Below are 72089 nucleotides of genomic sequence, written 5' to 3'. Positions count from 1 at the left end.
ATGGTTTTCGGTCCATGGTTTTGGACGCGTTGGTTTTCGGTCCATGGTTTTGGACACGATGGTTTTCGGTCCATGGTATTGGATGCTTCGGCATGTATAAATATGTATTGTAACATTGAAAGGAACGTAATGAAAAATCAAGCTGGTAGTCCCGGTTTTGGGATCTAGGGGAAAATCTCTTTGTATATGTGTTTTATGTGTTATGCTCTCACATTGTTTATTTTCTGTGTTTTAGAATTCATATGCAGGTAATTTTTGTACAAGGTTAAAACCTACACAAACCTTGTTGATGTCTTTGAATTTCTCTAAGAAAGTTTGTTTTATTCACAAATGTATTTAAACAAATTTTCAGAATTTTTTTATCATGTTATAGGTTCCTTCATAGATATTTAGAAAAAATACTCAACTGTAGAGAAAGTTCCCATGGTTCTTCTATGATTTCAAGTCACTTATTAATATTCACAGTGACATCTATCTTGATTCCTATCAATAAGTTTTCTTCTTTTTTGATCCTCTGAGGTGTTCCAAGTGTTATTATTACTTCAGGTGCCTAAATAGATAATGGAATCATGAATAGGGGTGTTGGACTAAGAGATTCTTCAAGCTCATGTATTGTTTTCTTCAATTTTAAATTTTCAAATTCTTGCTATGTTATAGAATGAGCAAGAGCATCCCCTATATTCTGATGAAGTTTTAGGATTCCAAAAGGTGAAACTCCAAGAACATCTATTTCAATTTTCACTTCAATCACTACTTTCTTATTTTTACCTACTCCTTTTCAAATTACAACTTCTTAGTAGACTTGTCATAATGGATGTCTTGCATGGTCAGTGATTGCTCTTCAAATGAGGTGGGAACTTCAATAGCCATTTCTTCAACAAGTTGTTGAGCTTCAACCATTGGGGTCATCACCCATTCTAGAACTATAATTGTTGGGATGGGGTACCCTAGGTCAGGTTCGTTAAAATATTGTAAGCCTTCTCATTTTGAGGAGAGGAGCGCGAGTAGCGCAGGTCAATAGGAGACAAGGGATTTTAGGAAGATCAAAACCCCTTATTTTTTGTATTATTTTAAGATTTTCCCATGGTTTGTGGACCATGGTATTGTAATAGAAAAGAGTATACAAAAGAGTGTCTTATTGAGTTTAAGGGAATCAATAACTGAACTAAATGGGATTTTGACATGTTCTGAGTTTGTACAAACTTCATGTTTTTTGTGAAGGGGAAGGCTCATGTAGCTGAGTGTGCGAAGACCTTGGGAAGTCTGCAACTGAGTGTGTGGGCCCCTATAGTTGTGTACATAGGGTCTGGAAAATCTGTATAAGGAAGATCTTAAGTAATCAAGAATATTTAAATATATTATATCTCTACTTTTATATATTTGTGTATTTTCTGTATTTACATGCACTTGGGTGATAGTTATCTATATTTTCGAATTTACTGCTCTGCGAAGATATGGATCCATCATTATATGTGATTTTATGCATGATGAGACATTTACGTGAAGTTTATATGTCCCTTTAACATAAAATCACTCAAGTTCAGAAATTTCAGGAATAGGGTTCGTGAAGGTTAGATCAAACTTGAAACTCAATAAAACACCTTAACCCCAGACTGCAACCTGCACTACACAGGTTGTTGCTGAAAGGGCCGGTAGTGTATGATTTTGTTGGTTAGTGTAGCTAACTCTGAACCTAGGTCCAAGCCCCTTCAAGGCAACAAATGGTTCCATTGTCGGGGCTTGAGGGGGCTTAGACCCAGGTTTAGAGTTAGCTGTGCTAACCAACAAAACCCTACACTACCGGCCCTTTCGGCAAAAACTCGCGTAGCACAAGCTGCATGCAGTCTCACCTGAGGTAGTATTGGGGGATGCTAGAACCAGGCTTATGCATCCAGAAGACTATGTGATGTGGGGTTAACAGATTTTCTTGAGTTTTAGATCTGATCTGACCTTCGCGAACCCGTATTCATGAAATTTCCGAACTTGAGTTATTTTTAGTTAAATAGAGTTATAAACTTCGTGTAAATGTCTAATCATGAATAAAATCACATATAATGATGGATCCAGATCTTCACAGAAGTAAATTAAAAAATACAGGTAACTATCATCCAAGTGTGCGTAAATATAGAAAATACACAAGTATATAAAAATAGACACAGAATTGCTTCAAATATTATTTATTACTTCAGAGATTCCTTATACATATCTTCCAGACCCTGCACACAAAATTGTAGGGGCTCGTGCACTCAGCTACAATCTTACCAAGGTCTCTGCACACTCATCTAGTAGGAGCCTTCCTCTTTTCCAAAAATAGGAAGATCATACAAACTTAGAACATGTCAAAATCCCATTCTGTTCAGTTATGTTATTCCCTTAGACTCTCTAAGACACCCTTTTATATACTCTTTTCTATTACAATACCATGGTCCACAAACCATGGGCGGATCTCAAAACAATACAAAAACTAAGGGGCTTTGACCTTCCTAATCCCTTTGACTCCTAGTGACATGCATTACTCATGCTTCGCTCCTTAAAATGCGAAGACTTACAATGTTTTAACAAAACTTGACCAAGGGTAGCCCATCCCAACAGGCCCCCAACACAAATATGTGACTCGTCCTCGAGTCATTCCACTGGTATTCTTTGGATCTTTTCTTTCAGGATGGTGAACAAAGATTTTTCTAGGTGAAGCGCCTCTATGCATTGAACTGCATCCTGTCGAACTTCTTTGACCAAATTTTCCATAGTTGGACCTTTTGCTGTTAAGCCAATTGTTCATTGTGTTTGTCGCATATGCTTGAGTGTGCCTTCCACAGTCTATGAGAGTTACCCTACTTATTCTTCTCACGGTTGCATCCATGCAGTAATAATCTTCATGTTCTTCTGCAGCTCCTCGATCTTTCCTTGTAGGGATTTCCCCTGTTTCAAGCGGGCGAACCGTTGCACAGGGGCTAAGGTGCGCGTTGTTTCCTTTATCTCGTCATACTACAGCTGCTTATCCTGGAAGGCTACTTCAATATTTTTCACCTGTGGGTCCTCCTGTAGCGAGGCCCGCAGTTCTAAAGTCCCTTCTAACAACTCGTTACAATCCTTGACTACAACATTGAGCTTTTCCCTATCTGTTCTGATGGCAGCCTCACGCCATATCTTCGGTGGTGTAGTAGGATGCAACTTTAATTGAAGATCAATAATTTACAGTTGTAGATCGAAGCAAAATTTATCCACCTGCGCCTTTGATTCTCTAAATGCATCTTCCAGCTGCTGCACTTTTTTGCCATAAGCGGTCTCAAACTGAATCTGGAGCTCGGGGAGCTCACTGCATACTCTGGAAATCGCCTGCTCCAGTTGTGCCCTTCTCACAGCTACCTCATCACGATCCTGGAAAGCTTTGTGCTTTTCATCACACATTTGTTGACTAGTGATCTGCGCATTGTTGATCACCATGAGATATCGTTGTTATCGCACCTTAATCTCATCTGCTACACCCTGGAGTAGCTCATGCAATGTGGATAAGGCGAGCGTCGCAAGGTTAATACTTACGTTCTTAGGTAGCTGGGCACTCTCCCATTCTGCAGCATCATTCAAGTGTAAGGATCCATTAGGCAGGGGTACAATGTAAAGCTCTGAAGTGAGTATCGACTGCACACTGCCTGATGTTGTTGGTTTCTCACTCGCTTGAGATCACCTCACTTGAACCACGCTTGCTTGAACCTGGCTCGCCTGAACCTACAACTCTTTGAGGCCCATCTGGACCTTCGTCAAAATAGACTAGTATTGTTCTTCAATGTGGCCCTAGATATCTTCTATCACAGACCTCACAGTATCTCCAATTTCATCAGGGTCCCCCTTAGTGAGGACCATGGCCTTCACACTAGCGAACTTATCAGATTTGTGCTTCTTACATGCACCTCTTGTACTTGAATTTTATCACCCCTTAACAATAAAGGGAGAACCAACATCCTCCAGGTCTACATAGGGGTCTTCGATACCCTGGTCAAGTTCTTCCATATTCTTCTCTTCGTCTTGCTCGCACTCTAGTTCCTGCACGGTATTATTTTCTAGGTCGATGGTCACCATCTTCTTTTCCTTCTACACCTCTTTACTAGTGCTTGTTGCACCTTCTTTACTAGTCCCTGTTATACCTTCTACAATATCTGTCAGAAGGAGCCAATCAGTTGACCACTGAAGTACTAACTGTGTGATATCGTCGGCGACCAAAAATGGGAACATCATCCATTTCTTCATCAAATCACGCCTCACGTGGATGTATACATGGTGGAAATTGGCCTTAAAATCAGCAATGCACCAATATTCTGTGAACAGACTTGGTGACAACTGTGGCTTCTAGTTAATCACCATTTGCAATTCCATTTCAAACATTACCCAGAACATCTTATTTTCAATGACATAGGCAGGGTCCTTTGTTGCCCATAGAGAGGCAAATTTGGTAGCCTTGCACAACTCTGGATCCATCGTGGGGAGTTGGGAATCCTCTGGCATCCTCCAAGCTATCAGCACGATCAACAATAGCAACCACGCATAGTGGAATTCTTTTCCTTCCTCCTACGCTTCATGGAAAGCATCCAATAATTTTTGGCATAGGTACTTCACCCAATTGAATGATTCCATTGCACGGATTGAGATCTATATGATGGATGTGTGATGTGGTGTAAGTGGATACCAACTAAGAAGGAAATTGAGAACTGGATAGATAGGAAGTTGCACGAGTTTGCAGCGCGGGAAAATAGGAATCTGTGCTTGTCAAAAGAAAAGTGGTTACAGATGTATCTCTAGATAGAAGTGCACAAAGTTTTCTTTTCAACATTCCCTTGTGAATTACATGAGTGGCTGTCCAAATTAGAAGATATCGAACCTACTTGGAAGCATGACGATCCTATTGCGTGGACTCCAGAATTAGTCAAACGTCTTCAAGGATCTGATTATAAGGTTACAAGGGCTTTTGATTACTATATTGACAGTATTTTGGGTTGTTTCATCACTGAATTTTCAATAGATACATCTATGTCTTATAGCAAAGATGAACGATGATTCTTCAAGGGTCTGAGAGGTAAGTACCTAAAATTGCTAAAAACTTAGATTAAAATGCTTTTGAGTGAAAAGAGTATTTTTCCTTTACCTTAATGTTTAAGAGGGGTCTAACTCGATCTACACGAAGTGAAAAGTGATTTAGAATAGATCTAGACAAAGTTGTCATAAGTGAATACAATCCCTTAATGGGAGAGTATGAAAGTGAAGAAGAACGAAGTAGCCCTAGTATGCCCAGAGGTGCGGCATAGACAGTATATCAGGGTACTTCTAGAATTCCACATCTAACCACTCCACCTCCACCTTATCCTCCACCTTATACACCTACACCTACACCTCCACCTCCACCTCCACCTCCACCTATGCTATTCAATATGGAAAATATAGTGAAAATACATGTATTCAGGTGTTAGGGATCAGAGGACCCCGAACAATTTTGGTTCATCACAAAGGTTGTGTGGAAAGCACAACAGATCAATGATGATGATATGAATAAAGCACAACTAGTTACAGTGCTACAGGATAGAGCACTTACCTGGTACATCAGATACATCACAACTCATCTATTTGCTCGATTAGCTAACACAAAGGATGCGCTAAATGCATAATTTATGAAGCTGAAGTCAAAAGCTCAGTGTGTGACTAAAATCAAGGAGATCAAGCAAAGGGTTAATGAGTCTCCATGGGATATAGATCACTGACTGAAGTTCTTACTAAGTCAAGCTAGCCTTCAGGATTTAGATGAATAACATAAGGACTGGTATATAGCTTCACTATTACCTCACTTAAGATTTTCATTATCTCATCAAAATATTGGGTCTCAGGTCGAAGCATTGGAAACCGTGATGAAGCTAGAAGCCTTGCCAATCTAGAATATGAATGTAGGAGTTCAACAGATCCAGACACAACTAGCAATCCTGCATATGGAGTTGCAGGATCTGAAGAAGGGAAAGGAGGTTAATTCAAAGACACATTCTGAATTTTGGTGCACAAAATGTAAGGTCGAAGGCCATCATAAGGATAAATGCCCTGTATTCAGGGATTATATAGCTACAGGAGGTCCTAACCAGCTAAAGACAAAGTCTTCCACTGGATCAAGCACGAGCGCAAGTACTTGGTGTAGCATCTGCCAAGTATCAGGACAACATTTGACATATAATTGTTCCCTATTGCAAAATTTTATACAGTCTCCAAAGCAAATCTTTTGTAACTTTTGTAAATTATTTGGTCATGATGAGAGGAATTTTCAAAGCTATGAACTAATGATGGAAAAAACTCCGCTATATATAATGTCGGTTGAAAACGGAGCGTAGAACGACCAAGGTGTTACACAAAAATATCATCACCATGATTATTTGCAGTCAGTATGGGTCTATCATCACTTGTACTATCCTCCTAAGCAAGTATCAGACCTCAGCTCTTCAAGTCAAGCTTTGAAAATGAGAGAAAGACATTGAAAATCAACAAAGCTCTGGTTCCGCACTTTCTCTCACTGTTGCCTGTGGTCCCGCACCTCCTGTTTACAAAAACTGCGGACCTGCCCGCTCTGTCCCTAAAGGTGTGGGTGCAGACCCCTGTGAAAGTCAAAAAGGCGCAAGTTTATTCTAAAAAACTCACTTTGGGTTAATTCTAGATGATTCTAGAAGGAATTTTGACGTGGATTGGCTGCTCTTAGGTGGTTCATGCATCCCAAAAGAGAAGGAGCTAATCCCTTGATGAGAGGAGCTATCCCTTTGAAGGAGGGCTTTATCCCTTTGAAGGAGGACCTAGTAACTTCCCTCCATTGCACTATAAATTAAGGCATTGGGCTGGTTGCTAGAGAGGTTGGAAGCTGAACATTTTTTAGGGTAAATGCTGGTGGAATTGAGACTTCCTAGTTAAGCTTGAAAGGAGAGATCACATACCTTTTGGTTTCATTGGGAAGAGAGTGAAACTTGTCAAAGTAGAGGAGACTTCTTGTTGGACCCTGGGAGGAGCTTGTACAGCGTCAAGGCACAGGTTGTAAAGTTCTTCTTTGATTTGAATTAATACAATCAGATTTATTTTTCTCAACAAATTGTCTTATGTCATTTGTTTCATGAATTCCTTGACTTTCATGTTAAATATGTTTTATGATATTGGCTTTTCAGGTGCTATTTAATTTGTTTGCTTGTTTGTGTTTGTAGATTCGCAACAAGGGAGCTCATTTGGATCGAAGGAGCGAGGCTTCCACAAACTTGCATTGGACCCAAGGTAGGCCTAAAACACTTGTTTGCCTTTGTTTATAAATGCATATTTAGAGAAAGATAGTTTGTGATTGGCTTTCTTGTCACTAGGTCTTCTTTAGATTCTAGGAAGGTCTATCTTGTCCGCAAGATCGACTCATTCCGTGTGACAAAAAGGCGACTCCGCTGGGGACTTGATTTTTTCCTTGTTTTTACTTTGACCTGAGAAACTATGTTTTTGTTTCTGTTTTTGGCTTGTTGTGTGTGGAATTGGGTAGAATTAGTAGATCCAGGGTTATTTTTTTTTTTCATAACTTTGGGAGAGGACCGCACCCTAGGCTTTTGACACAATGCGTACTTATCGGCACTTTTGCTTTTAGCACAGAGCGGTACCGCACCTGTGTTAACTGTGGGCCTACGGACCCTGTCAAAATTTTGGAAAACCTAAGATTTTCTCTATTAGTTAGCTTAGTTTTTATTTAGAAGTTATTATCCCCTGCCCAGACCTACATATAACCTATCAGAAGCTTTCCTTAGGTTGATTTCATTGGTGTTAGGGTTTTAGGTGAAATTCCTACAAGTTTTGCTTGTTGGGTTTGTTTTTCATTTTGGTCTTGTAGTAGCTCTGAGCTTAGAAGCTGTAGGAACCTCAGATCACCTTGGTTTCTACCAGCCTTCTTATGAGTCTGACCATTTGAGAAATATACTTTTGTTGAGGAATCCACCTTGTGTTTTCTCTTTACAAAACTTCGAAGAGCTTGTGTTTAAAAGTTTGGATTTCATTTTTAAAGAAGAAAACAAAATTGGTTGTTTTTGACTGATTTGTGATTCTGCATAAATTGGTCCTTAGTTTACATCTAGCTAAGTAAAACATCCTTAAAAAGACATCTTGTAAGCTTTGACTTCAAAAGGTTTTTATAATTTATAGATCTCAAAGTTAGTCATTTGCATAGTTTTGAGTGTTTAATAAAAAATAAAAAAATCTCTTTTGGAAAAAGTTTGTTTTTGTAGTGGTTGAGTGTTTTGAAAAAGAAAAGGGAAATTTTTGTGAAAATAACTAGTTGTCTTGTTTTGAGTGCATTGGAAAGGACAAAAGCTCTTCTTTTAATTTGTTTGTTAAGAAATATTTGTGTTTACAAGTATTTGCATTCTCAAACTCTTTCCTAGCTAGAAGTTCATTGAAGGGAAAAGATTGTTTGATCATCTTAAGTGCATTTTTAGTGATTTTGAGTCGAGTCTTCATACCACGAGTTTCATCTCCGCACCTCTTGACTTAAACAAAAACCAATAAGAATAACGCTTAAAGTAAAATTCATCTAGTAATATTTTATTTCTAGGGCTCTGATACACCAACTTAGCTTAGGCTAGTGTCTTGGAGTAGGAGAGTAATTAACTCTCCAAGATAGTAAAAACAAACAAGTAGCTGTATCTTGTGGTAGGGAAGAAATCCGATTGTTGCATTTATGCTCTGGGAAAGCTCCTCTTAAAGGAGAAGCACGAGATCGTGTCCGAACCAATGTGGGAATCAATCCTTCCTCATTGGGAACGACGCCAGATATTCACGTATTAAAAACGGTAAACCTTGGATTAACCATTGTCGAGGAGCCTGGGGTCACTTGTTGGTAAACCTTGGATTATGTCAAGGAGCCTTCAAGGGGATTGAGCTTGCTACTCTTCCCTTGCGTGCGTATCGGATCGTAGACTGTTCCCCCAGGTATATTTGTTTCAGTTGGTAACCTTAGTGACCATATTCTTTAGGATTCTTCCTAAGGTGACAGTGGTGGGAGGATTCCACTGTACCTGGAGTAGACGTCAGCTAGACTCACTTGGATTTTCTGGGGGGTTCTCTTCACTCGAGACGGTTAAGTGGAGGAACTTGTGCCAGTCTATTCATTAAGCAGGTTGCCGGGGTAACTGTTCCAACCGCCATTTCTATATTGAACTCTGCGACGTTGGATTTCATCACCAACTAGTGTTTTCAGTACGGAAAGTTACTGTTTGTGTGTGTTTGATCTCCTAGATTCTTTAGGCGTGTGATTCAAATTTGTTTGGTTCTTTAGAGGCTTTAGGTGGTTTTCATTGAGATTTTACTTTGTTTGCGTGTGAAGTAGTTAAAATTTTTTAACCGTGGCTGAATTACCGAGGAAGTCCCGTAGACTTCGGGGCCAACCTCCTGAGTTTTCACCGAGCCGGCCTGAAGGGTTGCGAGTCCTCGTAACTCCTAGAGACAGTAGAGTTGGGTCACCTGAAGAAGGAGAGTCTTCTTTGGTGGTACATCCTAATTTTCAAGCTTTAGTAGCATATTATAATCCACAATCAATGTTTGTTTCCGAAGTTACTGGTAGCTTTTCATCTACTAGTGATATAGGTGAGGAACCTGAAATATCCGAACCTGAAAGTGAATTTGCTGCTACTCCAACATCGGGGTTTGCTTCTCCAGCTTCTAGTGGTCCTGGTTCACCTAGGGTAGAAAGAATAATTACCCAAAATCTTCCTTCTGGACTTATAGCTATCGAAGAACTTGCTACTCCGGAAGAAGAAGTAGGCATCCCTATCCCTGAAAATCAACCTGCTATTGAACTAAGGGAGCGTGAATCAATTTTTTACAGTCCACCTAGGAGCAGTGCTTGGTATCTTTCTTTGACTAATTTCTTAGAAAACCCAGGGTTAAGTTTTTCACCACCTCGTGTTCCTTATCACCCAACACCTAGAGGTTACTATCCTCCGTTAAATATGTCAAGACAGTCGTCCATGTTTACTCAATCACCCGAATCCTTTTTGTACGACGGTCCTTCTGTTCCCTCTGGGTATCAGTCACTTTCTGGTACTTTTTCGGGAGCATCTCCTCAACCCATTGAACAAGGGTTATTAACTGGAAGCAATGGTACTAAGCCATTGAGCGTAGAAGATATTCTCATGATGTCAGGTACTATTCCCAATCCTCAACCTCAAGGTGGCCAGTTACCGCCTGGGGGGCAGCCTCAAAATCCTCAATTATCGCCTGGGGGACAACCTCAAGGTACCCAATTTGTGCCTAGGGGGCAACCTCAAGGACAGTACATACCTACAGGACAGTACGTTCCTCAAGGTCAACCCCAGACTCAATATGTACCCCAAGGTCAACCCCAGTATCAATATGTACCTCAAGGTCAACCCCAATATCAGTACGTGCCTCAAGGGTATCAACCCCAAGGTCAATACTTGAACCAAGGTTTCCAACCACCCTCTGGTCAATCATATGTTCAAGGAACAGGAAATGTACCTTTGAATTATCAATCCTATCCTCAACCCGGTTATGGTCCTCAATATTCTCAACCTGTTATGGGTTCGTACCCCGGAATGAATTTAGTGTGGGATCCATCGCAAACTCAACAGGTCTTGCAACCGAATGTACAATTGTCATCTCAAACTGGACAACCCTTAGTTTTTGGTACACCCCAGCAACCTGTCCAGTCTTCTATTCAAACTTCTGTACCTTCGGTAGTTTCTCAGCCTGGGCCTAGTACGCCTCGTACTCCGCCTCAAACGACTGCTACAATTGCCGCAACATTTGTTCAATCTACCCCACCTACTTCTGGAGTATCGACAGCTCCGATTTCTACTGTTCCTGTATCTACTCCTCAGACATCTTTACCTCTGTCTAGATCCACGATTCAAACTACGGTTCAAATGCCTGTAGGACAACCTGGTTCAAGTACGGTTGTCACAAGTCAACCACAATTTACTTATCAACCGTACCAGGGACAGTACCAATTCGGTCCTGCTGTGCAGCAACCAGTCTATCAGTGTCAACCGTACCCTGGGTACACATATCAACAACCTCAACAACCCCAGTACGGTCCCATTAATCCTGGTTTTCCGGGAGGATACAATATCCCAAATGCAATTCCTATTCCTAGTTATCCTGGATATCCTCCTCCTGGGGTTGGTCTCATGACCCAGAGTTTTAGGGACCCTAATCGTCAGTTATTGTTTATCGCAACTTTGGACTTGCCTGACTTGTCGCGCCTAACGAACGATCCCATTAATTATCTTCCGTTTTGGCCACCAATGCCGAATAAGTTGCATAGTGATATTCCTAAGTTCGAAGGAAAATCAGGAGAGGACCCATCAAACCATGTGATGACTTATCACTTCTGGTGTGCGTCTAACTCCATTTCAGATGATTCAATCCATCTAAGGCTTTTCCAGTGCACTCTAATTGGTCTCGCGGCCAAGTGGTACATTGAGTTACCATGAGGCACTTTTTATAATTTTAGTCAGTTAGCTAACTCGTTCTTAACTCATTTTCAGTTGCCAGTCAGATATGAAAATGGCACGGAATTACTCACTTCGTTAAAGCAATCGACGTCCACTTACATTTCGGATCACATTCATGAATGGAGACGTCAGCAGCGTTTAGTGAAGGTTTTTATTCCAGATCAGATCTTGGCTGAATGGTTTGTAAAATCTTTGTTGCCAAAGATCACTGAAGATGTAGCTAAGGCCGGAGTTGTTACCGAGGAGCAAGTAATTGCTCAAGCACAGTACCTTGACTTGGTCTATACTCAGTCAGGTACGTTACATGAGAAAATCCCCGATCTTCCCAAGCAAAATCAAATCGCTGCAGCTCCTTCAGGGTCTCATGCCGCCGATGGTATGATTGGTACGGTTAACACTAAAAGTAAGAAGAAGTCTTCCAAGAATTCTTCTCCTATCATAACCTTGCCTAATTCCCCGACAGGAGATTCTTCCGCGGAGATTTCCATCGATATTCACATTGTAGAGTCATCTACAGCCAAATCAAAATCCGGTGGCAAGAAGAAAGGGAAGAAGAAGAATAAAACAGACAAAAATTCAAAAGAGAAACCTGAAAAATCGGAATCCAATGATGAAAAATGCAAACCTCGTTATCCTTGTCTCATTTGTGACGAAGAACATTTTACAAGAGACTGCCCTCATCGTGTAGAGGTTGCAAAGATTGTCAAAGGTTCCCAAACGCCTGCTGTTTTGAAGGATCCTTTTCCAAGTCAAGACAGTAAGATGATAGGTTCTTCCTCGAGTGCCAATGAAGAACCCATACTAATGATGTCCCATGTTAGGATTGCGACTCGATCGCATGATTATGGTAGTAAAAGTCCTGTTGATGGTAAAGAAGCAGAATCTTCTCATTCTAACCCATCAACCTCACCTCCCAGTTCCAATCCACTACAGATCGAGAAACCTAATCCAGACTTGGTAATCAAACCGCCCGCCAAGGGTATACTTCGAAAGTCAGCTTTCAATCCACATGCGAGAGCAGCTCAGAACTATAACATTGTTGAGGATTTAGATGTTTCACCCTCAGCAATGTCAACTTTGGAAGTGCTGCAATCATGTCCAGCACAGCGTAAATTACTTTTGTCGGCTATAGGAGCTGTTGATGTTTAGGACTCGAACCTAATAATTTTCGATCTAGAAAATAGTACACCACGTTTACCTCATCAAATGGCTTTCCAGATTCCAGTGATAGTCAAAAATAGGCCTATTCATAGGACTGTGATTGATGAGGGAGCCTCAACGTGTATTATGTCGATACAGTGTTGGAGATCGCTTGGTTCTCCTTCGCTAAATCAATCCCCGACGATTCTAAAGGCCTTTGATGGCTGTGGGTTTCATCCTTTTGGCATACTACAGGATTTGCCTATAGGGGTTGAAGGAAAAACCGTTAATCTAGATGTGGAGGTGGTTGATGCCCCTCTAGATTACAACCTTCTCTTGGGTCGTAGTTGGTCTTACGCTATGACAGCTGTCGTTTCATCGGTCTTTCAGGTTATAAAGTTTCCTCACAATGGAAAGATCGTAACAATAGACCAGCTGGCTTACTTTTCGTCCGACCCAGCCTCTTCTAAAAGTATTCAGCATGTCGGTAAAACGACTATCCCGTATAAGGATGTTGGAGTAGGACTAGTTAAAGATGCCGGTTTACTGGGAACTTTTCCTTTTCCTCCGATCAACGCATCGTCTTCATTTGCAACCATTCATATGATTTCGTCAAACACCATTGTTTATGATGATCCTTGGGTCGTTCCTTTTGAATCTGAGATAGACTCATTTGGTGATGTCATGCCTTTGAGTCCATATGAAATTGCGTATGAGGCCGTGCAATCGTTTATCGACTCATCTTCAACCAAAATTGACTTAATGAATGTGGTCCGTGAAGAATCACTTTTCACATCAAGCTCGGTTTCAAACACGTTTTCTGAACTTGTTCACTCTGATGAGCAAATTCGTGAAATCCTATGTGTAGATGATTTACCATGGGAAGATCTCCATCACCGATCTTCGTTCTTACCTGAGAATGATCGTTTTGAAAATGATTTTTCATCAATTTTTACGACTGAATATGTCAAGGAACCTCAGAATCCAATGAAACATCCTGATTCAGAGTTAAATTTGGGAAACATCTCTCGAACTATTCCTATTGACATTTCGGTTAAGACTGGAATTGTTGAGAACATTCATATAGGTGCCTCGTGTACAGAAGACGAAATCCAAACATATACGGCCCTATTTCAAGAATTTTGCGACGTGTTTGCCTGGTCCTATGAGGAAATGCCAGGGATTGATCCCGCGATTGTTGTTCATGAAATCAAGACTTACCCAGACGCTAAACCCGTCCGGCAACGTTTGCGTCAGATTCACCCGAGAAAAGCTGCTGCTATTAAAGCAGAAGTTGAAAAATTACTCAAAGCAGGTTTCATTTATCCGATCCTGTTAACGGATTGGGTATCGAATATTGTTCCGGTTAACAAAAAGCAAGGGACAATAAGAATATGTATCGATTATAGGGACATTAATCGAGCCTGTCCAAAGGACAATTACCCAACTCCCTATATTGATCAAATCATTGATGATTGTGCCGACAGCGAAATATTCTCCTTCATGGATGGTTTTTCCGGATACAATCAAATCAATATTCTACCTGTCGATCAACCAAAAACGGCTTTCATTTGTCCATGGGGGACATTTGCTTATTGCAAATTACCTTTTGGGCTCAAGAATGCCGGAGCAACTTTTCAAAGGGCCATGTCTTATGCGTTTCATGACATCAAGCACATTGTGCAACCCTATCTCGATGATTTGCCTGCTCATTCATTACATCGAGCTGATCACCTCATCCATTTACGAGCAATCTTTATGAGGTGTAGGCATTATCGGATTCGGTTGAATCCACACAAATGTGTTTTCTGTATAGAAACGGGTCAATTGCTAGGGTTTGTTGTTTCGAAATCCGGCATTCGCGTCAATCCCTCGAAGGTCGAAGCTATTGTCAAATTGCCTCCTCCTTCGAGTCTTCGCCAACTCCAGAGTTTGCAAGGGAAAGCAAACTTTTTACGACGATTCATTCCTAACTACACCGAGGTTACAAAGCGTTTTACCCGGTTGTTAAAACAGAATACTCCATTCTATTGGGATGAGATAGCTCAGAAATATTTTGATGCACTTAAACACGCGTTGACCCATGCACCGTTATTGCATCCTCCCAACTACAACCAGGATTACTTCTTGTATCTTGCCGCCTCTCATTCCACCATTGGAATGGTCTTAGTTCAGGAAGATGAATTCAGTACTGAACATGTGATATATTACCTTAGTCGGACTTTAAATCCAACTGAGCTAAAATACTCACATGTGGAGAAATTGGCATTGGTAGCTGTTCAAGCTGTCCAACGTTTTCGTCACTACATTTTACTATGCCAAACTACAGTAATTTCTGATTGCAACCCTATGATCTACATTTTGACCAAGCAATTGCTAGGGGGCAAGTACTCTAAATGGATTGTTATCCTGGAGGAGTTCGACATGGAATTTGAAAAATCTAAGTCTAAGAAATCTTTAGTTTTTGCGGAGTTAATGTGTGACTTCCCGCGTGCTGACACGGAAACTGTGGCGGAAGAGCCCATTGCGGACGAATCCTTGTTTCTAATCAGCACTTTAGATCCATGGTATGGGGATATCATCATTTATCTCCAGACCCAATCCTTTTGGCCAGAAATTTCAAGGTCAGAACGTCGGAAAATACGATTCCAGTCCCAACAATTCAGGATTATTGGAGATACTCTTTATCGCCGTGGGGCGGACTCTGTTTTTCGACATTGTTTAACTCACGAGGAAGCTGAAAGGGTTCTAAATGATTATCACTCTGGAGCGTGTGGCGGTCATATGTCTAGGTATGCCACAGCCCAAAAGATATTGCGCGTTGGCTACTTCTGGTCGTCTTTATTTAAAGATTGTATTAACGCGGTCCGAAAATGCCACAACTGCCAAATTTTTGATCGAAATATGCACGCTCCACCCTATAATTGCCGTTGGTCCTTTTTCCAAATGGGGTATCGATTTTATTACATGTAACCCTCACTCGGCCGGGGGCATGCGTATATCATCCTTGCGGTAGATTATTTTACCAAGTGGGCCGAGGCGATGCCTACATTTGAGGCAGACGGCAAAACAGCTGCAATTTTCATGTTCAATCATATAATTGCTAGGTTTGGTGTCCCACAAGCAATTATCACTGATCATGGGCGTCATTTTCGAAACATTATGATGACCGAACTTACAGGCCAGCTTGGTTTGCGTCACGATAGTTCAACTCCTTATTATCCACAAGCTAATGGTCTGGTTGAATCCATCAACAAAGTTTTAGTCATCATGATTCGACGAATCATTGGGATTCATCGGTCGAATTGGCATAACATGCTATTTTCAGCGCTTTGGGCGTATCGTACCTCAGTAAAAACATCAACAAGGTTCACTCCTTTCCAACTAGTTTATGGTCTGGAAGCTGTGTTACCCATTGAATGCGAAATACCGTCATTGCAAATGGCCATCGAGTTACTTCCAGCCACTTCCGAAGAGGAAAAACGTTTGTTATACTTGGCTCAATTAGATGAGAATCGACGTGATGCTGCATTGGCAATCGAGACTCACAAAAAACGTATGAAAGCTCAGTATGATCGAAATGTGACCCCTCGAAATTTTTCGGAAGGAGATCTAGTCTTAGTTTACGATCAAGCTAATGATAAATTAGGTGCTGGAAAATTCGTTCCTATGTGGCATGGTCCCTATGTTGTCAAGCGAAAGCTAGCAAAAGGGGCCTATGAATTGGTAGACTTTGACGGGGACTCTTTAGGTAAACCCAGAAATGGTCTTTACCTGAAGAGGTATTATGCTTAAAGAATGGGAATGGAGATTTTTAGTTAGGATAGTTTTTCTTTCTAGCTGGTGTGTTTTAGTTTAAAAAGTGTGCTTAGCTTAGAGAGTGTTTTTCGTCATCATTCCTGCTTATCTTGGTTTTACTCTTGGTATTGCAGATGTCGATGCCTCTCCAAACATACATTGGTTTCGCTGATGGTGCTTGTCGTAATACACGGAACATTTCTTCCGCAGCTTGGGTTATCTATTCACCCTCTGACGAGTTGGTATCTATGCATGGGGTAAGCCTCGGTCAAACAACGAACAACATTGCCGAGTATAGTGTAGTGATTGAGTTATTATCTGAATCTATTTCATTTGGGATTCAGAGTTTGATAGTAAGGTTAGATTCTGAACTCGTTGTATTACAGCTTAATAGAGTGTATGCCATTAGAAATCCAGTGTTATTGAGATTATTTTTGAGAGTGCATCTCTTGGAATGTGAATTTGATTATATTGAATATCAGCATATTCCAAGATCTTTAAATACATTAGCAGATGCAATTGCTTCTCGAATGTTAAGTAGACATTTGCAATAATCATACATGTAAATTTAAAAACATTCCATAACATGATTTACAAGATAAGCCGGTAATAGTCATATATATATAGGAGTGTGTCAAAAAATACATCGTCCTCGATCATAGGTTGAAAAACACCTTATGATCGGCAAAAATGATAAGTACAAAAAGCAAAAATGTCATATGTACCCACAATAGGCGATCATCCTATCACTGGTGATGATCTCGATAAGAAACCACTGCACGAGCCACCTTGCAAAGGAACCTCCTAAAAGGTCCTGGGACCCCAATCACATAGCACTGAAGTCGACGAGGAATGTCATCTATGCTGGTCTCCAGAATATCTCCTATCAAGCGCTCTAGATGACTCTCCAACTCGGCCAAAACCTCTGCTGATTCGTCCTGTGGGGCTGGCACGACTGCAACTGGTTGTTTCCTCTTGTAAGGCTGGAGAGCGGCTGGTCGTTGTGGACCCACATCTGCATTTGAAACTTTTACTATCAGTTTTGGGACGATAGAAAAATAATAAAAAAAATTAAAATAGGAAAATGTTGAAAATGATTTTACCTGAGTCATCCCATTGCTCTCCTGGTGGAAGAGCCATGTCTGGGTCACCACGAAAATCTACCCCAGCGTAAGGGAAGTCCTGAATAGAAAAAACCTGGTTTTCCAACCATTGGAAATACTCAGGTTTGAATCGAACAACCTCTGTCCCCTTGTCCGGATGACGGGCCATAAATGCGACCCATCGCATCGGTTTGGGCTCTCGAGGAAGCCCAGCTCCAACAGTAAGGTGCTGCGGGATCAACATGGGAACCCTCTCCAGACCAAAGCTCATAACTAAAGCCCCATAACCAAAGGTCTTCAGTTGTCCTTTTTTGGTTCTGGTCAGTTGGCCTTTTACATTGGCCAACACAGCATCGCACCAGTTGAAGATGGTACCTCGAAAGCAGTCAACTGCCATCTGCATCTGGGATCCAGTGGCAATATGTAATGTGGCACTCCCGCAAAGTCTGGTGATAGTAAACGCAATCACCATGAGTTCAGGAAGGGATATGGTTTTAATGTCTATCCCTTTGTCTCTAGCCTGGCTGTTGCAGAACTCTAGCCGGAGGCTATCGACAGACTGGCCACCTGGCCTAGTCCCGAATAGAGTCAAGTCTTTGCCTCTCTTAGGCAAACCGGTCAAGAAATATATGTCTGCCGGCTCGATTTCGAGCTGGTGGCCACCAATGAAGAAGCACTGGTCCTGTATGCTCCATCTGTCAACCAGCCACTGTAAGAAATCCACCTGGGCCCTCATGCCAGGTATGGCCCAGAATTTGTACAAGCCGCATGCCTTCAATGCATCGATCGAAGGTTGGTGATTCAACATGGCAAGATCCACGTCCTCATGCTCTCGTTCACGCCAATCTAGCATGATGTACTCTCTGCATCCAATAAAAAGACAAATTAGAATGCTAGAAATTAATTTTTTTGGGTCAAATTTGAGAATTTTTGGGTTAAAAACCCTTGCTGCGGGGACCGCACCCTCTGGGTTAGAGACAGTGCGTGGGTCCGCACCTTGCCTACATGGAAGGTGCGGACCCCTGACTTTTTCCCCATTGAGAAAAATTCGGGGTCCACGGGCTGCCAGTGTTACGCCTGCGGGCCCCCGCACACGGGTTTTTAGCCTAAAAACCCTCCAAAAAATGAAATAAAAGCCTAAAACAAAAAATGAAACGGTTAAAAACGAAGAGTAGGATGATGTGGATTACCTGGAGAAGACGGTGTTCGATTCCGACGGTTGGATTTTTTGCAATCTTCACGGGAAGTTTTCTCAACAAAAGCACTATTTTCTCACGCAAAACTCAAACGGTAAAAATGAATTGACGAAAGCCCTTTTTATAAGTTTTTTGAGTAAATAAATTGAAAATTTGTTTATGTTTCACTTTGGAAAGGTAATTTTTGTAGCATTTTTATCCATTTCAAACAGGTATGAGTAATGTTTGCCTTTTTGTTCAGGATAACGGATTATTCAGGTGAAATCTATCATTTTCGACGAAAAAACATTTAGAGTCACCTTTAAGCTCTTTTCTGACTCCTAAAACATGAAAAGATCGCCGAGTTTTTTCTTTTTAAACTTGTTAAAACGGAACTAAAAAGACGGTCCACTTACAGCTCTTTTCTGACCGTAAAAACATGAAAAGATTGCCGGATTTTTGTCATTTCAAATTCGATATTGGTTATAAAACGACGTGTTGTTGATCACTTTTTTTACTTTTTCGGATCAGGGGCACTAATTACCAAAAGTACTCCTTGGTCGTAAAGATCAAGCGGTTCTCTCAAGTATTATTTTATACTTTTTCGGGCTTGGGAGACACAAATTTACGAAAAAGGTCAACCCTGGAGTCTTCTTAAGTTTTTTCAGACTCTCTAAAATTGAAAAACGTCGAGTTTCTCCTATACTGGACTCGTTAAAACTTCACATTAGAGGACCTGTTCAATTACAAACAGGAATGAACCACTCCTTCTTAGGGTTCGAATTTAAACTAAGTTGGACTCATCCAAAGGATGAGCTTATAATCAAGCAAATGTTATCCTCCTCAAGCTTGTCAAAAATAAAGAGGTACTTGCCAGAAATGGTGGGGGAAAAGAGAGAAAAATGAGCCTGTTTGTCATACTTTGTAACCACTCTTGAACACGACACTTTTATTCACCTGGGTTGAGAAGTCCTTTGCCTATCAGTTGATCAAACCACATTGAAAGTCTTCAGCTGGTTTCTGGGTATTAACTTTGGGTCAATTGTCACCAAGCCATCTGTTGTGTCGTTATGTGTTCAAGAGGTCACTGCCAATAAGCCATTCATCTGCAAAATATATGTCATTCATCTTGACCATCCCTGAGTTAGTCCTTGCAACTAAATTTCTTCAACTTGATCTATGATTCTGTGTTGTGGGCTTGCCTGCGACGGATCGCTTTCTATCGACTTCAACTCATTATCTAGAAAGATGATCTAGAAATCGTCAGTACCTTGGGATCTGCATGCCTCAATGGCAGGTTTCTCGCCTTTGATGATAGGTTGCATCATTGACCTTCGATCAAAGGATTCCGTGACATGTTCAACATCAACACATTAATTCACATCTCATGGATTGTACTGGGTACTTTGATAGCCATTGACATCACTGGTGGTTTCTCTCACACTTGTAAACAGTTTACATCATTGACTGGTAATCAAGTGGTTTCTACCATGTTCGACTTCAACACATCCATTCGCATGGATAGAATCGTATTGTTTCGGGAAGTAGAAATGAAGACCTTGGATCTAGTTTCCACAATCCAGGCTGCGAGGAATTTTGTATTCATTATATAATGGACTATTCATAAACAGATGGCTGCATCCATACTGTGTCCACATGAGTCTATACTTGTGATGTCTTACAAGATCATTCCTGTATCAGAGCAGTAGTTAGTTTTCTAAGTCAGTTTTGATTTGAGTATGGGAATGCCTACCTCAGCGATGATATGACCTCATATATATATCTTGCATTGAATGTTTTTACAGGTTCCGACCGGGCTCTCCACAAGATGATCCTCGAAATGATAAAGTACTTCACTCTTCTTAAATGATAAATGAAATCCTCATCTACTATAGACTTCGCACTTTAGGGGGCATTTTGTTACACAAAAATATCATCACCATGATTATTTGCAGTCAGTATGGGTCTATCATCACTTGTACTGTCCTCCTAAGCAAGTCTCAGACCTCGGCTCTTCAAGTCAAGCTTTGAAAATGAGAGAAAGACATTGAAAATCAACAAAGCTCTGGTTCTGCACTTTCTCTCACTGTTGCCTGCGGTCTCGCACCTCCTGTTTACAAAAACTGCAGACCTGCCCGCTCTGTCCCTAAAGGTGTGGGTGCAGACCCCTGTGAAAGTCAAAAAGGCGCAAGTTTATTCTAAAAAACTCACTTTGGGTTAATTCTAGATGATTCTAGAAGGAATTTTGACGTGGATTGGCCGCTCTTAGGTGGTTCATGCATCCCAAAAGAGAAGGAGCTAATCCCTTGATGAGAGGAGCTATCCCTTTGAAGGAGGGCTTTATCCCTTTGAAGGAGGACCTAGTAACTTCCCTCCATTGCACTATAAATTAAGGCATTGGGCTGGTTGCTAGAGAGCTTGGAAGCTGAACATTTTTGAGGGTAAATGCTGGTGGAATTGAGACTTCCTAGTTAAGCTTGAGAGGAGAGATCACATACCTTTTGGCTTCATTGGGAAGAGAGTGAAACTTGTCAAAGTAGAGGAGACTTCTTGTTGGACCCTGGGAGGAGCTTGTACAGCATCAAGGCACATGTTGTAAAGTTCTTCTTTGATTTGAATTAATACAATCAGATTCATTTTTCTCAACAAATTGTCTTATGTCATTTGTTTCATGAATTCCTTGACCTTCATGTTAAATATGTTTTATGATATTGGCTTTTCAGGTGCTATTTAATTTGTTTGCTTGTTTGTGTTTGCAGATTCGCAACAAGGGAGCTCATTTGGATCGAAGGAGCGAGGCTTCCACAAACTTGCATTGGACCCAAGGTAGGCCTAAAACACTTATTTGCCTTTGTTTATAAATGCATATTTAGAGAAAGATAGTTTGTGATTGGCTTGCTTGTCACTAGGTCTTCTTTAGATTCTAGGAAGGTCTATCTTGTCTGCAAGATCGACTCATTCCATGTGACACAAGGCTCACCTAAAATTGGTGGAGGATTCCAAGGATGGGGAAGAGGAAGAGGAGGAGGAGTTGGAAGAGGTTGGAGCTAGATTATTTGTTACAACTACGAAGAACCAGGACACTTTGTGTGCAACTGTCAGAATCCAACGCACCCTTCATGTCAGTAGTTTCATCAATTTTATCATGTTATAGAACATTTCCCGATCTTAATAGCGAATATGCTAGAGAAGAAGAACTAGTAGATGACAAAGAATATTCAAATGATGAGATTCGAGCTGCATGAAGATGATCCCACGTGAAGCAGTGTAGCCATCGGTGAAGACAAGGTCGAAGGCAAATGGCCACAATCGGACTCATGGTTCCAAAAATCCGGTGAGAAGAATGTTGGGTTTGATTTACATAAATAAAAAGAGACATTCATGGATGCAAGAAAGAGTTTTATTAGTCTTGTTTCTTCTACATCTCAGAACCAGATGCTGATGGTTTCACGAAAGGAGAAACCTAAAGGTGCTACTACAACACAAGATTTAGACCCCACAATGTTAAAATCATTTCTGCAGACCTGCATGAAGTTATTATGGGATGAGAAGGAAGTCGAAGGACTACAAGAACTGATAGATAACGGCACCAATGAGGATAAGCTGTTACCAGGATAATGCGCAGTCAATAAGGTGAACCAAAGCAAGAAGAGGACTGGTAGGGAGATGTGATTGACTGCGTAGATTGGTAATTTCGAAATGGATAAGGTAATCCTAGACTTGGGCTCTGATGCTAACATACTGTCAAAGCATACCTGGGAACGTATGGGAAATCCTATGCCACAGTGGTCACCCATTCAGCTGCACATGGCGAACCAACAAAAGATAATTCCAATGTGGCACCTACGTGGAGTAACTATAAATATTGAAGGTGCAAGAGCGGTGCCTAATTTCGAAGTTATTGAGATCGTCGATGATAATAATACATACCCAACATTGCTATGGATTGATTGGGCCTTTGACATGAATGAAATCATTAACTTAAAGAATCAAAGCATGGTATTTGAAAAGAATGAACTTCGAGTAATCGTCCCATTGGATCTAGTTGAAGGTGTGCCATACACATAACCAAATCGTGACTATTATGAAGATGACGACATTGAGCACATTTATAAGTTAACTATGTGAAATGAAGATTGGATAAATTACACTGTGGATGGAATGATCAAATGGGAGAAGGACAGTTCATGCCAATCAGATTCAGACAAAGAATTAGAAAACTGGCAGAATCAATTGCATGATATTTCTACGCTGAGATGTAATCAGCTTACAAAATCACTACGCTGTGTATTTAATGAGGTACGTAAGTTACCCTATTATGGTGTCTTGGGTGATGTCAATATATTTCTTGACCATTTTGAAAGGGATGTACTAGAGGAACATCGGTTCCAGGCCTTAGATCTAGCACTAAAGGCTACGCCTTCAAGATTGTGGGGTACGCAAAGGGATAATTTTTCTGACTAGAAGGAATATCGTAGAATGATGCGATTAATATTTGGTTACATGAACAGCTAAATCACTGAAAAATACACAAGGATGATTTGCATGAACATATGGCACGATAGACTAAGGCATGGGGTGAGATACCTTAGCCTGAGTGGGTGCATATCTTTATTCATACCTTGGATGTTATCCCAAAGAACTGGTATTTAGAGACCGAACTGCGACATGGGACCGCTGATTGGGATGAGATGAAAGAAAGTTTCTTGTTGACGTTCAGTTTTGAAGATGGGTTTGAATGCATTGATGAAGCGCTTCAGGAAATTAAAAAAACAATCTTCTGAACACCCATCGAACCTATCACGTGGGTACAACCTAACTAGAGTACATAGCTACAAGATGCTTTAGAATGTTACAATGTTACAATGGAAGAAGCTGATGAGGATCCATGGAATATTAATATCCTTGAATCAAAGGGAGATCATGAAGTTGGTGGACCTAATGCAAAGATCCCTGATATTTCGCAACTAGTGCACACAAAACTGGTAAACATTGGTTCAGAAGAAGAACCAAAATTCGTGAACATTGGCGATTATTGGGATGAAGATACAGTGGATAAGGTAGCTAAATTATTAAATGAATATCAATATTTATTTCCAACCAAGTTCTCTGACTTGAAAGAGAGAGTAGAATATTTTTGGATGTTGAAGATCAACTTAAAACCTTATGCAAATCCAGTTAAGCAGTGCCCATATCGGTTGAATCCAAAATAAAATGAAAAGGTACAAGAGGAACTCAATAATATGCTCGCAACTGGAATAATTGAGCCTGTAGAAGAATTTGAATGGGTCAGTCCTATGGTGGTCCAAGAGAATAAAATGAAAGGTGATATCAGGATTTCTGTAGATCTACATAAGTTAAATGATGCATGTGTATATGGTCCATTCCCTACGTCATTTACAGATGACGTTCTTGAGAATATTGACGGACAAGAAGCTTATTGATTTACTGATGGATTTTCAAGATACCACCAAATTAAGATTGCGTCAGATGATAGAAGTAAGACTACCTTCGCTACAGAATGACGGTCATTCCAATACATAGTCATGCATTTCAGACTCAAAAATTCTCCTGCAATTTTCTCAAGGCTGGTTGTCGCAACATTCAAGGAATTCATTCATAACTTTTTCAAAGTTTACTTTGATGATTGGATAGTGTTTGGGTTGGCCAAAAAAAATGTCTCTAGTCTGCGCCTGATGTTGCATACATGTAGGAAGTATCAGATCTCCTTGAACTTGAATAAATGTATTTTTCAGTACCTTAAGGAATATTGTGAGGCCATGTTGTCTGTAAGAAGGAATTCATGGTTGACCCTACTAAGATTGTCATAATTATCAATCTAGACCCCCCTAGGAACGTAAATCAACTATGCGTGACATTGGGTCATACTGGGTACTATAGTAATTTTAGTAAGGCATACACGTAGATCACTGCGGCCATGGAGAAGTTGTTAAAGAAGGATGTTACGTTTTGTTGGGACGATGATTGTCAGAAGAGCTTGGATACTCTGAAGAAGAATATGGTTACAACACCAATCCTAGTATTCCTGGATTGGAAGAAGGAATTTCATGTACATATGGATTCATCTTGCATAATGTTGGGAGTCGTCTTAACACAACCAGGGGAAAGAGATATTGCTCACCCGATTTCCTTCACCAACCAGAAACTATCTAAGGCCGAGAAGAACTACTCAACCATAGAGCATGAAGGATTGGCCATGGTTTATGCACTACATACGTTCAGGCATTATCTACTAGGTGCGTACTTTAAGATGTACACAAATCATTTTGCTTTAAAGTACCTAGTAAATAAGCCTGTGTTGGGGGGGGCGAATCTGTAGATGGTGCTCATTTTCCAAGAATATGGTTTTGAAGTAATAGTGAAGCCCAGGAGATTAGGTTTTGGAACGGACCACCTTTCTCAGATCGAAAAGGGCAAAGAGCCTACAAATATTGAGGAAGGATTACCTGACATGTAGCTTTTTGTTGTTAGGGTTGCAGATGAGAATTTTCTAGGCATTATTCAGTTTTTATATACTAGCATAGCTCCTGAAAGTTATACGATGCAACAAAAGAAGGAATTAGTTTTCAGGGCTGCAGATTTTTCTATGATTGCAATACAATTATATAAGATGGGGTCGGATGAAGTTCTACACTGATATGTGCCTGTATATGAAAGACACTACATTCTAGATGAAGTACATGGTGGTGTCACTGGAGGACACTATGCAGACAAGAAAACTGCACAGAAGATCCTAAAAGCAAGGTTATGGTGGTCGACGGTACATAAAGATTCCAAGGAATACTGTAATGCATGCGATGTGTGTCAAAGGACCGGGAGACCATCATGAAGGGATGAACTTCCATTAAATCCACAGGTCACGTTACAAGCATTTGATAAATGGAAAATTGACTTTTTTGGACCTATTCAGCCATTGGGAAAGAAGACGAGAGCATGTTATATTATCACTGCAATGGAGTACTTAACTAGGTGGGATGAGGCACAATCTGTGAAGGATTTTAGTGTGGACACAGCTACGAAGTTCATATTCAAGTTTATTCTGTCAAGGTTTGGATGCCCAAAGATTCTAATGAGTGACAGAGGGTCACACTTCCTAAATGAGACAATTGTAGCTTTAACAGAAGATTTCTAGATGTACCATCAGAAGAGTACACCATATCACCCCCAGGTGAATGGCATTGTCAAAGCTTTCAACAAGATCTTGGAGAATGCCCTCACAAAGGTCTGCAATGTTAATAGGAATGATTGGGATGTGCACATACCAACAGTTCTATGGGAATATAGGACTACCTATAAGAAATTGACTGGGAAAACACCTTTTCGACTGGTTTAAGGACAAGAAGCAGTAATGTTGGTTGAATACATAGTTCCCGGCCTAAGGATCACAGCAGTAACTAAGATGGCAGATTGGGACGTTATGGAGGAATGCCTAGCAGAGTTGCTGGCATTAAAAGAAGACTGCTTTTTGGCTGGATTTCATTAGAAGGTACAGAAAGCTAGAGAAAATTCATGGCACGATTGTCACATCCAGCAATGCACCTTCAAACATGGTGACTTGGTCCTGATGTATGACAACGATTTTACCAAATTTCCGAGGAAGTTTTATATTCATTATCAAGCACCGTATGTAATTAAGGACATTTCAGATGGTGGCACAGTTCAGCTCATGAAGCTAAATGGGGAAGTATTTCCTGGCAAGATTAATGGGAGTAGGTTGAAGGTTTATAAGGACAATCCTACCCCTAGACAATGACTACATGGCCACAGGAAATTCCAAGTGCTTCTGGTAGTTGAAAGAAAGTGCAAGACTATTAACTACTCTAGTAAGGAAAATTTTTATCAAGGAAGGAAGGTTGCACGATGTTTTTGAAGATATCGCAAGTGGAAATTGTGATGAGGTAGTTGTGCCACAAGAAGGATTACCCTGCGGACTGCCCAAAAAGTGATTGTTGGAACAGCTATAGTTGATTTGACAATGATTTTGTCGTTAAAAGGAGCGGGGGAAATGCATTTAAGGCGCAAATCTGGGAAAGTCTGTCACCAAAATCACATTTATGAGGAATATTTGTAGGGGAACGAATAATTTGAATTCAAATCAGGTTATAAATATCACACCCCACTCCACACTTGGACACTTTGCTTCTTGAGAAATTTCTATGTGTTGTTGTGCTTAAAGAATTGAGTGTATTGTGCATGTCTAGTTACCTAAGTTGGGCAACAGTTGAGCAAGAGTTCTTGAGGAGAGGATTAGGAAACATCATGACTGCAACATCGCCATCTCCTGCTACAGCACCCAGGTTGTTGAAGCCAAATCCTACTGCCTCCACAACAGGGGAGAAAAATGAGAAAAAGCCACAGCAACCCCAAGTTCGACAATCACCGTAGAAGATCCCAAATGAGCAAAGGAAGAAGGGTAGAATGGATAAAAAAAAGCAGCCTATGGAACCTCAAGACTTGGATGAAGAAAAGATGAATGTGTGAGTTGAGGAAAATAATGCAAAAGGCACGAAGCCAATTTCTCAGTTGCTGCCGTATATACCACCACGGAAGCCGACCGCCAAAATAACTGAGGACCCTGACTCTATAAAATTCAAGGTATTCACACCGTTGTTGTTGGAGGAAGTACCTATTGAAGGTGACTTGTTAGCCTGGGTTCCATATCTGAAGATGGAAGATTGGGATTTGGGCGACCATGAGAAATTTCCACAGCTAGAACCCAACAAGTACTTGAAGATGATCTACTATGAGGAGGCAAGCATTACAAGACTTGAACCAATGAAGTGGGCAGTCAGTATTGAGCGCGTAGGGTTGCTCAATATGTTGTATGTCCCGAATTTTAGCCACAACATTATTAATACTAATTTTTTGCGCTAGTTGTTGCCACTAGTCCATGATGGGTGTCTCTGGCTCAGAGGGCCCATCCCAATTGATGATATATTGATACGAAGAATCACAGCACTGCCATATCAAGGCGCAAACCCCGTAGATGCTTTTGTGGCAAAGTCACAGGAGAAAAAGCTCACAGATCAAATGAAAAATCACTTTGAGTTGGTCAAGAAGTCATGGGGATATGCCATTAGTTCCATCTCAGATGAAGTTGTGCAGTTTGCTGCACAGATCTTGGCAGGAAAAATCATGAGAAAGTGTCGTGTTGATGAAGTGTCGGCACGAGTGGTATCCTTTGGTGCACAATGTAGTAAGGCGGTCTAATTTTGTTGGGTGAAGTACCTATGCCAAGAATTCTTGGATTATTTTCGTGAAGTGCAAGAGGAAGGAAAATAATTCCACTACGTGTGGCTACTATTGTTGATCACGTTGATAGCTTGGAGGATGCCAGAGGATTCCCAGTTCCCCATGATGGATCTGGAGTTGTGCGAGGCTGTCAAATTTTCCTCACAATTGGAAATGAAGGACCCTGCCTGTGTCATTGAAAATAAGATGTTCTGGGTAATGTTTGAAATGGAATTGCAAACGGTGATTAACCAGAAGCCACGGTTTTCAACAATTATATTCACATAATATCAGCGCATTGCTAATTTTAATTCATATTTCCACCATGTATACATCCACGCAAGGCATGATTTGACGAAGAAATGGATGGCATTGTTGTTTCTGGTCACCGAAGATGATATCACGCAGATAGTCCTTCAACAACCGACTGAATGTCTACTTCCGACATATACTGTAGAAGGTATAATAGAGACTAGTAAAGAAGGCACAACAGGCACTAGTAAAGAGGTGCAGAAGGAAAAGAAGAAGGTGACTTTCGACCTAGAAAAAAATATTGTGCAGGAACCAGAGCATGAGCAAGACGAAGAGCAACATACAGAAGAACTTGATCAGGGTACCGAAGACCCCTATGTAGACCCGGAGGATGTTGATTCTCCCTTTATTTTCAAGCGGTGACAAAATTCAAGTGTGGGAGGCACACGTAAGAAGCACAAATCTGATAAGACCATCGGTGCAGAGGCCATGGTCCTCACTAAGAGGGACCTTGATGAAATTGGAGATACTATCAAGTCCGTGACATAAGCTATCTGGGGTCACATTGAAGAACAATACTAGTCCGTTTTGACAAAGGTCCAGACAGGCCTCAAAGAGTTGCAGTTTCAGGCGAGCCAAGTTCAAGCGAGAGTGGTTCAAGCGAGCTGCTCTCAAGTGAGTGAGAAACCAACGACATCGGGAAGTGTGTAGTTGGTACTCAATTTAGAGCTCTGCGTTGTACCCCTCCCTGATCGATCCTTACACTTGAATGATGCAACAGAATGAGAGAGTGCCCAGCTACCTAAGAATGTAAGTATTAACCTCGCGGCACTCCCCCAATCCACATTGCATGAGCTAAACCAGGGTGTAGCAGATGAGCTTAAGGTGCGAGAGCAACAGGGTCTCATGGTGATCAAGGAATCGCAGATCACCAGTCAATAGATGTGCGATGAAAAGAACAAATCTCTCCAGGATCATCATGAGTCAACTATGAGAAGGGTGTAGCTGGAGTAGGCCATTTCCAAAGTACGGAGTGAGCTCCCCAAGCTCCAGATTCAGTTTAAGGCCGCTTCTGAAGAAAAAGTGCAGCAGCTGGTAAATGAATTTAGAGAATCGAAGGCGCAGGTGGATAATTTTTTCTTCGATCTACAGTTGCAAATTACTGAGCTTCAATTGAAGTTGCATCCTACTACACTGCTGGAGATCCGAGAGCATCGCGTGGCTACCATGAGAGAAGATAGGGAAAATATCGACGCGTAGTCAAGGATTGTAACCAGTTGTTCTAAGAGACTCTAGAACTATGGGACTCACTGCAGGAGGACCGATAGGTGGAAAATATTGAATTATCCATCCAGGATAACCAACTACACTATGAAGAGATAAAGGCAACTACATGCACCTTAGGCCCTATGCAGTTGTTCGGTCAATTGAAAGAGGGGACATCCCTGCAAGGATAGATTGAATATCTGTAGAAGAAGATGCATATTATCACTGGATGGATGCAGCTATGGGAAGAAGAAGCATGGTGGCTCTCACAAACTTGGAATGTACACTCAAGCATATGTAGCAAGCACAACGAACAATTGGCTTAGCAGTAGAAGGGCCAACTACGGAAACGTTGGTTGAAGAAGTTTGATAGGCAGCAATACAATGCACAGAGGCGCTTCACATAGTGAAGTCTTCGTTCACCAACCTGAAAGAAAAGATCCAAAGCATACCAACGAAGTGACTCGAGGACGAGTCACATATTTGTGTTGGGGGCCTATTGGGATGGGGTCCCCTGGGTCAGATTTGTTAAAATATTGTAAGTCTTCGCATTTTGAGGAGAGGAGTGCAATTAGCGTAGGTCAATAGGAGTCAAGGGGTTTTAGGAATGTCAAATCCCCTTAGTTTTTGTATTTTTTTAAGATCTTCCCATGGTTTGCAGACCATGGTATTGTAATAGAAAAGAGTATATAAAAAGGTGTCTTAGCAAGTCTAAGGGAATCAATAACTGAATAGAATGGGATTTTGACATGTTCTAAGTTTGTACGATATTCATGTTTTTGGAAAAGGGGAAGGCTCCTGTAGCTAAGCGCGCGGAGACCTTGGTAAGTCTGCAGCTGAGTGTGCGGGCCCCTGTAGCTGTGTGTGTAGGGTCTGGAAAATTTGTATAAGGAAGATCTGAAGTAATAAAGAATATTTGAAGCAATTTTGTGTCTATTTTTATATACTTGTGTATTTTTTGTATTTACACGCACTTGAATGATATTTATCTATATTTTCAAATTTACTGCTTCCTGAAGATCTGGATCCATCATTATATGTGATTTTATGCATGATGAGACGTTTACACAAAGTTTATAGCTCTCTTTAACTGAAAATCACTCAAGTTTGGAAATTTCATGAATAAGGGTTCGCAAAGGTCATATCAGACCTGAAACTGAAGAAAACGCCTTAACCCCACATCACATAGCCTTCTGGATGCAAAATCCTGGTTCTAGCATCCCCTAATACTACCTCAAGTGATATTATAGCCTACGCTACGCAAGTTGTTGCCAAAAGGGCCAGTAGTGTAGGGTTTTGTTGCTTAGCGCAACTAACTCCAAACCTGGGTCCAAGCCCCCTCAAGCCAACAATAGTGTTGTCTACTTCAATATACATGGCTCTTCTGCATTTAGTGACAAGTTTTTACATGAACTTTTGTTTTTGTATGATGAGACTACATGTGATTTTTCAAGAGAAATATGAGGGGGTTGATCTTCACCATCGCTATGAATGTTGGTCATTGCAGTTGCATCTACATATAGCAATTGTTTCCTTTTGCTTCTATGTAGAATAGAAACTTCAACCAATTTAGGGTGGCTATGTAGGATGAGATCTTGTGAGCCCTTTCTCTCTTTTCTTAGTTTTTCCTTTAACATTAATACGTGCTTTAGTGGGTACATGGTAGGCTAGGGTAGATGTTTTAGAGATTTGACTCTCTCTTCTTTTTTCTGAAATACTTGTAAACAAATTGTCATATCTCATAGATTCCAAGTGACTATAAAAGATATCATTAGGGTCAAATCCTTAGATAGATTTAACTTTAATTAAAATAAAATATTTCAATAATTCAACATATTCTATGAAATGGGCAGAATTTATTATGATAGTCCCTCTCACAGTAAAAGGGAGTGTAATTAAATTTCCTTGTCTTTTTCCACTCAAATAAAATCAACCATGGGTGGTATTGTAAGCATACTTCAACAACAAAGTATCTTTCAATACTAAACTTAGGGAGCAGTAAGGATTTTCCTTGATATGTGCATATTCTAATGATAATATCATTCTCTTTCTCCCCATATCTCCCTTTTTCTATCGAAAAATATACCACTTCATCAAAAATCCTTTTGGGCTCTTGCTTTGTTAGCATATAGTTGAATTCATAGACAATATGATCCCATACTTGATAAAAATGGAGGAAGGTTTTGTTCTTCCACAAGATAGGATACTAGAAGTAAGCTAGTTTCGTAGATTCATGTTATTTTTACATGGTACATTGTGGAAGATATTACATGATACCATCACCATTATCAAGTAGGCCATCATATGGAATTTTTGGGTCTTTGGAAAATTGACTAATTGAAATGAAATCTCATTGGAAATAATTTCCCCACAATCAAACAGGGTCTCTTTTTAAAGAAAAAAATAAACTATACAATATTGAACTTGGAACCATTGTTATTGATTCACACCCTATAACTCGAGAAAATAACCAGGGAAAATATTTATATGCCTCGATAAAAATAGAAATATCTATAGAAGAAATACTAGAAAGGATGGGTACATAAGGCAAATAAATTCTTATAGAATATTCATCTCAATACCTTGTGACTATAGGAAATAATCAACTTCAGTGAGCTCGAGATTCCTATTGGTATTTGGAAACTTCAAAATTCTTTTAAAATCCTTGGGAGTAAGAAGCAATCAACTCTTCTCAGAGTTTAGCCTGATGTTTCTTGTCCTTGAATCAAATTGTTTTGCACACTTGTGCATTATTTCCTTCAAGTCGAAGACTTTCGAGATGCATGCAACATTTTCAAACCATGTGTTCCAATTTTTAGTACCATTGATATGCAGTAGACAAATGGAAACTTCTCTAATGAGTTGACTTTGTCTCCACTAATTTCCTTCCTCCTTCCTTTAGTTGCCATACTAACCATTGACTTAATGTATTTTGAAGATGTGTGGTGTATAAATGGTGCCTTAGGGGAAGTATTAACTGTTAAATCCTTGAGTGGAAATGGGATTTTGAAACTATTGAGTTTATAACCAAGGATGCTCATTTTATTTCAGTGAAACTCAATCGTAAGGTAACTAACATTGTAGAAATATACATGAAGGAAACTGTGATAATGCATGGAGTACAAAAAGTGATTGTTTCAAACCAAGATCCAAATTTTATACCAAAATTTTGGAGAGGATTATTTAAAGGATATGGTACACATCTAAACTTTAGCAGAGGTTATAATCCAAAATCAAATGGACAAATAGAGAGATTTAATCAAATAATTGTAAACATGTTGAGAATGTATTTGATGGATAAACCATCCAAGTGGGAGGATTATTTTCATTTGACCAAGTTCGCCTATGATAATGGGTATAAATCTTCTTTGAAGATGAGACCGTTTAAAGCTTTATATGGAAGAAAATACAATACTCTGTTGATTTGGGACAACCCAACATATAGAGTAGTATGTGGGCCAAAATTTCTCAAGGAAATGGAAGCAAAGATGGTTAAAATTAAGCAGAACTTGAAATCATCCCAAGACAAACAAAAGAGTTATTCATATAAGAACATGACAACGAGAGAATTTAAAGGGGTAGGGCATGTGTTTTTAAAAGTGAAACCAAAGAAAATCTCATTGAAGTTGGATGCTTGTACTAAGTCCATTTGAGATATTGAATATGATATCATTGGTTGCATAATGTTTGCTTGAAAGTGCATAATGTATTTCATGTATTTTTGTTGAAAAGTATGTACAAGATCCTAGCCAAAAGGAGACTTCTAGGTACAACTAGTGTGTATACTATAAAGGAAGTTCATGTTGCTTTGAAACAAATCCATCACATGGGTAAAGGTCTAACGAACTACCTACAACTTGGAAGAGGTGGCATGGGAGCTTGAATATGCTATCTAGGAAGCATACCCACATTTATTTTGAAATTTTTATGTAGATTTGTATATGTGTACACATGCATAGTGTTGTGCACTAAGGATAGTATTGAAATAAGGGGGAGGATAATGTAATACCTTAGGTTTTGATCCCCATTTTAATAATGTATATTGTGGATGGTGAAGGGCTAGAGATCTTAGCTACATAATGGTTTGGATATTAATAATAAAATCATCACCAACTGTAGTTGGACAAGAATGAGAGCATAGGGGGGATATAATCCCATGAGAGGGGGTAGACAAACAAGCTAGACCTTTTTTCTTTGTATTTTTATTACACCCATTTTGAGGAATTTAAGGGAAAATATAGTTATGTCAGCTTCTTAGGTGAGGCCATGATGAATATCCAAAGCATGCATATTTAACCATACCTTTTCGTTTGTTTGGGAGTTCTTTTTGTTGTGATATTATTACTTCTTGACAAGAAGAAGAGTTTTATAGAAAAAGATCCATTGTGTGGTTATGTGTTAATATTGGATATGTTTCAGCTAAGAAATGTTTGAGTTCTTGAACCCATTAGTATTGCTAGTAAACTTGTCCATTAGCTGTCAATATTCGGAGCTTGTAGCATTGATATTTCCTAACCAATAGTGCTAGAGCCTTGGTGGGAAATGGAATAGCCTGAGGGACAAAAATGTAAAGAAAGGGATTCATTTCCTTAGGTCTTATAGATTGAAGGGGAAAGAGAGATAGAATTTGAGATTTCCTTTTGGATTAGTTGGTATCTTTGGTAACTATGACCATTGTGTAAATTGTTTGAATAGCTTGAAAACTAACTATATGTGAGAGATAGATTTGGTCTAGGCACCCATCCTTGTGGTCATAGCCTCATACCATGGGTGGCCTATTGTAGAGAGTGCATGTGAAATAAAGCCTATAATTTGGTGGAACATCTAGCATCTACATACAATTGGTGAATCTTTCATTAAAGGACAAGTGCTTTCTCTATTCTCATGTATTTATATATTTTCTATGTAAATTAATGATTATTATGCTTTCAATGGTGAGTATTCTTATAAGCAATTGCATTGCTTTTACTTATCTTTCTTGGAATTTGCATGAGTTTTGATGCAGCATGTATGGCTTTTTGAAGTTGCTCGCATAATAAAAAATTGTATTAAAGGGAAAATTTAGCCAAGGAATAGACTTTTTGAGTGCACGAGGCATGGATTCATTACAATTTTGTGCCTTAAAGGCATGAAATAAAGTCATAAAAAATTCAAAGCTCAATAATTAGGTAGAAAGAACTTGGAAAGTGATACCCATTACAAACAACATAGACCTCTAAAGAAAATTCCTTCCCAAAATCCTTCCAAAACATAAACCTCCAAAGAAAATTCCTTGCTAAAACCTGCCAAGATGTAGAGGAAATAGAGGAAAGAACATACACTTGCCCAAAGAGTCCATAAAAAATATACACTACTCCAAAGACCCAAATGCTAAGTCATAACGCACCATCTAGAGCCACCAATAGAAATGGTTGAACCACTACACATAAAAATATGTTACCTGAGCGTTTATCTCACCTTGGAGATGTAGAATTTGAAGCATTCTTTCATAATTATGCATGAAATATAATTCAGGCATGCAACATGGGAGTAATTGTATCACATAAAGGATGAAACCAAGAGATTCATCAACTTTATTGTTAGCCATGTGTCATTTTTAATGAGAACCTATGTGATTTGGCATATATCATCATGGGATTACTTGGTGCTAAACTTGGCTTTTTTTTCCTTTTTTTTTTTCTTTTAACTAGAATTGGAAGATTTTGTATTATAAAATATTGGAAACAAATTTGTAGTAGGAAGTACAAACAAAAAGTGGCTATGTATCTAAGTACAAAACAAAAACCATAGCTTGTCCATGATTACATCTAGATCCAAAAGCTCTCATAATGTGTTATGTAAATATTATGATGATAAGTGTAAAACTTTTAAAATACACCCAAAATATTAACTATTTTGAAATAAATCAACAAAATTAGAGATAAAATGTGTGAAGATATTCAACCTACACATTTTTTTTCTTTTGTCCCATTGTTCTTATTAGGTATCTTGTATCGGTTGCTCCTTGTAACTTATTAAGTTATTTATTAACCCGATAGAGCTCCATACCCACAACTTGCAATGGTGTTTTGAGGTGTTGCAAGGAGGGGGGCATGAAAATAATTTAAAGTATGTTTTTCAAGGTGATCTCATGGTTTATTTTTAATGTACCAAATTTTATTTTGGTTGCTTGGTTCACTAATTTATATGCTTCTTGTATGTTATTTCACAGTATATGATAATATCTTAAATCAAAGAAGGAGGACATTAAATGTCAAATCTGGGACAAATTAATGGAATCCTAACATCCAATGTGTTGGATCCCTTAATCACATGCCTAATTATTATAAGTGCCCAATCATTGTCAATCTTTGTATATTCTTTGCTTTGGCAATTTTGAAAACTTGATATAATTGTTCTACCTTTGCCCATTTTTTTTGGGTGTAAGGCCAAGTCACCAAGAAGAAGTAGCAACAGATGTCCCTCTAGGGTTGTAGATAATAAACCCCCCATGTGTGTTTTCCACCCCTAGTTGGTGGTAAACCTTGTTATTAGTTACAATAAATTGATGAAAAGAGATCTTGGTGTAAGCCCAAAATCCCCCTTCTTAAATAAATCTCAAACCTCGGCCTGTGGTTAATACCCCACAAAGCCTCATCGGAAGTGTTATAGGCTATCGGCCTTTTTTAACCATGGACTTACAATTAAAATTCTCCCTACTATACTATCGCCGCCTTTGCATCTATCGGAAGCCACCACCCATCGCAAACATTACAACATAGGCATTAAGCCCTAAAATCCCGTGGCCGCACACATATATCAATACACGGAAAACAACACAAATCCCCGCACCGATTCACAAGCCCGGATTTCAAGCTTTATATATCCGCCTTTATAAATATCGGCGGGTCCGGTTATCTGCGCTATAAACAATAGTCTCACCTCCTTTCTTCTGATGCGACGGACCTGACTTCCCCTTATGTTGGGCCTTAATATGATTTCGGGTCCAGATATCGGCGGTCCTTGTTGGCGGGTTTGTAACCCGACGTCCCTTTATGCTCCAGTCTATAATATTTCGGGTCCGGATGTCCGCATAGTTCCAAAGGCCCTTGCGGACCCGACGACCTTTTATAACTCCCTCCTATATGGATTTCGGATCCGAAATGCCCTCCGTATCCTGACAGGTTTTGTGGACCCGATAGCCCTTTATATCCCGCTTTATATTATTTCAGCTCCAGTTATCGGAGCTTTCCACTTCGGCAGTCTCAAGGCCCTATCCTTCGATGCGATAATAGAGTTCGGACCCGATATGGGTCTGGAACATTCTAAACAAGATTTCACGTCTGCCAACAGTGTTCGCTTATGTAAGAAAGCATTCCTCCTCTGTGTAAACAGAATTATACACAGAGTTTTAATAAAAGGTTTTAAAGAGTCTACGGAAGCAGCAGTGAAAGGGAAACGGCATAAAGACTTAATTAACCACCATGCGGGAAAGTATAAGGCAATCTATCCACCTTCGACACACATTAGATAAACACATAACGCATACACAGTTAACAGGAAACCATTAATTCTGATACATCATAAACAATCACAGGGCAGGCACTTCGTACGTGCTAACATCATCAGGAACTCTGCATATATTAATCTGAAGGCAATGAATTTACATTGAGACTTCGGTCTCACATATACGCACACACACAGGCCAGATTTTCCACACCAATGGCCTTCTCTTCTCACAGGCCCGATTATCAACAATAGTGGCCTCTTCTCACAGGCCCGATTATCACTACTAGTGGCTTACATACATATATATAGACATTGAATCGATCCTTGAAGCCTAAAGCTTCTACATGCATGCATCTATGACAAAAGCCTCTTGAGGCTTTATTCCATCTTTTTCCTGTTTTAAAACAAGAAAGCCTCCTTATCCACATCTATTTCATTTATGCCTAAAAGCTCTCCCTTACTCCTAGAATCATGGGACTACTCATGCTCTTATTTATTTATTTTGAGAGCATCTAATTTAAATCACACTTAAATACTACTTAGGGAACTAATTCCTAAAATGCATGACCCCCCTATGTCTATTATTTACAATAATTTCCCTTGGGCTGAATGCTCCTGCATCAGACTCCTAAGGTAGAAAAATTTCATGATCTCCTGATCATGTATTCAAGTCTATGTTTGCCTGGATCCCATATCTTGTGTTGTAACTTCTCATTTGTCGCTGCTTCTGTCTGTTGTTCATCTCCAGGTCTCCACACTTTATGTTGTCTTGCTCCACTTGCTGCACTTTCACAATCTGTCTCTGTCTTTATTTTGCTGTTGCTACTTTTCTTCTTTGCGGATGTCTTCCTCTGAGACACTTTCAACATGATTCTTCTGATTAATTCAATTTCCTTGTCCAATAAATCTTCAAGCTGTTGATTTCTTACTGCCACCCAATCATCCATGCCCTCTTGTTTTCTACAATGGAAAACTTCTTCCTTGCCTTCTCCTATCAGCAACTTACTGGACTGGTACATTGTGTACTCCTTTCTGCTACCTTCATCTCTATGCATCTGCAACTCCCAATTCTGAAATTGAGATTCTTTCTGCACTGAATTCTGATCATTCAGTATCCTTTCCAGCAACATAACGTCCTCATCCCATGGATTAGAAATTTCTACAGAATTCTCGTCTTTCTCCTTCATTTGACTGCTCAACTGAGTCAAATGTCCTTCAACACCTGCGATAATACCTGCATTCATAAAACACTTGTTAAAACAAAATTCATAAGGCATCAGTGCCTTACTTCCCTCTGCCAGCACTTCAGTATGGAAATTTCTTTGCCTGTTGCCGCTGCCTTCAAACTCTATTATTTCGGCTGCTGTAGCTGCCTTTGCTGTAACTATTGTTACTGCTCTTCTTGTTTCCAACATTGATACTGCTGCTATCAATATTGCCTCATCTGCCACCATAGATGTTGCTGACATTGATGTTGCTGCCTCCCAAATTTCCTGTCCCTCTGCAACATTCTTTGGCTCACCATCTTCAAATTCTTCCTCAGGTTCAAATGTCTTCAGCAAACATTTCGGCCATTTCTTGTTTTCAAGCGTTTCATCAACATGCTGTGAAATTGTTCCAGCATAACCTTCATCTTCCTCCTTGACAATCTTCAGCAATTGTCCATCATCATCTTGATTGATTTTGGCAATCAAATCAAGTTCTTCGACCTCTGTAGCTTCATCCTGTACTACTGTAGCAGCTTAAAAATTTTGTCCTCCAATCTTCTTTTGGCTATACAGAAAAGCCAACTCTCTTTTGTCACCCATGGTAACAAACCTCTGCTTATGAGACATGACTGTCTCATCTTCTTTCTGCAACTGTTCTCCTCCTTCCAAGACAATTCCAAATGATGGACTGTCCTCTTTCTTACCTGTAAACACAATCAAATTGTCAGCATCAAAATCACAAGACCCACTGGTCTCACTTGTCGACTCAGTCACCAAGTTTTCTCTCTGCAGCTCCAAGCCTTTTTCAGGACTCAGAAAATCTTCACTGGCTCTCTCCTCAGCTTTCTCTGGCAACACTTCAGTATGCTGCTCTGAGTTCTTTTCCGACTCCTCTATCAGTACATCAGTATGCTAATTTGCATTCACCATGAGACTATTAGCTAGTCTCTCCTTCTTACCATCTTCTGCTTCATGACTGTCATTCATAAAAACTCTCTTCCCTTGCTTCTTCAGCAAATTAACCTGCACATAAGTCCTTTGTCTCTCCAACTCTCTTCTCTGGAGATCTAGTTTCCTATACAATTTAACAACTTCATTAGGAGTAGAACTTGGAAACTTCACACGATTTTCCATACCTTCCCTAGTGCTTGACCCATCATCAGCTGGTCCTTCTCTTTCTGCATCAACATCCTGATTAGACTCCTTCGTCTTCATCTCCTTCTGAGATCTTGCTAACTCATCATCGATCTGAACAGCCTTCAGATTCAACTCTTCTTGATCAAACTCTAAAGCTTGTTCATCTCCCTGTACTGTACCTGCAAACATGCATAACTCATTAGTTTTTAAATCACAAGACTTTTCAGTCTTGACTGCTTCCTCCATTATTTCCTTCTGAACAAATCTGCATTTGGAATCTTCAATTTCCATCTCTGGCTCAAGAACTCTAAGTTCCTTTTTTAGCAAGGCAATCACAGTTTGCCTCAACTTCCTCTGCAATTGTCGCCAAATCACTCTCTTTCCCTTCAGTGGAAAGATCCATTTCCTATTTTGATTTTCCTGCTCTTGCAGCCATTCTTCCAGTACCTGCAATTGTACCTTCATTACTGCAATCTCTCTTTCTCGAACTTCTGCAGTCATCTCATCTCTGTGGCATTCCTCTGAACCTCTTCTCTGATCCTCCATGATCATCTTCTCCAGCTGTATATGAGATCTATCTACCTCATGCTCTTCCAGAATAGAATTTTGATTCTGCTAGTCTTTTTCCTTCTTCATGACAATATCAGCCAATTGTCTTTCACCTGCAAACATACACAAATTGTCAGATTTAAAACCATGTGACCCTTTGGTCTTACTTGAAGTTTCAGTCTTCAAGTCTTCATCTTCACTATCTCCCAGAAATTCTCCTTGTTCTGGTTCACAAATGAATTCTTCCATTTCAACTTCCTTGAGTTTTCCCTTCAACCACTTCACTTCCTTTTGTTGCAGCCTTCTATGCAACTTATGCCACTTTACTGGCTTCTTACTTAAGACCCAACCTGGTCTCTGGCTTTCCTCAAGAATTCTCCTTAATGCATTGAGTTGTTCTTTGAATTCAGCAACCTCTTTGTCAATTTCCTCTTGACTCATCTTCTTGCCATTTGTCTTGGCATCCTCTTTCTTATATCCTCTACTATGGCTTTTCTCTGAACCTCTGCTATGACTATCAGTAGTCATCTTCTTCTCTTATGAGCTCCTTTGCAACAAGCCTCTGCAACAGCTAGTCCTCCTGGCTGCAATCTTACCTCACTAAGCTCTCCTCACTTAGTCTTTTGGTAAGTATGGTCCTCTGTCTGGAACCTCTTCCTGAGCAACACCTTTGCTCCTTCTAGGCTTCTGCAATCTCTCACTCTCTCTTGAGAACACTTCAGTTGTCCTCTCTATCCAATTTCTTATTGGATTCTTCAGGTTCACTGCCACTTCTCCTTTTAGAGTATTCTCCTTACTCTATCTTTAAGAACAAATCTGGTTCTTCTCGCATAGCTTCTCTTGCTGTCATCTGTGCATTAGCATAAACACACATTAATTTAAAACAGAACATAACATATTACCTCCATTCTTCTGCACCTTGAATGGCTTGTCCTCTAGTTGGGTTCTTAAGTCTTTTTTCCTTGCATTAAGCAATCTTACTTTTCCTCTAAGGAATTCTCTATTCCTGTTCGCTCCAAGCTTCTGCTGGACTGTTACATCTCCCACTGTAGTCTTTTATCATTCAGCTCATTGTCTTTTCTTGTGTGCATGTTTCTCTTCAAAGAAATCTTCCCTGCTTTATTTATGTTCTGACAGTAATGCTACTTTTACCTCAATTCTTCTTTGATACCAGCTTCTCCTTTCTGGAATTCTTCTCCCCGCAGGAAACTTTCCCTGCTCTGATACCACTTGATGAAAAGAGATCTTGGTGTAAGCCCAAAATCCCCCTTCTTAAATAAATCTCAAACCTCGGCATGTGGTTAATACCCCACAAAGCCTCATCGGAAGTGTTATAGGCTATCGGTCTTTTTTAACCATGGACTTACAATTAAAATCCTCCCTACTATACTATTGCCTCCTTTGCATCTATCGGAAGCCACCACCCATCGCAAACATTACAACATAGGCATTAAGCCCTAAAATCCCGCGGCCGCACACATATATCAATACACGGAAAACAACACAAATCCCCGCACCGATTCAAAAGCCTGGATTTCAAGCTTTATATATCCGCCTTTATAAATATCGGCGGGTCCGGTTATTGGCGCTATAAACAATAGTCTCACCTCCTTTCTTCCGATGCGACGGACCCAACTTCCCCTTATGCTGGGCCTTAATATGATTTCGGGTCCGGATATCGGCGGTCCTTGCTGGCGGGTTTGTAACCCGACGTCCCTTTATGCTCCAGTCTATAATATTTCGGGTCTGGATGTCCGCATAGTTCCAAAGGCCCTTGCGGACCCGACATCCTTTTATAACTCCCTCCTATATGGATTTCGAATCCGAAATGCCCTTCGTATCCTGACGGGTTTTGTGGACCCGATAGCCCTTTATATCCCGCTTTATATTATTTTGGCTCCAGTTATCGGAGCTTTCCACTTCGGTAGTCTCAAGGCCCTATCCTCCGATGCGATAATAGAGTTCGGACCCGATATGGGTCTGGACCATTCTAAACAAGATTTCACGTCCGCCAACAATGTTCGCTTATGTAAGAAAGCATTCCTCCTCTGTGTAAACAGAATTATACACAGAGTTTTAATAAAAGGTTTTAAAGAGTCTACGGAAGCAGCAGTGAAAGGGAAACGGCATAAAGACTTAATTAACCACCATGCGAGAAAGTATAAGGCAATCTATCCACCTTCAACACACATTAGATAAACACATAATGCATACACAGTTAACAGGAAACCATTAATTCCGATACATCATAAACAATCATAGGGCAGGCACTTCGTACGTGCTAACATCATCAGAAACTCTGCATATATTAATCTGAAGGTAATGAATTTACATTGAGACTTCGGTCTCACATATACGCGCACACACACAGGCCAGATTTTCCACACCGATGGCCTTCTCTTCTCACAGGCCCGATTATCAACAATAGTGGCCTCTTCTCACAGGCCCGATTATCACTACTAGTGGCCTCCTCCCTTTCCCGTAGGCTTACATACATATATATAAACATTGAATTGATCCTTGAAGCCTAAAGCTTCTACATGCATGCATCTATGAAAAAAGCCTCTTGAGGCTTTATTCCATCTTTTTCCTGTTTTAAAACAAGAAAGCCTCCTTATCCACATCTATTTCATTTATGCCTAAAAGCTCTCCCTTACTCCTAGAATCATGGGACTACTCATGCTCTTATTTATTTATTTTGAGAGCATCTAATTTAAATCACACTTAAATACTACTTAGGGAACTAATTCCTAAAATGCATGACCCCCCTATGTCTATTATTTACAATAATTTCCCTTGGGCTAAATGCTCCTGCATCATAAACCCCTAGTTTCCTAAGGTTGCCTTATTTGCATAATCTTCAACGTAATTTTTTTTTTTTAAATACACGATAAAACTTGAATTTGGGTGTGGAATTCATAACTTCTTTGATTCTAACTAATATCAATGCTTACTTGAAATATAGTGAATCAGTGCCCAAGACCATATTTCTTATCACTTACTTTGAATCTCCCACTACGATTATATTTTGAATATGAAGGATATTGGCTAGATTCAAGCCTTGCGGGACTAGAGATGCCAAACTCTAGCCACAAGTAAATTCAATTGTTCCTCCAAGGTTAGTGATAAACCCTCCAATACCTTCCACTCCACTTTATTTGAAGGACAAGAGGGTGGGCTTCAATCCACATATGTGTGCAAATGTCATGGAAGCATTTAATATGATCTCTTTAGGTGCAAATACACATTCAGCCACTACCTCAAGGTCCTACAGCTCTAGGAAATCCCTCACGAGAATTGAACCTTGCCCACTAGTAAAAAAACATAGAAGAGAAGGACTTTTTTAAAAATGCAAAACTTAATTGTTCTTTTATAATATAAATAGAAAGATTTAAAATGAGAATGATGAGATATATAGCAAATATGGGAAACAAACAAAAGTTTAAGACATGGTTATGTTATATATAAAAAAAGACCACAAATATGATAAAATTTCATGTGAACAACTTTTTAAACCAATAACATTTAGAAACAAATAAGTAATTAATAAATTTACCTACTATTTAGTAATTACAAAAAAAAAATAATCAATTCAACCTAAAATTATTTAAAAAAAAAACAATAATTAAATCTTTTATACTAATAAAAAAAATCAATAAATCTATATATATATATATAAAATCGTGTACTAAGTTATTTAAAATATCTAAATGCTTTAAACTTGCTGTACAAAGTTATTACCTCAATGGTATGTCTTTTAAATATCCTTATCAAATAAAAATGGTAATAACAAACAAATTTACATTAAAAACTATTCATAAAATACTAAAAAAACACACCATTTTTCTTAAATAAAATATCATCCCCCATATATATATATGGATATATATATTTCTTAGATATACTACACCATTTTTCTTAAATAAAATATCATCCCCCCACATATATATATATATATATATATATATTTCCTTAGATATACTACGACTCCTTAGATATACTACGACCACGCTAACAATGCTGAGAATCTTTTTCTTTTGATATAATTAATTCTTTTTAATAAAATAATATATAAGAATCTGAATGTCCTCATTAGGTGGACCCTCATACAACATATAAAACCAAACAAAGCATGCTCTTTCATAGTCTTTTCCATTTATATATTCGTTACTCAGATACTACGTAACAAACCAAACCTTCTTTCAAAGTCTTTTCCCTTTGATATTATATATCACTTTTGAAGATTCTCATTAGTTGGAAAAATATATTATTGCAGGTTGTTACCTTCCTATATGATATTTTTCAATTAATATAATATATTTTCTCATGCATACTTTGTTAAAGTAATACAAATAAATATAATGCACACTGCTTTCAATATATTCCCAAGAAAAGTGTATTGTTGACAGCCCTAAAAGTATTACTTTGGTTGGACAAGATTATGTCACCTACAACATAAATTCCAAAAAGATTATGTCATGCTGCAACATGAATTCCAAACCACACATTATGTCATGCTGCAACATGAATTCTAAACCACACATTTTTTCTCTTCAATAATTCATGCATTCTTGACTTTTTCAGAGATATATTGTAAGCCTTTTTTTCCTGATCTTCCTACATTGTTGGTCATGATATATTGTTTTCTCGTACTTGGTCATGTTGCACTCTTATTTTTTCCCATTATTATTGCTCTTACAATCCATGGACCCTTGACTTTTTCATTTATAAAAATAAAAAGCTTTTATCTTCCAACAATGTTTCCATATATTTAAATCAAACCAAACTATGCCAACAATATTTCCATATATTTAAATCAAACCAACTATGCCATGCTGGGAGAGTACATTCATTTCATACAGTTCATTTAAAAGAAGGGCCAAACCAATGACATCAAAGTCATAACAATACACTCAGAAGAGTACATGCATTTACTTTCTGCAACTTATTTAAACAAACATTTTTACAAAAGTTTCACCAACTACACCATAGTAGAATGATACATGAGGAAAAGTACATTCATTCCCCTGCAAAAATTATAAGGAAAAGTACATTGATTTATTTAATTAATTAAAATAAAATAAGGCATAAAATATTTTTTTTTAAATATATAAATTAATATTATTAAAGAATGAAAGTTTAATAAATTAATTTTTTAATTTAATTAGATAATATTTTTAAAATTTATTAAAGTTTAATAATAAAAAAAAATTAAGTTATATAAAAAATCTGTAAAAATATAAAGTAAATGTGAGTACAAAGTTTTATATTTAAATTCTAGATTGATTACCACTTATTAATAGTTATGTGTTTGGGATGACAAGGTTTATTTAGAAACTATTTATTTAAGATTATAATAATAACAATTAAAATCAACCCATAGATATAAATTTAGTATATATATAATTTAAAATATTGATTATGTTTCTATATATATATATATATATATATATATATATATATATATATATATATATATATTAATTCAATTCAATTCAATTTGGACAATTTATGAAATTATTATATTGTAAAAAGCTTTAAATTATAATAAAATTATAATTCTATTTAAAAAAATTATCATTAAAAAAAAATTTCATTAAATTTCTAAACATATATATTAATTAAATTCAATTTGAACCATTTATAAGATCACCCATGGTAGTTTCATCTATGATAACCATTGCTTAGAGCAGGTTTCTTCTTATAAATATTTGGGTATTGACTTTCCTCATCAGCTCAACTGGAATTACAACATCGTGAAAAGGATTATTGGAGGTTGGAAAGCTTATTATGAGCTTGAAAACAATTGTAAGTCAGTTGATCTTTGCATTTGGAGTAAAAAATGTTCCTCTTTGAGACTCTCATCACCAGTGTTGTCTTATATGGATGTGAAGTTTGGGGTTGCAGTATATCAGAGAGTTGTGGAGAAAAATTGAGATGATTCAAAAGCAATTCATAACCTACAACCTCAAGATCAAGGGAAATACTCCCTATCCTATCCTCTTGATCGAATTTGGCTTGTCCCCCATTGAAAGTACGACTATGTTTAGATATCTGATGTATAAGAAGAAGCTTTACAACATGGAATCTAAGAGGCTCCCAAAGATTGCTTCTAACTTTAGTCAAAACCCCCACATTCGCCTCAAGCGTGGGTGTCATAAGGATGCCCAGTCTTGGCTCAACCATTGGGGGATTAAGGAGGAGATCATCATGGGAAGCAAGGATAGTGTTAAAGATGTTATTACCTCCAATTTTAAGGACAAGTTGTGGGATGATAAGGAGATGGAGGGTAAAAGGAAGCTAAGATACGGCATGGAGGTGATCAACCTCACACTCGAGAACCATAATTATCTCTCTGCATTGACCAACACTAAGAAAAAAGTAAACATCGCTAGGATAAGAACTAATTCTCATGAGCTTCCATGCAATGACAGAATTTGTCAGATTTGTAATACTAAGAGGGTGGGAGATGAAAAACACTTCCTTTTAGACTACCTTGTTCTTCCTCACATTTGCTCTCAATTCCCTAACATCTGCCACACTTCCAATCTTCTTGACTTATTAAGGCAGCCTAACTATAGCGATTTTGGAGCTCTTCCTTCCCTTCTTTTTTATCATAGAAACAAGATTTTGAAAAATCTCAACTAGATTATTTTTCTTTTCTTGAAATCCAATAAACCGCATTGGTCTTAAAAGACATTAATCATCATCATCATCATTTTGTAAAAAACTTTAAATTATAATAAACTTATAATTCTATTATTTAAAAAATTATCATTTTCTTAATAAATTTGTATATGAAAAAATTTTCCATATATTACAAATTTTACATACTTTTAAAAAACTAATCATATACGATTAATAATCACTTGAAAGTTAAAAAGAAATATAAGAATGACTCTATATCCAAAACGAAAAGTTAACATTGAAATTAATTGTGATTGGCTCTATTTTGACATAAAGATTAACAAAAGAAAAAGATATATTCAAATCATAATTTTGATTAATCCCATGCAATGAGCTTTATAGATAATCATAAATTTTAAAATCCAAATATTTAGGCTTTCCAAAACTACTTTAAATTATAAATGACCTTTCGTTTTTTTTTATTAATTATAAAAGTGGTTAGATATATAGACTAGATACATGGTCATGAACTTTAAAAGCCAAATATCAAGGCTTTGAAAAATTAGGAACATTCATTGCGAACCATGAATAACCTTTTCCATATATTCACTATTGCATAAAGGATATGAAATTAAAAAGATATAAATTAAAAACATGTATATATTCACTATTGGGTAAAGGATATGCGATTAAAAAGATATAAATTTTGAGCTTCCACAAATCTTGGATATTATAATCAAGGAAGGGCCTACCACCTATCACATGGAGTGTGTGATAGCATTGTAGGAGAAGGTGGTAAAAAGGAACATGACTAGGATGCATGGATGCATGAATGAAAACTACTATGAGAGAAGTTGATACAATTCCAACTCATTGTCATCCACAATACAAAAAGGGGTTTCGCTGTCATCCACAATTAAAAAAATTGTCCCATGTCTTTCTTTTCACTTTGTCATTCTTCTTAGATTCCAGTGTTTATATTATTTTCCAAATTTCCTTTTTTTAACACAAACTTGGTTTGGATTTCGGAAAGTTCCAATTAACATTTTTTAAGTCCGCTTTATAGGTTGTTATTATGTTTAATTAAATAATGGTAATGTTTATAAATATATGAAAGAATATTTATATTTAGTATTAATTATTTTATTTCAAATAAAAATATTTTATTTTATTTTATTTTATATATCTATATATATATAATTGAAATAATTTTACAAAATGAATTATTTAAAATTAATAATTATTTATAAATTTTTTGATTTTTGATTTCTATTTGAAATTTTATTAATTAAATGTGTATTCAAAATTAACATTAAAATAGTTATTTTTCATAAAATAAGGGGAAACAAGGCAATTTAAGATAAATAATTTATGATGATTCAAATGTATATTTAATTATGTGAGGTATTTTATTAAAATTCATATTCGACCTGACTTAAGTGCCAAAATGTATATTCAAATTTTTGTATAAAAAAATATATTTAACCTTTTTATAATTTATTATTGTTAAATACATAGTTAAATTAGTATTGATGTGTTTCTAAATTTGAGTGAAAGCTAAATTAGCATTGATGTGTTTCTAAATTTGAGTAAAAAAAGTTGGAACACGGGTAGAGAATGAAGTAGGGGAGAATTTCTTTAATAAAATGGATTAGTTAGGAAATGTTTTTATAAAAAAAAATTATATGAAATGACCACATATGAAAAAGTTGTAGTTGTTTGTTTTATTTTAAAATAAGAAAAATAAAGAAAACAACACAATTTCAAAGTAGGTAAAAAAAATTATTATAATTAAAATATATCCAAGTTTGTATTAAAAAGTATATTAAACTATTTATAATTTATTATTGTTAAATTGTATATTTAAATTAGTATTAATATTGATATGTTGTTATTTATATTTAAAAAAATAGTTGAAAGACATGTAGAGGATAAAGTATTGGGAAAATTTATTTAACGGAATGGATTATTTGGTAAATGTTTTTGCGGTTTATTTGTATGAATTAATAAAATAGATAGAAGAAACACATATTTTATTTATTATCTATATAAAGTGTATTAGCAAAATTATCGCAATCACAACACAAGTTGAATTTCAAACGTGCTCTCTCTCTCTCCTATCCTTATACAATGTCTTTATTTCTCAATATTGCTATGCATACCACCCACATGCAGGAGAAAAGTGAAAGCAAAAGTCACATTCACTTTGATAGAAGTAATATCGGCCTTTTCTTAAGGGATTTGGATAGGAATTTAGGCTCCCTGACTTATAATAACATCATTGATCAAATCTACTACCATTTTACTACTACCCTTTCTGCCACCATTAACAAATTCTCTAATAAGACTTTCTATAAGAAAAATAATAGAACTTCCAATCCTTGGTATGACAAAGAATATAAAATTTTCAGGGAAGCCATCAGAGATGCCCCTAATGAAAGCATTAAACTCCGGAATATAAGTATATACAAAGCTCTCATTAAGAGGAAGAAGAGATCATATATTAATAAGAGACAAGTGCATCTTCTCCACCTTTCTAAAGTTGCGCCTAGAAATTTTTGGCGGAATGTGCTTATTTGTAAAGCTAAAGATAACCATCCTATCCCCCTAGAAAATTGGGATAACTACCTTAAGAAGTTGTATGACTCTCTAGATACCATGGGCACCATCTTAAACACTCTTATTAAGGATGGTATATTTTCTCTGGAACATGTTGAGTTTGGGATTAATAAGCTCGCTCATGGGAAAGCCAAAGATATTGAAGGTTACAAACCTGAGATATTTAAAATGGGAAAATCTATCCTCATTCCTCATTTCCACAAGCTTCTCAATTTGGTTGTAAAGCATGGCTTCCCTAAGCTTTGGACGCAAAGCCTTATTGTGCCTATCTTAAAAAATGGGGACAAAAGTGTTCCCTCTAACTATAAGACCATTATGATTAGCCACATCCTAGCCAAGCTTTATGGGCTCATTCTGGAAAAAAATCTTAGCCTTTGGCTTGAGAACCAGGGAAAAATAGCTAAAGGAAATTTGGTTTTAGGAGACATTACTCGACCATCGACCACCTTGTCACTCTTAGGATCATCACAGAGGAATGTCACAATAGTAAAACCAATCTCTTCTATTGTTTTGTGGAATTTAGAAAATCTTTCGACACTGTCCCCCGAGATAAGCTCTAGGAGAGGCTAGAAGAGATCATGGTTCCTCCTTAACTGAGGATTTTTGTGATCCACCTCTATGAAACTGTCATTGCCAAGTTTAAGACCAACAAGGGGTGGTCTACAAACATTAAATGTAATATCATTGTTAAGCAAGGCTGTCCCCTTTCCCCTATCCTTTTTGGTATGTACATCGATAAGCTAGAGGAGTGTCTGGGAACTGTGGTTTGCAAAGGCACCAAGCTCGCTGGTATTATCATTATTCTTCTCCTTTATGTTGATTATATCATTCTTCTCGCAAGGAGCCATGATGACCTAGACAAGCAGCTTAAGACTCTTCATGTCTATTTCTCCAAGATGGGTATGACATTAATACTGACAAGACTAAAGTCATGATGATTAAATCCAAAAAGATCATCCATGGTAGTTTCATCTATGATAACCATTGTCTTTAGCAGGTTTCTTCTTATAAATATTTGGGTATTGACTTTCCTCATCAACTCAACTGGAATTATAACATTGAGAAAATAATTATTAGAGGTTGGAAAGCTTATTATGATCTTGAAAACAATTGTAAGTCAGTCGATCTTTACATTTGGAGTAAAAAAAGGTTCCTCTTTGAGACTCTTGTCACCCCTATTATCTTATACAGATGTGAAGTTTGGGGGTGTAGTATATCTAGGGAGTCATGGAGAAAGATTGAGATGATCCAAAAGCAATTCATAACCTATAACCTCAAGATCAAGGGAAATACTCCCTATTTTATTCTCTTGATCGAAGTTGGTCTGTCCCCCATTGAAAGCATGGCTATGTTTAGATATTTGATGTATAAGAAGAAGCTTAACAATATGGAGTCCAAGAGGCTCACAAAAATTGCTTCTAACTTTAGTGAAAACCCCCACTTGCGCCTCAAGAGCGGGTGGCATCAGAATGCTAAGCCTTGGCTGAACCTTTGGGGGATGAAGGAGGTGATCATCATGGGAAGCAAGGACAGTATCAAAGATACTATTACCTCCAGTTTTGAGGACAAGATGCGGGATGCTAAGGAGATAGAGGGTAAAAGGAAGCTAAGGTACTATAAGGAGGTGATCAACCCACCCTTGACCACCAAAATTATCTCTCTATGTTAACTAACACTAAGAAGAAAATGAACATCGCTAGGATTAGAACTAACTCTCATTAGCTTCAGAGTGAGACCGGGCGGTGGTCTACTCCCAAGATTCCCTGGGACAATAGAATTTGTCAGATTTGTGATACTAAGAAGGTGGAATATGAAAATCACTTCCTTCTAGACTGCCCAGCTCTTGCCCACATCCTCTCTCAATTCCCTATCATCAACCACACCTCCAATCTTCTTGACTTATTAATCCAGCCCAACTATAACGATCTTGGAATGCTTCTTTCCCTACTCTTTGATCACAGAAACAAGATTTTGAAAAATGACAATTAGACTTATTTTTCTTGAGGTCCGATAGACCGCATTAATCTAAATGAATGTTAATCATCATCATCATTATCATTATTAAAATTTAATTATAATAATAAAAACTTAAAATCATAAAATATTATTAATAATTTTAATACTAACCAGTTAAAAATCAAACTATCATATTATATATATAAATCTTTCTTGCAATAACATTATTGCAAAACCGTAGTATTCTTATTTTTATCATAAACATGTAAATTAACATAAATATCTTAATAATGTATTAAATTATTTAAATGTGCCAATACAATTGTGTTATGTGGCTATATTTATGTAACACATTATCTTAGTGTTACAGGGAAAAGTGTCTATTTAGGACTGCTCTATCCCACTAATGTGTGACAGCTGCCTTAGAAACAAACAGAGAAAAGCTATTTTTGTTTTTCCTTTATGAGTTATAGATAGAGAGGAACAGAAAGACTAACCTCTGTCTTGCGCCAATCTCCTGATTTGATCCCTCTCTTCTTTGATAGTCCTCAGCTACCTGCTCCCTTGCACGCCCAGCTTCACAAAGTACCTGTAAGATCATAGAAGCATGGCACTATACAAAGACATGGATCTATAATCATAAACAATCTAGGGTCAGATGTAAATTGACCATACAAATGTAACAAGCATCAATGACACAAAAGCATGGAGGAAAACTCAAATAGCTTTTATTGATAAACAAGAAAAGAGCCAAGAGGAGTTACAACCGGTTGTTCTGACCCAGCATCAACCTCCCAGCAAAGAAGCCCCTCTTCACCTCAAAAAAAGCTTAGATCACCCAACAATCTGATGTTTGTCTCAGAAAACCAATAGCAATTCCTTACAATATACAGAATTCCAGCCTCCAACCTCTTGGATCTCTAGGATGAGAGATCTATATATAGATATTTGCAGAGGTGTGAGTCAGCTCTGGGTTTTTTATTAGTATCTTCTCTCTGATAGTTCTTGATGCCACTTGGAGATCTCATTGATCTCTTACTCATCCTTGGGCGATTCTGAGAGGCAAGTGTCCCAGGAGAAGTTTCTGGAAGATTCCATGATCATCCACCTCGCAAACTGTCTCCGCCACTTGTCAATTTCTCGTCCATCGCACCCCATAGAAGGGCTTTTTGAAATGCAACGCACTTCCCGTGTGTACAAGGTGCAATGCAACGCACTTAGCCAGTGGAGCAGCTGCAATGATCCTGTTATGATCAATTCTGAGCAGTTTCTCATGGAGAACTTCTGGGAGAAGCTGTAATCTGTTGACCTTGTTCCTTTAGGGGTTAGAACAACACTTTTAGGGACTTAGGAGCCCTTGGTTTATGGAAATTTCATGCTTGGGGTTGTAGGGCCCAAAAATGTCTATAACAGTTGCCCCCTAAAGCATGAGGTCGTTAATCTTTTGATGTCGGGTGAAATGCTTTATTATGAGGATCCGAAGTTCTTTCAATGCTGGGAGGAGACCTGTAATAAGATATAATACAATACATTATCTTCATTATATTTTCATGATTTAACTGAGGCGGGCATTCCCATGCTCAACTTTATAAATTCATTTTCATGTACATAGGACAGACAATCGTCTGAGTGTAGACTGATGATTCTGATAGAGCCATCATCCTTTTGATTGGATGATTATCTGTGCAGCAATGATGTACATTTGATGTCCTTATTTTCCCTGAATATATATCGCAACCCGGATGGATGAAACTAGATCTGGGGTCTTCAATCTCGTTCGATCTTCACTCGAAGTACAAGTTGATCCATGTGAGAAATGTTCTGAAGTCGAGCATGGAAAGATATTGCTTGATTACCAGCCAATGATGTAAGCTGTTAACAAGTGCGAGAGGAATCACCGATAATGATAATGACCCTCAAGGTACTGCAGTACAATTCATGTGGTGTGAATAAAGGACTTGGCATCGAACACCACGCAAAATCTTTCGGTCAAAGGCCATTGATGTAAACCTGTCGCCGTAAGTGAGAAACTTGCCATTGAGGCATGCAAGCTTCAAAGTACTGAATGGGGTGTTCCTAGATCAACTTCTTGGATAATGAGCTGATGTCGACAAGAAGTGATCCGTCATAGGAGGGCCTTAATGAATCCCACATCAATGACACGGAACGGAGCAAATGATTTTAATGGAGGTGAAAATGATCTGGTGATATAAGGTTCAGGGTGGTGGTCATGAAAGAATGGAGTAAAATGTATGGTAGTGGGTGAGACACAGGTGAATTCTCTGAATGACTTCTCTTGAACATATCAGCGACACTGATGTGATGGATTGGTAGCATTAACCCCAAATGTGGATGGTATGGCGTGACCATGGTGATGTGACCGGTGAATGAAACAACCCAACCCGACTCGGACACTGAGTGGAAGTGTCATGTTCAAGAGCGACTTGCTACCAAAAAAGTTTCTTCAAGATTTCTTCCCAATTTTCCCCAGTCATTGCTGACCAGTACCTCTTTATTTTTGTCAAGCTTGAGGAGGATAACATATGCTTGTTCTATAATTTGCCCTTCGGGCAAACCCATCGCTATGTTTTAACGAGCCTAGCGATAGTGAAACTCGTTCTCGTCTATAGACAAGTTTGTCGCTATTATACTTTTAACGAGTTTAACGACAAAGATAACTCGGTCCTTTTCAATTTTAGAGAGTCTGAAAAGGAACTTAAAGGTAACTCCAAAATTCCTTTTTCGTCATCTAATCCCTTGAGTCCGAAAAAGTATAAACAATACAGAAGGGATGGGTTTTCGATACTTTTAACGAGCCGAACAAAACAAGCGCTCAATCTTTTTGTGTAATAATCCCTCAGGTCCAAAAAGATTAAAATCTAGAGGAGGGATAGCACTTCCTGTCCCTTTAAAGAGCTGGAGAGGCCAATGGCTCGGCAATCTTTTCATATTTTACGAGTCAGTTGACAAGAGCTTAAAGGAGACTCGTCTTTTGAGGAACGAGCGATAAAATGGGTAGCAACTAATTCCAGGTAAGGTTTGGAATTTTCCAATCACGGCAGTGTCACAAGGATGGCTAGTGAAATCACTCTTCGCAGCTGTTCCTCAAAATGGGTAAACAATCAAATGGAGGTGAATGATTGGCCAATGAAAAAGTGGAGGTGACGGTGCAAACACGACCAAGGCTTTAATGGCTGAAGTACTACATTCACGATGGTTATTTACTGGGGAATAGTTCATTTTTAACGAGCTTAAACGCGGGTGGAAACATTTGCTCATGGCTTATGTTTATTTTTTAATGAGCTTGAACTATGTGCTAAAACTGCTCGAGGAGGGTTTATTTTTTAACGAGCTTGAACCCTGTGGTAACACTGCTCATGATAAGTTTGCATGCCCCCAGCATAATAACACAAATCAAGGTGCATGCCCCCTAAGCTTCATTGCATTCAACTTGGTGGTTGGGATGAAGGTTTACCTCCGAGATTTTTGAAAATCTCTATTTGGAATTTACGAGACCATAATCAAAGACTCAATTTGGAAAGGGAGTTGTTTCATTTTTTAATGAGGTTGACTCAGTAAAAGAACTATCCTCATGACTTCTTGTTTCATTTTTTAACGAGGTCGACACGAGATAAGAATTGTCCTCAGAATCCACCGTATTTACAGTATTTGATAAAAAATCAAAAACTGAAGGATGATTAAGGTCATTGGAATAATCTTCGTTATAATTCAGGAGATGGGAATGATGGTGGTAATCTTCCCATGGTGCCTCTCCTATCATCATTGATTGAATGATTCCTTCATCTGTATAATGTACATGCGACCAAGGATCTGAAGAGGTGCCATATTCCTTAGACCTATCTATCCAAACACTCGATGAGCGTTGATTTGGGTTTGCCCCCCAAGCCAAGAAAATTGATTGCTACAATATTTCTAAAATGGCGATGATCCATGTTGACAAAATGTTTAGGAATCTTCTGAATCCATTAGAGATAGAAGATTTCATATTGTAAGTTTCCACTGTGGCCACTTCCGCCAGATTACTTTGAGGCGGTAGGGAGAAAGTACCCATTAAGGCAGGGTCTTTTAGGAGGCCTACTCCAATATTTTGAAGCGAATGATTACTTCCATGGATCATTGGAATGTTTCCTGTAACTTGTGAACTATTGGGGAGAAATGTTTGTTGGTCGATGATTGTAATTCCTCCTTGGAAGGGAAATGAAATCTTCCTAAAGTAGGTCGACACAACTGCGGCCATGGCATATATCCAGGGCCTTCCCAGTAGGATGTTGTAATCGAGGTTTCCATCGATTACTTCAACATCAATTTCTACTGTTTTGCCCCCCAATTCAACTTGCAAGTTACTTAAAATCCTGTATGAAGTGTATGATCGTCCATCAAATGCTTTTAATGTCGTTGACGATCTAGACAAGGGTGGTGAGCCTAAATTTTTCCAGCAACTCATCGACATAATACATGTAGATGCCCCCTCATCAATAATTGTTCGATGAATAGTTTTGTTGAGGGCTTTCACTTGAATAAGGAAAGCTAGTTGAGCCGGTAATTGAGGGTCATATCCTTTATGATAAAAGGCCACAAGATTGGAATCCATTTGGTCAATCCCACCTATTGCTGATAATAAAGCTTGCTTTTGGGAGGGGCAATTTTGTGGTACCTCAAGTGTCTACATAGCGGATGGCGATTGGGCCAGGTCCTCCACTATATTATAATTTTGTGCTACTTTTGCACGAGGATTAAATGTCGATTTGTGTACTATTCCCTTTGGCGACTTTATCATTGGTTCAGTAATGATGGGTGGCACAACTTCAGTCAAAGTTGTTGTCGAACTACTAGGTTGTTCATTAGCCTTGTTGTTCGACAACTGTGGATTCCCGTAATCTTTACTCCTTGTCAAAGCATCATTTTGCTGCTTTGAGATAGACAACATAAGCACTTGGGATCGGGAAGCATTTTGATTAGCAACCAGTTTGGTTCCCGCGTTTGGAAACGGATCAGTCAATACTGCTGAGGTTTTTGAACTCTTAAAGAGTTTCTTAACTTCAGCTTTATGTGGACAATATCTCGTCCAATGATCCTCATCGCATATATGACACCCTGCAGAGGGTTTCCTTTGCCCAGAAGGGTTTGTAGAAGGTTTTTCAGGAGATGACTCATCCTGCTTCTTTTTTCTCCCTTTTTTTTCTTCTTGCCCCCTGGTTGCTTCAGTTTTTTGACCTTGTCGGTCGACACGACATTTACTTCCGAGGTAAGAAGTTCCTCATTTGCATTTTGACTAGAAATCTTACGGGCCTTTTTGGATGTAGCCTTTGTCGATTTTGTGTCTGTTGCGCCAATCACGCCATCGCCGGCATGAGAGTCATTGTTTGATTTAGGAGGAGGAGGAACTGAGAATTCCGGTCTAGGGGCGTCAGGTATTTTATCATAGAGCATCCCGGACTAAGTGTAAATCAAGTCCAAATATTGCGCACGAGCGATAACCTGCTCTTCGGTGACGACTCCCCCTTTTGCCACATCTTCCGTGATGGAAGGCAATAATGACTTAATAAACCATTCAGCTAAAAGCTGATCGGGAACATACGTTTTCACCATTCTACGATGACGTCGCCACTCATGTATATGATCAGATATATGAGTGGCCGTTGTTTATTTGAAATTGGTAAGAAGTTTTGTTCCCGTTTCGTACCTTATCGGTAACTGAAAATGGGTTAAAAAGGTTGTGGCTAGGGTACTGAAGTTGTCAAATGAAGCTCTAGGTAACTTGATATACCATTTTGTTGTCGGACCAGTTAACGTCCTCTGGAAAAGGCGAAGCCTAATCGAATCATCATTTAGGGTGTTTGATGAACACAACAGATGAAATGTCATCACATGATTCGACGGGTCTTCACCCGGATTTCCATTAAATTTAGGAATATCTGACAGAAGTTTATGCAGAATTGTTGGCCACCAAGGGCATAAGCAATTGGATCATTCGTCATCCGGTTTAGATCTGGTAATTCTAGAGTTGCTACAAAGGGCAACTGTTGATTCAGGTTAGGTGAAGCATACCCAGGATAAGATGGAATCACCTGAGCAGTGGGTCTTTGCATACCAGCATAATGTATTTGATGCTGGCAACTTTGACAAGGTTGATGGGCATAACCATTATAATATGGTTGTTGATAACCACTTTGGAAATGCGGTTGCCCATTACTTACAAAGACTTGTTGCTCAGGTCCTTGGTCTGATTGCTGGAATGACGGTTGTTGAGATTGTATCAGCCATGGTTGTTGGACCATTTGTTGTTGCCCAATACTGGATGATTGATCAAGATGAGGAGTCATAGTACTTGTTTGAGCCTGAGTCGCTCCAGATAAGGAGGCACTAACCTGAGGTTGTGATTGAGTCGTTGAGACAAGAGGCTGTTGTATTGCAACCTAAGAAACTTGGGGTTGACATACAACAGGTAGCGCTTGTACTTGTGACGCAGTCACCATAGCAGGTATAGTGGGAATATTCGACACAGGGTGGACTGGTTGCATTGAATATACAACCCTTGGTTGTTGAGGCAGTATTGGTACCCAACCGCTAGATGTAATTCCAGTTTGACCTGAACTTTTTTGTAAACTCCCATATGGTTGTTCTCTGGGAGGGAACAATGAAAAGGCATACTACCCTCCATATGGTGGAAATCCAGTACTTAAAGGGTAGATTGGCCTTTGAAGACACATTGGATCAACTTGTTGAGTTTCAACATAAGAAATACCATATGATAATCCGGATGAAGAAATAGGAACTGACCATGTCGTCGAAACAGTCCCCGATTGGACTCCGGCTTGTTGTTGATAACTTGCCGGGACAGATGGTATACCATCGAACATCGTTGGAGTAGCAGCAGGAGGCTCTGCCACTGCTGTGTCGGATGACACAGTCCTAGATGTTGACGGTTGTTCAAACATATCTAGTCTATCCAAAAGATTTCCTAGCGATTCTACAAGAACTTGCGATGAAGGGAGACTAACTTCGAAGACCAACGAGGGAAAGGTGATGATTATTTCGTTTAAAATAAATTTTAGACGCTTTGACACAACTTGTTTTTTCAATTTTTAAGAGTCGAGAAAAAACAAAAGATGACTCTAGTCTCCTTCGATTTTTAATGAGCCTGAAGTGACAAGTGCTCAAATGGACCTTTTCCGTTAAGGAGTCTGAAAAGGAACGAAAGGGACTGCTCTGGAAATCTAGGTAGAGGGATTACCAAACCAATCGCAAAACTGCAGAATACTTTTTACGGTACGACAGTCAGTCTTCCCGAATGCTCTGTTCAGTGTATTGCGATCGATAGGGCGGCAGACACGGCTTCCTATGGATAAAGGATTAAGCCTATTGGGGTCTCCCAAAATATACTCGACGGTACGTGGGAGCACAAGTCCGTACTGGCACTTATCATCTCAAAGTGGAGGAATCACCCAACCATCAGTGAGAACAACAGTTACCAGGCTTTGCGACGTCGGAATACGTCTCTAACCTAGACTTCTAAATGTTGTGCATTAAGTTCCAAAGCGTTGTTAGATTCATTGAATTTATTTTAAGTTGATCTTGTTTATGAAGTTTGCCTTTTGGGTTCACCACGAGATGTAGATGTAATTCCTAAAATGCAATCTAAGATGATAAACAAACTTTTTATCTTCTTTATGCAATGAAAATCCTAGCTACTAGGGAAAAGAAAGACAGAATCTTTTCACAAAGAGCAAAGAGCACACTCTAAATGCACTTTCCTAAATCAAGCCAATCAGACTGTCTATATGCAAATGCACATGCATGTATTTGTTTTTGACTTTCTTAATATATGAATGCTAAAAAGAAAGTTGATGCACAAATCTGAATTTCTTTTCAAGCGACAAATATCAACAAGTTTCTTTTCGAAATCAAAAAATGGAGATGATCACAACACTTTACGATTTTGAACTGAATATTTGTTCTCGACACTAGAAAATTACAAATTCAGACCAAAAGCAATAGTAGTAGGATAATCAACCATCAACAGCAATCAAACTCTTTCCTACGATCGAAATTGACACTTGCGACAGATTCAAATCAAAGGACGACAACACAATTACGCTACTTTTGCAAAGGAGAACTGTAAACGACTCAACAAACACACAAAAACATTTACAGTCCTTTTGTACAAAGGAGGCGGAATAACAGTAAGGAAAAGGGGTTTCAAACAGACATATACTGATCATGGGTAGCAAAATTCAGGAATAGAACTGGAAAGAATGAATCACAGAAGCCACAACTACACAAAGCTAGTCTGATCAGCACACCTGTAACACAGAGAATCTGAAATGCAGCGCAGGTTGTCCACTCAGGAAGTGCGCTGAAATTCAGAATCTCTGAACAGTACCTGCGTTGGGCCAGAAATGAGACTCTGTTCGGGTTCCGGGTCACAGTTTGCAGTTCATTTCTTGGGTTTTGGCCGAGTAAAAAGCAATTAGTAATGCAACAATCAGGGGTAGATCTAAGGAGGATCTAAGAGCTATCACAGGGGCAATCAGATAGTTTGTGAATCAGTTGTTTAAATCATAAACAGATCCAGTAGATGGATTGAAGTAGCAGTTGTCTACTTTGCATTTGTTATGGAAAATGCAGTTCGAATGCTACTTGTAAGTTTATGAAACAAACAACAAATAATGATAAACAAACAAACTAATTAGCTCCCCAGCGGAGTCGCCATTTGTTACAGGGAAAAGTGTCTATTTAGAACTGCTCTATCCCACTAAGGTGTGACAGCTGCCTTAGAAACAAACAGAGAAAAGCTACTTTTGTTTTTCCTTTATGAGTTATAGATAGAGAGGAACAAAAAGACTAACCTCTGTCTTGCGCCAATCTCCTGATTTGATCCCTCTCTTCTTTGATAGTCCTCAGCTACCTGCTCCCTTGCACGCCCAGCTTCACAAAGTACCTGTAAGATCACAGAAGCATGGCACTATACAAAGACACGGATCTATAATCATAAACAATCTAGGGTCAGATGTAAATTGACCATACAAATGTAACAAGCATCAATGACACAAAAGCATGGAGGAAAACTCAAATAGATTTTATTGATAAACAAGAAAAGAGCCAAGAGGAGTTACAACAGGTTGTTCTGACCCAGCATCAACATCCTAGCAAAGAAGCCCCTCTTCACCTCAAACAAAGCTTAGATCACCCAACAATCTGATGTTTGTCTCAGAAAACCAACAGCAATTCCTTACAATATACAAAATTCCAGCCTCCAACCTCCTGGATCTCTAGGATGAGAGATCTATATATAGATATTTGCAGAGGTGTGAGTCAGCTCTGGGTTTTTGATTAGTGTCTTCTCTCTGATAGTTCTTGATGCCACTTGGAGATCTCATTGATCTCTTACTCATCCTTAGGCGATTCTGAGAGGCAAGTGTCCCAGGAGAAGTTTCTGGAAGATTCCATGATCATCCACCTCGCAAACTGTCTCCGCCACTTGTCTTTTCTCGTCCATCACACCCCATAGAAGGGCTTTTTGAAATGCAACGCACTTCCCGTGTGTACAAGGTGCAATGCAACGCACTTAGCCAGTGGAGCAGCTGCAATGATCCTGTTTTGACCAATTCTGAGCAGTTTCTCATGGAGAACTTCTGGGAGAAGCTGTAATCTGTTGACCTTGTTCCTTTAGGGGTTAGAACAACACTTTTAGGGACTTAGGAGCCCTTGGTTTATGGACATTTCATGCTTGGGGTTGTAGGGCCCAAAAATGTCTATAACACTTAGACTTCTTCATTGTATATGAATTACATAACATAATATTGAATATAGTTGGATTTTTTGTTCAAGTGTAATTATGCAAATTTTACCTAAATATTTTAGATGTGAATATGGTGCAAGTATGTGTAAAGGTTTTTAAATGAACTATAACTTTAAAATCTATGGAGAAATATAGAGTCCGCACATGCTATATTTTACTTGGTTAAAATATTGATCATGTTATATAGTAACATAAATATGATATATAAAGTGTTAAGAAAATTTTAAAAATTTATATTTATTTTAAAGTGTAAATTTTTTTAAGTAAATTTTATTGATTCTTAAAATACCAACAATAAATTGTTTGGTTATATTGCTTAAAAACTTTTCCATATATAATTTAAATAAATCATTTAAAAAATAAAAAAAATTGTTTTCTTTCGCTTTTTTAAATATAACAAAAAAAAATATCAATCAATAAGCGAGGAGGAGCTAAAAAGAAGAATTAAGTAAACATTTGACTTTCGCTACTTGTAAAGCCTAGAACTTTGCCTTTGAATTTTGGATGTGTTTTTTTTTTTTAAAGGAAACTAACACTTCATATTATACATCCATGACTTAATACAATGTTTGTGTTGACAATTTAAACATCTTTTTTAATCAAAATTTTCTCTATGACTATAGTGATAGGTTTGAATTATTATGGACAAATAAAATATATATAGGTTATTAGAATTATATAAAGGTCATATAGTGATTTTCTGTTGAGGAAGAGGAAAATATTATTTTACATATAAATTTGTATTAAAATTTAATTGTAATTAAATTGATAACTTTGTTGTAGTTTCTCTAAAATAAAGTTTTCGAATTTGTATAATTGTACACAATTTACTTAAAGATATTAATAATTTATATTTTTTTAATCAAAATTTTAATTTTATAAATGAATGATTTCTTAAGGTGGTGTATTAACAAAAAGGAAATGCTTAAGTTAAGGAGTGGCTTAAAAAATTTATCTAAGAATGACTAGGTGCTAGAATGAACTTGCATCAATAGGATTTGTGAAATCCATGGTAGATGTTTATTCTTAATATGAACCATGTGACACTATACTTGTGGCTATGTACGAGTTAAACTATGTAGAGTGTTTCACTTATTGCTTCATAATGTGACTTGGTGATAGTATCCATGAGATACCAGAGAGAAAGGGATAGATGTTTATTCTTAATATGAACCATGTGACACTATACTCGTGATTATTATGAGTTATACTATGTAGAGTGTTTCCCTTATTGCTTCATAATGCAATTTGGTGATAATATCCAAGAGGAGAGAGAGAGGAGTAAACATAGTATAATATGTAAGAATGGAAAATTTGTTTATCTCATTAGTTAAAAAATGCATACAATTGTTAGTTAAGAAATGCATACAATTATGAGGTAAAAAGAAATTAACAAGTATGTCATTTTTTCAAATGTGTAAAATAGAGATGGTTAGGCATGTTCTGGTTCTAATAATTTTTGGGTCCTAAAATTTCAAAAAAAAATTGGGGCCTTTACCATGTGCTTTTCACCCAACTACCTTCAAGCTTGGGGATTCAAGTCACTCTTTCAATTCTCTTTCCAATAAGATAAAGAAGACCTAAAATGGACAAATGAGCAAAAATTTATGGCCTTAGCAAGGCTCCCCTTCTTTTGCACACTTATATTTGTCTAACTCAACATTCTTATTGAGCAATAATTTTGCATTAGGGTTAGGGGTCTTCCATATTAGGGGTTTTTCCTCTTAAGGTTTTGTTGGAATTTATTAGATATAGTTTTTTCCTCCTATTATGGTATTTTTTTTAATGAGCATATCTAACAAAACTCTTCTAAGAGATAAGGTACCACCATTTTAACCACTTTCTACAATGCATATTGCAATGTTTTCACTATTTTATACATTAACTAATTGTAGTTTTACTATATTATTATGATATTTGCAATATATCTATGTTATTTTTCCCATTATTGCTATATTTATTTCATTGTAAACATGGTATGAATTAATGGTATCAAAAGAGTATGCTCTAGGGAAAATTTTAGGGGCTAATATTCGTAGGTGGGCTAATTTTCCTTATTTTAAAAAAAAAAAAGATTCACCAATTTCCATTAAAAAAAAAAACAATTCGCCCAAATTTTATAGTATAAAATTATTTTACCTTGAAAATCGCCAAAATTTTATATAGACTAATATTTTTTTTTTCTAAGTAAAATTGATCTATTAATAAAAACATAATGTACAAAGAGGCACCGGCCTCTGCGACACTGGGTCAGTTATATGACCATTTTAAACATCAAGTCTTGATATCGCGACTGCCCCAGTCGAGGAAACTAGTCTAAGAACAAGGTAAGGAAAGTTCATTTTACCCTCGCAGGGGCTACAGTTCCAAAAATCAAAAATTTTAACCAAAAGACTGTAAATTTCAGTAATACATCCATAGTGAAACCCACTGTTTAGCTCAAAATTCTCCACAGTGAAACAGCTCATGAGAACCAATGCTCGTAACCCGAGCTGGAAGTGAAATTCAAAATTAACCATAATAAAAAGAAAATAAGCAAACTGAACTCAGGGCCCGACACGTGACCTAGCATGCAGCAGCAAGGTGGCTTCTGTTGGTTTTTCCTCCACGATTGGACACCAGCCATATTCTTCTGAGCCAATATCTGTTGCATGTCTGCCACCTGAAGTGTCCTCCATTTGAATTCCTTTGTCCTTGTAGGTGGCTTCTCCTCCCAAAGTCTGTTGTTGGTTACTAGACGGGTTGTCCCTCGCTGGGTGGCTGGAGCTCGGCTCCCCTAGAAAGATGCCGAGCTTTGGAGGATCCTTGTTTGTTTCCGGGCTGAGCTTTGGTTCGGGTCAGGAGTCAGTGACCTCTCTGAAATCCACCATGATGGTGGTAATGATGAGCATTCTGTTCATGGAGCAATGAAACTAGAATTGTGCTTTTTGGGAGGAAGCAGTGGTAGAGGTGTGCCGGGCGAATCCCCCTGAATGTTGAACCTCGCTGGTGCCCAGTCTGCCTCAGCCGCTGTGGGTGTCCGAGTATCTGCCAAGGAAGCAAGAATTGGAGGGGCTTGGGGGAGGGGAGGCAGTCGGGGAAGTGGCGACAGAAGGGGGTAGAGACGAAGGGCGAGTGGCGCCGCCCCGACTACCACCTCGCCTGCTTCTCATTCTATGGCGTTGGCGCATGATTCTTCGTCTAGAGAGCTACAACGGGCGATGAATTGCAGGGTCAGGAGGCGGGCCAAGAACGACAGAGGGGATGTTGTAAGGAGCAGGGGAATTCAAATCTGGACCAGAGGAAAGGGTCGAGACCGCAAAATGCAGGTGGCAAAGAGAGGACTAAGAAAAATGGTGACCATTGCCTAGGTCGACGCAGCTAAGGAGACGTCAATGTCTTCCCGTGGCAGTGTGAAGGCTCGGCTCTGTTGCAGAGGGATGGCAAGAACAACTGAGAGGCCGAATAGGTGAATGCGGGGGGCTTTGCTCCATATTTCAGAATTTGCAGAGAATTTCTCGATTTCCCAAATTGGTTAATGGCGCAAGCTAAGGAGCCAGGACTTGCCTTAATTTCCCACAGGGGAAGGAGCAAGTTGCCATGCTAATTATCCATCTGCTTGTCCAGCGGCCCATGCACATTAAATACATATCTAACAACCGCATCTGAGGTTATATAGACTAATATAAAGTAATTAGAAATATAAATATTTAAAAGAAAAAAACATTAGATGTTTTACAATTTGCATATTAGGGGCTAGTATTATTCGCCAAAGTTACTAAACTTTAAAATAAACTTCCATCGTTAAAACTTTCACGAATATGCTCTTTGTTGTATTTCAATGCATGACCCTTACAAGGTCAATGTACATGGAATTATGCCTTGAACTAAATGATCCTAGAGAAGATTTCCCTTTTTGACTCAAGTGGATTCTCATGGAAAATGAAAAGAAAGATGATGGAGCACAAGATCCTATTAATATGTTGCTCAAAGAATCTCTTACATGACATATGAATGAGATAATGGATAAGTTTTCCTAGATCTATGAATGAAACCTAATGGCAATGAAGGCATATTTAAGTAGTAATAAATTCATGGGTATGATTCCCTTCAAGGTATAGATTACCTTTGACATTCCTTTGTTTCAAGGAAAGAAAAACACAATTAATTTAGAGAAATGGTTAAGTTTGCTCAGGGGCTATTACTTTATTCAAATTTTCGACAATAGTGAAAATATCACCTTCAAATTACTTAGGTCCCTTCCTCATGTCAAATTTTAATGGGACACTTATCATGTGAAACATGATCAAGATTAAACTAAAGCATCTGGGATAAAACCTACTTGATTGGTTTTTGTTAATTCCCTCCAAGAGGAATTCTACCTTGTTGGCAATTATGATAACTAGTGCAAAAGATTCACATTTTTCACTAGGAGAAAGATTAGGTAGTGCTATAGTGCACCAATAGATTCCACACCTCACATTCAAAGATGGGTATTTAAAATATCACTTGGTTCTATGATATGGTAATGGCCCATACTATAGGTGCATCCAAACATAAATTTAATTTCTAGACATCTCTTCACTACAAGTTACTTATTGATATGTTTTCAAGATTAAGAAAAAAAATTGGCCAAAGGGTAAGAAAGATTTTGGGTCTAGAAATCAACCATAATAGAAGAATTTTAAAGGTTGGCCTATCTAGTAGAACAAAGTACAGAGTAAGGATAACCAAACTAAAGAGACAAAGAGTAACAATGTAACATGCATAGCCCACTAAGTCATATTAAGGAGGTGAGGGTATCAAAAATCCTCTTACATAAACAAATTGAAAAATCATTTCCGAAAGTATTATCATCTTTTGTTCATTGAAAAAATTTATGACAACACAAATTTCATCCAAATTTGAGCTCTAAATGAAAAGTTATACCCATTAGAATATTTTACCTTCAAGGTGTCATGTTAGCATCCATAACATTTCCACATGGTAGTCCTTTTACCCCCATGTCCTCATCACACAATGACATGTCAACTACATGTGGCAATAATTTCCCATGTATTGGCACTGCATATGGCAATGTCCTTAAAGATGCATGTCAACAACACTCCTCCTTTCATCTAGATTCAGAATTTTCCTTAAGCCTCGTTTATAAGAAATTTTGGATTTTAAATTTTTAGATGAATTAGGGATTACGAAAACATCTAGACCCATCCAAATCCAAGTTTCCTTTTTCTATTATGATCAAGAGGTTGAATCCCAGACATTTGAATCCAGGAATTTCTATGTCTTATTCAAATGAATCACTAGATTTTTGGATCTTCCAAATTTGGGATTCTTCACTCCATGTCAGGTCCAAATGACAACCACTTGTCCTCCACCTCTGCATGGTAGCACCTCTGGTCCATGTTACCTCATGCCAAGCCATAACAATGAACTTGGGTCAAATCCCCACCTATCCAAATATCCAACTTTTAGTTTTTCTAAATCAATTCAGATCCATTCAGATATAGAAAAACCAAAAAATTCCAATCTGGAAATTATTTAGATTATTTAACCTCTAAATTCCACATCAAGTTCCATGATAAATACCACATCAGTCACCAAATCGACTCTTATGTACCATTTTCACCATGTCCCCATACCACGATGACATATTGTGTTAATGACACGTTAGGAGGCCATGTCATCCAATACTCATCCATGTGTTACACCATAATAACATGTAAACATTCACCTAACCCATGGATCTAGTGTATTTTCATGGAATCCACATATCCTCCTTATAGCCTACTATACTAACCTTCAACATTCAAGATTTTCCAAAGGTCTAAATTTGTGATTTCTTTTAGATATCCATATCCCTTGAAATCTTGATGTTAGGGTTCCTCCACGCATATTTCCACCAATTGTAGTTCCATCATTCATCCCATTCAACATTTTGGTTTTTGTTAAATTCCTTTTACAAATTATTCTAGATGATCAAATATCCATGCCTCGATAGATTTTGGATCCCTAATCCTATCATTTGACAGATCCTGCTAATGACATGTATCATTGTTGATTAAATATATATATCGACAAACTTTGTATCCGCCAGTCCCATCACTTGATAGACTTTGGACCTAGAAATACTATGTTTTCCCTAGTTCTATCACTTTATAGATTCAATTTTCCCATCTTTATTAACTGGGGTTTTTTTCAACTGGCCCATCAACTAGTAGGAATGCTAAAAAATAATCCCAAAATATTGAGGTTGGTCTAGTTAATTAATTTTGACCGGTGGTAGGATTAATAAGGGTGATCAACCAATAATCATGTAACTGGGCCATCGACCACCAGAAGAGTTTAAGCATTGGATTTGATGGTTGAAGGCTAATTCGGCTAATAGACTCCATACATAAGCTCCCTTTGTGATTAGATCCCGATCACAACCCTCCCCATTGAACTGTATAATGAAGGGCTAGGTTGAAAAACCTAATCCCCAAATTTCTAACAAATAAAAAACAAGGGGATCAATCTTTGAATTTCTAAACTTTCGTTAAGCACCTAAACTTGTTTCAAAGGAATGAAACTAACTTTAATAGGGAAAAATACTTTCCCAAAATACTTTTGAAGATAAAAAGGTCCTCTCTAGCTTATGAAGGCATCCAAGACACTGCCCTAAACTTAGAAATTTGAAACAATAAATATATAATATGGACAATGGAAAAATGCACACATCACCTTGACTAAGATGGGATTTCCATGCTCTTTGGGACTCTGAGATACAAATGTCAACACCCCAAAATTTTCAAATGGAGAATTCAATATTTTGGATTATCTTTGTAGAAATTAAAGTCCCTCAAAAAGGATGAACCTTCAAGTATTCTTCTCACTGGACAGGAATCCATAGTTATTCTAACCCCAAGTGGCCTAGTAAGGTCCACTCATAAAAAAACATTCTTATCAAAGTAAACATATTTCAAATAATACCTCTACATGCATAATTCATGCATAAAGAAAATAACAATTAGTAACCAAGAAACTTCACATATTATTTAGCTGATCATTACAATATTTTTTAGTATACCAACAAAGTAGCTTTCATGAGATCTCTAAATAATATTATCATTTCATTAAAAAGGGAAAAATTACACTTTTCTAGGTTACTTAATCTCTACTGGAAACTAAATAAGGGAGATCCACTCTCCACCTATCCATAGGATCATATACATTGTACTTTTCTTTCAACTAGCCACCCTTGAGCCAGATCCAATTCCTTGAGAGGAAGACTCACTTAGGTAGTATTAAGGATTCAAACTAGGTAGAGGACATGAAGGATACTCTCTTTCATACATGCAAATATAGTTTGTTTTCTTACAACCTCCGATCTTGTAAAAATTCCTTATAGATTCAACCTGCAAATTGTAATATGCTAAAACAATTGACTTGAATCTATTCTACTCATCAGTGGAAACAATAAACGATCGATGAAATCACGAAGAATAAAAGAGAAAGAATTCAATCACACATAGCACAATAATTTTCTGGAGAAAGCCACAGCTAAAAACCCCTAATATATATATATATATATATATATATATATATATATATATATATATATATATATATATATATATATATATATATATATATATATATATATATATATATATATATATATATATAGATAGAGAGAGAGAGAGAGAGAGAGAGAGAGAGAGAGATATCTCTCTCTCTCTCTCTCTCTCTCTCTCTCTCTCTCTCTCTCTCTCTATCTATCTATCTATATATATATATATATATATATATATATATATATTGCATTAACCAGAAAATATGAGAAGATTACAATGTTGTGCTCAAGCCTGAGTAACCTCTACACTATCTCAATTTATCTCAATGCTTCCCAGACAAGATCAAGCCAATACTTTGCCAATTTTGTTGCTTGTCAAGCTCCTATTTCCTTGCGCATTTTCCTTGGGTATTAGCCCATATTTAATTGGGAAATTCCACAAATATGAATTTCCCAATCCTCGTAGGCCTTCCTCTGATTTCATGCACCACCTATACAATTCAAATAATTATACAAATAATAGTACATTGTCCCTGAACACCAATCTCAACTAGGTATTTATCTGATCTAATATGCATGAGTTAATTATGAGTGAGTCTTCAGTTTACTATTTGATCACTGATGGTTACACCCCACTACTAGATCTCCCACTAGTTTCTCTATCAGTTGGAACGAGTTTAACTAACTTTAACTCAATTAGACCGAATTAAATAACTACATCTAAAAATAAACTCAACTAGGGATCTGATAGAGTATGAGACATTTTACATGACTCAAGCTAAGCCCTCAACTCAAATTAACTGAGTCAACTAAGTCAAATAAACTTAGTTGGCTATTACAAGTTGTCATGGGATGTGGAATTACAATTTAATTCCTAATTTAACTCAAGGACAAAATAAAATTAGGATTTCCTTGTTGCATTTATAACTCTCCCTCTCAACAAGAAAGGGAATATCTTCTACCTCAATCTTGCCTCTATAAAACTTGAGTTTTCATCTTGACAATTCCTTTGTCAAAATATTTACATCCTACTCCTCTATAGGAATGTACTCCAACAACATGATTCTCTTCTACACACAATCTCATAGACAGTGATACCAAATGTCGATATGCTTGGACCGATCATGAAAAACTAGATTCTCAAAGAGTTTGATACAAATTTGATTGTCACACTAAATCACTGTAGGATCCATCTACTAACCAAATAACCCAATAAATATCTTCCTCATCCAGATAGCCTCACAAGCTACTTGACTAGCAACCATGTACTCTGCTTTTGTTGAACTATGTGCAACTGATCTCTGCTTCTTGTTGTACCAAGAAATTTTTGCTGACCCAATACTAAAGATTCCCACTTTGTGCTCTTCTTGTCAAATGGACTCTCTACCCATTATGCATTTGTGAAGCCTTGAAGATTCACTCCCTTTGTCCATTTTTACTAAAGATGAAACTGAGTGGTGCCTCTGACGTATCTGAACACATGTTTAGCTACCTTACAATAAATTTTGGTTGGCTTAACCATGGCTTGACTAAGTTGTTTAACTGCAAAACATATGCTCGGTCTTGTGTTCACCAAATACATAAGTCAACCCATAAGTTATCTATAAATAGTAGCCTCCACTACTTCACCTAAAGTAGCATATTCCTTCCTCCAATTACCTACTAGAAGAGTCTTCATGGGTCTGATTCTCTCCATGTGGAACTTCTTCAGTATCTTGTTGGCATACTTTCCCTGAGAGACAAACAATTCCTCATCTCCTTGCCATACTTCCATACCAAGAAAGTAATGCATGATCCCTAGTCCTTCATCTTGAATTCTCTTGCAAGATCCTCTTTACAAGATTTTATCGGCTTCTCATCACCTATTAGAATCAAATCATCAACATATAATACTATAACCAACAATTTACCTTCAACCACAATATGGTAAAGGTTCACATCTACTTCACTTTTAGTGAAGCCCAACCCAGTGAAATAACTATCAATCCTAGTGTACCAAGCACGGGGTGTTTTTTTTAGTACATACAACACTCGCTTGAGTCTGCACACATATGAATATATGTTGAAGGTATCAAATCCTTCTTGATGCTCAATATACACCTCTTCGTCAATCATACCATTGAGGAATCTTGTATTCACATCCATGTGATGTATCTTCCATCCCATCTGCGTTGATAGTGCTAGAATAGATCTAATTGAAGAGTACCTTGCTACTGGAGAAAAGGTCTCATAGTAATAAATTCACGCCACCTGAGAGAACCCTCTGGCCACAAATCTGGCCTTGCGTTTCTCCACACTCCCATCTGTCGCTTTCTTTACCTTGTAAAGCCATCTACAACTCACCACCGACTTGTATGATGGTCTTGGGACCAAAAATTATTTTTGATAATGGAGTCATACTCCTCAGCCATGGCATCAACCCATACCATTTGTTTCACTTCTTCCTCGAATGATGATGGCTCAATATCTACACTCTTGCTCATCAGAGTCATGTAGCCAATGTACCAATCTGGTGACCTCCTCTTCCTGTGTTCTGATGTGGGTGCTCCCACATTCTCTCTAGCATCATGCATCAATATTTCAGCCTCTCTAATGTGCTTCCTTCCATCTTTGGAAGTCTCTGCATGAGTGGGTGCTTACACTCTCTTCTTCTCTGCAAGTGGCTACTCCACCTCATCCTGAGGTTCCTCCTTTCCAGCTAAAATCTCTCCATCTAAATGTAACTAAAGGTCCCTCTTAAGGGAACATCTCATGGCCTTCTCTTCATTTAACTTCACATCTCTACAAACCATTTTCATCCTTTTGCATGGAAGTTAGACCCAATAGTTGTGAGATGTATCAATGTACCCCACAAATATACCCAACTCAGTTGTTGGCTCTAGCTTTTTCTATGCATCCTTGGTAATATGATAGTAGACTGATGAACCAAAGATCCTGAAGTGTGCCACATCTGGTTTCTTACGTGGAAAATATTCTTATAGTGTACTCATCCTGAGAATTCGATGAGGGATTATGTTTTTCAAATAAACAATTGTGTTGAGCGCTTCATCCCATAAGTGCAACGATGGGCCCTGATCATGTAACATCTCCCACAATACTTTTGTTCTTCCTTTCATACACCCTATTCTACTATGGGTTATGAAGTGTTATTAACTCTCGTCGAATGCCCTTTGATGCATAGAAGTTCTTTAATTCATTCGAAACATATTCTCCATCATTATTTCTTCTAATACCTTTAACTTTCTTTCCAGTATCTTTCTCGGAAAGTGCTTTAAATTCACAAAATTTTGTGAATGTCCAATCTCCCTTCTGCACGAATAAAATCTAAAACTTGCGAGAAAAATAATCAAAAAATATTACATAATACATGTGCTTGGCCATGGATGTTGTCGAGAACAGTCCACACACACCTGAGTGAACTCTATCAAGGATTGCTTGTGCTTAACTGTATTTATCATGAAAGGACGCTTTGGTGCACTTCCCATTGTACAGCCTTTGCAACTGTCTCTCTGCTCTAGTGTACCCTTGGGAATTCATGTAGAAATTTTTTGCATGATCTTCAAAGCTTTGTGGTGCAAGTGACCCAATCTTCTATGCCACAACTCACTGATGTCTCTGCTCTACAACTTCTCTACTTTTTTGCTCAAAGTAG

Source organism: Pinus tabuliformis, chromosome 1_2 (assembly GCF_031772625.1).
Source record: "Pinus tabuliformis cultivar Carrire ecotype Pingquan chromosome 1_2, CPIR1, whole genome shotgun sequence".
NCBI classification, from domain to species: domain Eukaryota; kingdom Viridiplantae; phylum Streptophyta; class Pinopsida; order Pinales; family Pinaceae; genus Pinus; species Pinus tabuliformis.
This window is presented reverse-complemented; position numbering follows the sequence as displayed.